Genomic DNA, 72089 nt, shown 5'->3' on the forward strand with positions numbered 1-72089 from the left:
TTGCACAGCTAGTTGCCTCCAGGAGGCCACAAGAGGGAGACAAGAGACTGCAAAATGGAAAATAGGCATCCACCAACTTTACAGACAACTTCTCCTTGCTCCTACAACCTCCATCCTTGCACAGTTTGTTATTCTTCCAGGTAACATAGTAACAAATCCAAATTGCTGCTCTCTTTGTAGGCAAGCAAGGGTTTGTTGCAACTGCAATTCTTACTTCTTTGAAATGTAGAAACGACAGTACATTCCATCACATCCATCTAGTGTACACAGGTAGGTCCATTGTGGCGGGCGGGCGGGCGGCTGGCTGCTTTAATGGCTGTTTGCTGTTCCCCTACTCCACTCCACTATTTGACTGTGGTGCTGCATCAATCAGTGGCTGGCTTGATGGCTGGCTCAGGTGCAGCTCTTTAACTTACCTAGGAGGGAGGGCGGAGAGAAGACAAGGAAGGTGAATGAGCTGTTCCAATTTGAAATGCCAGAAACACAGACACAAAACAAGAGGTGGAAATCTATTAATTAATTGCATTTAATAAACTAGCTCATTATCACACATGACTGTACAAATGCATTGTCCAACAGGTGTTGAAATAATGGGATTAAAGGAGATGTGCAATGTGCAAGACAAAAACAATGGCAAACACAAAAAGCACTTTTGGAATCTGATTTTAGTCAACACATAAGGAAAGGGTGCACCGGTCCTGGAAATACTGCAATACCAGGTCAATGCGTGGAGTGGACAGAGCAAGCTCTATTTCCATCTCCCTGTTCTAAAAATCCATTTAATATATGGTCCCCAGATAGGGGACGTATCAGATATTAAACTGATAAGAACAGATTTTTGATTGAAAAATGCTTTATTGACAATCAATCGTCATCATACAAACATTACTGCGACACAGCGCAAGCCATGAAGCAGCAAATAATAAATAATAACAGTCGTCAAACATAACATGACAGTATAATACACAGTACAGGCTAGCCTATGCTATACATTACACCACATGCTACACTAACATTCTTGCATTCACTAACGCCAAACAACAAAGCATTACAGACAAGTGATGGGATAGGGGAGTGGGTAGGAGGGGATAGGGAAGGGGGAAATCACAGGCCCGAAGCTTTATTGAAGGACAACACACAAGAAGGGAGAGTGGGGGGGAGGGGAGTATCAGTCCTCTTCCTCATCGACGTCCGGGCTGTCCCAGGTGGAATAGTCTCTGAGCAGGCTGTGGATCAGCCTGCGGCAGTCCTGGACGGACACACTCTCTCTCCGCAAAATCAGACGGTTCCTGGCAAACCATATAGCGTCCTTAAAGCAATTCATAAGGCGCCAGGCTTCCTGGATTGCTCCATCCGTGGTATTCCCAGGAAATAGTCCATAAAGTACAGAGCGGTACGACAGTCTGTTCCTGGGTACTGAGTCCTTGAGTTCATGTTCCAAGGCTTTCAACAGACCCTGTGCAAAGGGGCACTGCCAGAAAGTGTGCAAAGATGTTTCCTCCGTGAAGGGGCACCTGGGGCAGTAGCGGGTCTTGCACAGGTTGCGGTCATGCATGAATGACCTAAGAGGCAGTCCTCCCTGGATGGCCATCCATGAAATGTCCTTGTGCCCGTTGGTCAACCTGCCAGATGACACGTTAGTCCAAACAGTCTCCAACGTGTCGGCATGAAGCCCTGGAACAGACTCCAGTGAGTCCTTTGCTCTGATGTGCTTGTGGATCGTCTTAGGTTTCCACAAGTCGGGCTTAAGACCCTCCAGCTGATGCTCCCTCACAAACCGGACGACATCTCCGTAGAACCAGGGAGCGTGCCAGTTGTAAGGGAAGGAGCTGTCCCACTTGTCCCAGCCAAAACCTCGCCAGAGGGGAAGGAGGAAGTAGCGGGACATGGCCTTGCCCGCAGAGCAGTTTGCTGTCCTCAGAGTCCTACGAACACAGTCACATACAAAAGCGATCCGCAGCAGAGTGGGAATGTCGGGTATACCCTTCCCACCTTTGCGGGGCTCCTTGTACATAACAGTCCGCTTTATTCTGTCCATTTTCGAGCCCCAGATGAAGCGAAACACAGTCCTGGTAATGGCCCTCGAGACAGTGGCAAGAGGGGGCCATGCCTGTGCAGTGTATTGTAGCACAGGCAAGACTTCGTTACGCAGGACCATTGTTTTGCCCTCAATAGTGAGTTGTCTGAGGCTCCACAGTCCGATCCTTTGGTTGACTTTGGCCAAGCGTTCTTCCCACGACTTTAGGGCTGCACCTTCCTTACCGAACCAGACTCCCAGAATTTTGATGAAGTCCGGCTTGATAGTAAACGGGAAGGAGGCAGGAGAAGGCAGGTACCATTTTCCGAAGAGCATGGCTTCCGACTTCCCGCAGTTGACTTTTGCCCCTGAAGCGCGTCCGAACTCCTCGCAGGTCTGGACGAGTGCAGTCACCGAGCTCTGGTCAGCGCAGAAGACGGTCACGTCGTCCATGTACAGCGAGCATTTGACCTCGAAGTGTCCTGGACCTGGTGCGGTGATCCCTCTGATCTCTCCGTTCTGCCGGATAGCCTCTGCGAAGAGCTCTATAACACAAACAAAAAGGAGAGGTGAAAGAGGACAGCCTTGTCTAACCCCCGACGATACAGGAAAGGGGTCAGTCTTCCAGCCGTTCACCAGCACCGAGCTGTAAATGTCGCAATACATCAGGTTAACATACAAACAGAACAACCTGCCAAGCCGCAGCCTACGCAGAGCCTTACCCATGAATTCGTGAGAGACCCGGTCAAAAGCCTTCTCCTGATCCAGACTGACCAGGGCCGCGTGTGTACGGCGGCTTTGCATGTAATGCACCGTGTCCTGATAAGAACAGATAAGGTTTCAACAAAATTTTATTGACACATATATATATACAGAGAATACATTTTCATAGAAAAAAATTCTGCCATAAAATGCTTGTTGTACATTTCATAAAATAATTTTTGTGTAATACAATTCTGTAATAAATTATTTGTTTGTAAATTTTTCTTTAATAAAATTCAATAACAAAAAGTTTTTATAATTCATTTCATTAAAACCTTTTTGTAAAATTAAATTCAGTAATAAAATGTTTATTTTTAATGCATTTCATTAAAATGATAAAAGCAATAAATTTTTAACGAGAAGAAGGTTTCTTTAAAAATATGACAATGGCAGGATAAAACAAGCAGTAAAATCACAATTACAAATACATAAATTATTTACATGGTAATCGTGTTCCACAGAGACAGACACCACATGGATGCCGCCTCTTTTGCTCCTAGATTTTTTTTGTCTCTGAGGTAGTAGACATACAACTCACTTAGCGCAATCTTGACACAGTCTGTAATGTCAATAAAATCACGTTTAAAAAGAAGAATGTTCCTAACCTTCCAGATGGCATTTTTAAAACAATTAATAATCATCCAGCAGATCATCTGCTGTCTGAATGATGGGCAGGTAAAAAGGCCATAAAAAACGTATTCGTACTTAAAATCTTTAAGACCACAGATCCATTTTAGTAAAAGGCCTGCTTTCCTCCATACCTCCTGTGCATAGTGGCAGTTCCAGAACAAGTGCATTACTGTTTCGTCATTCCCGCACCTATCTCGTGGGCACTTGGCTCTCGCCACCAGTCCTCGCCTATGTTGGAATGCACGTGTAGGGAGGCACTGGTGGACGATTGCCCAGGCAAGGTCCTTATGCACATTTGCAAGATATTTTCCATACACATTTCGCCACACTTGCTTGGACCTTGCCTGCGAGAAATTGGACACTGCCACTGTCTGTTCTCCGTGTCTGCACGCCATCGACACCTTTCTCTGGTCCCCCAATATGTCAGGCTCCAATTCTTGGAGGCTCAGGAGCCTAACAGTCTTTTCTAGCACCACATAGTGTTTTGGGGGACACAGAAGCACAGGAGAATTTAGGGAGATACGAGCCCAACGTTTAAAAACCATGCCCGCTGCGTATTATAAAAAGCAGCTAAAAATGCCATCGGATTTAAACATTTTAAAACAGAAGCAGAAATATTTGATATAAAAAAATGTAAAAAGGTTAGGAACATCTCTCCCGCCATTGTCTTTACCTTTATACATAAAATCACGTTTTAATTTTTCCATCTTGGAGCCCCACAGAAACATAAAACAAATGCGTGTTAGCTTTTTAATATATAAAATGGATGGAGGGAAAACCATGGCCAAATAGAGCATTATTGGGATTAAAACCATTTTTATGATTAAAATTTTCCCCTCCATCGTGAGGCTCCTAAGATTCCACATTAAAACCTTCTTCTCTATTTTTGCTATCACTGAGTCCCAGTTAGAGGTCCCATTGTTCGCCTGATTAAAAACAATCCCTAAAATTTTAATCTGGTCCTTCTGCATTCTGACTCCTGGGGTCAGGGAGGAATCCCAGCCTCCTATATTAAAACACTCACATTTATCAATGTTAAGTTTAAAACCAGAAGCCTCGCAGAAAAAGGTGGTGTTCCTCAGCGCCCTCCTCATGGATGATGAATCAGGGCACAGAATTGTCACATCATCCATGTAGCTTAATACCTTTACTTGGTTGCCCCTCCCACCAGGTATTGGGGCGCCTCTAATAACTTTATCGTTCCTGAGCATAGCTAAAAGGGGCTCCATTGCGCAAATAAATAGTAGGGGAGACAATGGGCACCCTTTCTTGACTCCAGATAAAAGAGGAACACCACTAGTTAAAAATCCATTTATAGAAATTTCACTAAAACAGGACCGATATAAAAGCATAACACGACTTATCATAAAATCAGGCACGGCCATTTTTTTAAGCACCATAAAAAGGAACTCCTGGGACACTCTATCAAAGGCCTTTTCAAAGTCAAGGGATAAAATAGCAAGGTTTTGGCCTCGATCTTTAAAATAGCAACTAACATCTCTTAAAATATTAAGGGACTCAGTGATAGATCTACCAGGTACCCCACAGACCTGATTTGGGTGGATTAATTTACTGATAAAAGGTTTAAAACGGACCGCTATCAGTTTGGCTAAAATTTTATAATCTACATTTAAAAGCGTAATCGGGCGCCAATTTTTGAGCTGGTCCTTTCCACCCTTCTTTTTAAAAATTAGGGACACAATCCCCCTTCTCCAAGAAGGGGGCAGCTCTTCTACAATAAAAGCCTCTTTATATAGTAAAATCATATCCTCTTTTAAAACATCCCAAAAAGTTAGATAAAATTCAATAGGCAACCCATCCTCCCCAGGGGCCTTTCCCGCTGAAAAACTTTTAAAAACAAATAAAAGTTCCTCCAAATTAAGATCCCGGGATAAAACCTCCTGGTCCAAAGTATCTAACTTAAAATCAAGGGAGTTAAGAGCATGATTTAAAAAGGATTCATCAATAGCTTTTCTGCTAAAAAGGAGTTGGTAAAAATTAAAAGCTGCATTTAACATTCCTCCCACGGAAGTCTCCCCTTCTAGGTTTAAAATAGCGTCTCTTTTGTCATTTACCTTTTTAAAAAAAGAATCGGGAGCACTTCTCGTCTTCTTCTAGATGCTTCACGTGGGAGTTAAAAATTATTTGTTTACCTTTATCATCAAGACATTTTTTTATTTCAGCTTTTAAGTTTAAAATATCAGAATCCACATCAAACCCAACATCCTTCAATTTAAAAAGCACATGTAGACGCTTATTAAGAACATAAAACCACTGTTTCTTTTCTCTAGCTTTCTTCCTACCTGCTCGGATAAAAAATAATTTAATTTTTGGTTTAATGCCCTCCCACCAGTGCAGCATGGTCTCGTGGGGTTTTCTCTGTAATTGCCAGCACTGGTAGGTCCGCACAAACTCATTTTTAATTTCAGGGTCCTCCAGGAGTGTGGCGTTCAACCTCCAGAGGCCCTTACTTTTTGCTCTCCCTCGAGCTCCAGAGACACATTTAGGAGTTTGGGATCTGAAAAGATATTATTTAAAAGCATGCATTTTTGAGGGGTAAAATCATGAGAGGCAAAGATAAAATTGATTCTGGAGCTCACTCTTCCATTAGACCATGTGGCGCCTGGGTCTCCTGGCAAGAGATCCTTCCAGCAATCGCGTAATTTAAAATCATCAATAAAATTTTTGAGCAGGTAGGTAGTTAGGTCTTTTCTATTTGCATCACCCCCCTGCCGGCACTCTCCTTCTCTTATGCAGTTAAAATCACCCCCTACCAGCAGGGGGGTAGATCCAACACAAAACAGTGGTAAAATATTAAAAAGTTCTGCCCGCTCCTGTTTGTCAGGAGGGGCATACACATTTAAAATACGAATTAAAAGTCCATTAATATGTAGGTGGGTTAAAACAGCTCTGCCGGGCATAATCTCAATCACATTTTGTATGGAAATAAAACGGCCACGGCAGAGTAGTCCCACACCTGAAGAACGACAGTCATTGGCTCCAGACCACACCGAAGGGCCCAGCTTCCAGTCTTGTTTTAAATCCATATAGTCCATGCTGTTAGGGATTCCACACTCCTGCAGTAGGCAAAAATCAAAGTCCATAGTCTCAAGAAATGAAAATAAAGCAGCCCTGCGAACAGGGCTCTTTAGGGACCTCACATTCAGTGAGGAGAATTTTAGGGTACTAGAAGGCATAACTTATGGAGAGTCAGTGTCCACTTCTGAGGAGCCCGACCCCGATATACTCTGGGAGTCAGGCTGCCCCTTTTCCGGAGACGCGAACTCCAAGATGTTCACAGGGTCAGAGCCGGATAGATGTTTAGGCCCGACTCTTCCCCTGAATTCGCTTTCATCCGAGCTGCGGCATAGTGTTTTCCTCTTAATTGTGGACACGTCCTCTTCTCTCGACCTCTTCCCCGTACTGGATAAATCCATACACGCTCCGTCCTCGTCCTCCTCACTCGATGTCTCCTTGGTCTCCTGGCTGATGTCATCTCTGTCACGATCTCCGGCCTCTGCTACCTCAGGTGCGGCTACAGGTCTCTCCGGATCGCTGGTCATCTCGGGTTGCTCAGGAGCCTGTGAGGTCCCTTCCTTCTTTCTCATCATTCCGCCTACTGCATCTAAAGCCGTCTGCATCCGACCCTCTATTGGCGTAACAAGAGGGACGGACTCTAGCTCTCCAGCCGATCGGTGGCGGCTGGTGCTTGGGGTATCCCGCAAGGAGCCCCTACGTCTGGACTCCTTATTTGGCTCTTCACCAGCCGCCATCTCTGCCCAGTCCCCTTTTGTGGGTATCGAGGAGCGGCGAGACTTTTTTCCGACCGGTTCCGGGTTGGAGCTTGGGGCCTTCATTACAGAGCTAGAACAGCCCTGCTCGGCCCCCTTGGAATCCCTAGGACCACCCTCCACACGTGGACTGGAGGGTATTGGCCCTGACCCTTCGGTGGGTCCCGGGGCATTACCAGCAGTGCCCACACCTGTTGCAGGCTGCTGCCCTGGCCCCGGTCGGGGTGGCCCAGGTTTGGGTTCACCCCTCAATGACTGCGTTCTCTTTGGACAATCTTTGTACATGTGTCCTGTCTCCCCGCACAGGTTACACATGGTGCTGGAACTGCACTTGGAGGCCACGTGCCCAAGGCCTCCACATTTGTTACAGCGTATGACATGACCTTCACTGCATGCGTCTTTTGTATGTCCATACGACTGGCAGTTCCAGCAGAACCGGGGCATCTGGGGGTAAAAGAGATAACCCCGGTTCCTCCCAATGGCAAAGTTGGCTGGCGGATGTACAAAGCCTCGTATGCCACTTGGGTCTTGGAAGAACTTCACGAAGTACTTCCGTTTGCCATTCCAGAAGCCCTCTGCATTTTTTACTTCATGGCTGAAGTGTATTTCTTTGCAATATCGCCCTAGGAAGATCTCAATGTCCCTGGCAGGGACAAACGGGCTATGCATCACCACGACGAGTGGAATGGATTCCTCACCGTAGAGGAACAAGAAATTGAGCCCGTCCAGGCGCTCATCTGTCTGGTCCGCACCAGACAGGGCTGCACAGATGGTGTCGCAGCAGGCCGCGGTACAAAAGGAGATGGTATATCGTCCGCGGCCTTCCTGGTCATTAAGACACAGGATATTCTCCCGTCTGAGGCCGAAGAAGCCAAGCAAGATTTCCCCTACTATGAACTTCAGGTTCTTCCGCTGGCGATGTTTCTCCTCGACCTCAATCCGGATAGATTGTCGCAACTGGGTCTCCCCAGTCACAAATCCGTATGTGAACGGCATCACAGCTTGTCCCAACACAGCTTGTCCCAACAAGGAATCGCCCTTCTAGGCCGTCCGGCGCAAGCCGTCCGCCTAGTGATCCCTTCTCGTTGCCTGAGGACTAGTCCGACTACCCAATAGCTGCAGGGGGGTGAAGTCAAGGCGATAAACCTGTGACGATCCCCCCAGGCCAAGTAGCCGGGTACCCCAGGCACCTTCTGACAAAACCTCCTGTATAAATACACTTGGTCTTAGCCAAAAGGCCGAGAAGCGATAACCCGAATGTGCCACGCGTTGCCCGAGCCTGCCCAATACTGCTGCTCACCCCTTGCAGCGATTCAGCCTACTCCTAGGCAATTCCATGGGGCCCTGCAGGCTCACACACTCACACAAGCACAGCTAGGCACTCGGGAGGTGAATAAAGGCCAGAGAGGAAGCAAGACAGGATTTGCTTCTTTTGCTTGCACCACAATGCAGTGCTGAAAGAGGAGGAATCTACATAAAACCGCCTTCCTGGCAACGCCCAAATGCCCTCCTGCCGTGCAAACACTGGCAGCAGCAGCAGTAAGTGCATGCCAACAGTCACCCCTTCTTCCTTCACATCTTGTATCAGCTGTAATCCAGTCCAGTGCTGCCTGCTGAGCAGCACTGACCAACACTGCCTGGGCCCAGGCTTTTATCTCTGAGGCCCCATTATGATGTCAGAAAGCTGGCTCTGGCTCCTGAGGGCTCCACTATGACACGTGCAAAGTTCCGTCTGAACTTTATATAAGACGGTGCGGCTCAGTCAGTCACTCAGTGTTGCCTGAGAGGGCAACACTGCAACAGGCGGCCCCCAGGCTGTCTTTTTTTTGCACAGCTAGTTGCCTCCAGGAGGCCACAAGAGGGAGACAAGGGACTGCAAAATGGAAAATAGGCATCCACCAACTTTACAGACAACTTCTCCTTGCTCATACAACCTCCATCCTTGCACAGTTTGTTATTCTTCCAGGTAACATAGTAACAAATACAAATTGCTGCTCTCTTTGTAGGCAAGCAAGGGTTTGTTGCAACTGCAATTCTTACTTCTTTGAAATGTAGGGACGACAGTACATTCCATCACATCCATCTAGTGTACACAGGTAGGTCCATTGTGGCGGGCGGGCGGCTGGCTGCTTTAATGGCTGTTTGCTGTTCCCCTACTCCACTCCACTATTTGACTGTGGTGCTGCATCAATCAGTGGCTGGCTTGATGGCTGGTTCAGGTGCAGCTCTTTAACTTACCTAGAAGGGAGGGCGGAGAGAAGACAAGAAAGGTGAATGAGCTGTTCCAATTTGAAATGCCGGAAACACAGAAACACAGACTACACAAAACAAGAGGAGGCAATTTATAAATTAATTGCATTAAATAAACTAGCTCAATATCACACATGACTGTACAAATGCATTGTCCAACAGGTGTTGAAATAATGGGATTAAAGGAGATGTGCAATGTGCAAGACAAAAACAATGGCAAACACAAAAAGCACTTTTGGAATCTGATTTTAGTAAACACATAAGGAAAGGGTGCACCGGTCCTGGAAATACTGCAATACCAGGTCAATGCGTGGAGTGGACAGAGCAAGCTCTATTTCCATCTCCCTGTTCTAAAAATCCATTTAATATATGGTCCCCAGATAGGGGACGTATCAGATATTAAACTGATAAGAACAGATTTTTGAGTTGACTACCCCAACAAAGGAGGTAACCGTTTATTTAAAATTTTTAACAAAAAAGGATTTACAAGTTTTTACATTTTTACAGTAAATCAATAAATACACAGGGTTTACAACAATGGTATAATAATAAATACAAGTTATCAGATAAAATCACATAACTTATAAAAGGGCACTTGGTGGCATCAAGTTATGGAACTCCATTCACTAAAAAAACATTTTCTGCTTAAAACAGGAGAGAGTTTTTTATCTAAAAGAAAATATTTGTGCATCTCGCTTAAACAAATGGCTAAAACATCATCCACAGTTAAAACGTCATGTTTAAATAAAAGAATGTTTCTGGCCGCCCACAGAGCTACTTTGACGCAGTTAGTGATCTTCCATGCCATCATTTTTCGGGTCTGTGTTGGGCATTCCAGACATCCATAAAAAACGCCATCGCTAGTAAATCTCCGTAGTCCTGTAATCTTCTGTGCCAAGGGGAGGATTCTTGACCACACCAATTGTGCGTAGTAGCACTGCCAGAAAAGGTGGTAGACTGTCTCATCATCTCTGCATCCTCCCCTTGGACACGCAGCCGAGTTGGTCAGTCCCCTTCGATGCTGGAATGCCCGGCATGGAAGACACTCGTGGGCACAACTCCAGGCCAGATCTTTCTGAGGATTAAAAAGATAATTAATATTTACCATTCGCCATATTTGTTTACACTTTTGTTCACTAAAATTACTAATTGGGGCAACTAAAACATTTTCTTTTATCTTTTTTAAAATACTTTTACTATTTTGCACGTCTTCAATTCTCTTGCCTTTCAAATTAAAAAGGTTCACAATTTTCTCTAAAATCTTGTACTGGTCAGGGAGGTTAAAAGCATACGGGGAGCTTAAAACCGTGGAGAACCATCCGTTCCTCCTCATAAAATAACCGGTGTTAAAACGGATAAAATATGACCAGTAGTGATCCTTAAAAGCAGCGTTGAGACATGCAGTAAAAAATTTGATTAAAAGAAAGGTCTTTATGTCAGGGAAATGCTTACCACCCATTAGTTTTGGCATCATCACCTTCTCCTGAGTTTTTCCATTTTGGAGTTCCATAAAAAAGTAAAACAAGCTTTATTTTTTTTTTTCATAAAATATCAGGGGGAGGGAAAACCATACTCAAATATAATAAAATCGGTAAAATCACCATTTTGGTAATTAAAACTTTTCCCTCCATAGTCCGCTTTCTCAAATTCCACATACAAATCTTTTTATTAACTTTTTGTGCCACCAAGTCCCAACTGTTAAAACCATTGAAGGAGACCCCTAAAATCTGCACAGTCTCTGACACAGGGACTGGAATGTCCTGTAAAATCATATTGCCAATGTTTAAAATGTTACTTTTATTAAAATTGACTTTAAAACCGGAGGAGCAACAAAACTTATAGATCTGTCTTAAAGTTGTTTGCAGTGATAGGGTGTCCCTACACAGTACCGCAACATCATCCATGTACCCCACTACCTTTGCCTCTAGACCCCCCCCCCCCGCCCGGCAGGGGGACTCCACATATCTCTTTGTTTTTCCTCAAGGTGCACAGTAGAGGCTCAATTGCACAAATAAAAAGTAGTGGGGACAAGGGACACCCCTGCTTCACTCCGGAATTTAAAAGGAAATCCTGTGTTTTAAAACCTTTGACTAAAATCTTGCTAGTGCAGCTGTCATAAAAGGCCTTCAGAGACTGTATAAAACCTTCCGGTATACCCATTTTCTCTAAAACCTTAAAAAGATAAAAGTGTGACACTCTGTCAAAGGCTTTCTCGAAGTCGATTGTTAAAACTGCCATTTTGCCTTTCCTCTCCTTTGTGTCATTAATAACATCTTTTAAAAGGTTTAGGATATCCCATATGCTCCTCCCAGGTATCCCACAGACCTGGTTGGAGTGAATTATTTTGTTTATGACTGCTTTTAATCTATTTGCACATATTTTAGCCATTATCTTATAGTCGCAATTTAGCAGTGTAATTGGTCTCCAGTTTTTAATATCGGTTTTGTCCCCCTTTTTGTACAGCAGGGACACCTCACCTTTCTTCCAGGACCCCGGGAGGGCTTTTGTTCTAAAAACTTGTGTAAAAAGAGAGTGGAGATCCTCCTTTAAAACACCGTAAAATAGAACATGAAACTCTATGGGTATACCATCAGGACCAGGGACTTTACCTGTTTTAAAACTCTTGGTAGTTTCTAAAATTTCTTGTTCTGAAATCTCCTGTAATAAAAAGTTTTGGGAGACAGGATCTAAAACAGCATCAACCTCCTTCAATGAGTCATTCATAAAAGCATTGTCAATGTTTTTAACATTAAAAAGATCCGCATAAAACCCATGTACCTTTTTTAAAATATTTTGGGTATTTGTTTCACCTTCAATATTATCCAACAGGGTATGCTTATCATTGATTTTCTTAAAAAAATACCTGGAGCAGGTCTCGTTCTCCTCAAGATGTTTTACCTTACAGCGAAAGATTATTTCCTTTCCCCTCTGCTCCAGGCACTGGGAGATCTCTTTTTTAATCTCAATGATCTCCTTGTCCACCAGCATACCCTGTTCTCTGAATTTATATTGGGTCTGCAGACGGGTATTTAAATTTGCATAAAATTTGCATTTCTCTTTTGCTTTTCTCATCCCAATCTTAATAAAAAAATCTCTTACTTTAACTTTCATTTTTTCCCACCAGGTGACGATGGGCATATTGGGATGTCTTACCCGTCTGCAGCCTTTGTAAAAGGTAATAAAATCAGCTAAAATTTGCGGATCTTCTAAAAGGGATACGTTTAATTTCCAGGCTTTTTTCGGAGTTCTTCTTTGGTTATCACATTTCACTTTAAAATACAATAACTTATGGTCAGAAAAGACGTTTGGGTTAATATCACATTTAAAAGGCAGTATTTGGTAAGAGCAGAAGATAAAATCAATCCTGGAGCTGCAGGTCACGTTGCTCCAGGTAACGCCGGCCTCTTCAGATAAATCCCTGTTACATTTTTTAAAAACATCGGTGAGTTTAAAATCAGTAACAATATCTTTTAAAATTGACGAGGTCTAGTCGTAGTTCCTGCTTACTGAATTAGAGAACCGGCGTTCCCCCTTTAAAATACAATTAAAATCACCCGCTAAAACAAGTGGTTCTGAATCATTAATAAAAAGGGGTAAAATCTCTAGCATTCTGGCTCTTTCATTTTTCTTAGGGGAACCATAAAAGTTTAAAAACTGCCATTTAATACCGTCTATAAAAGCTTTGACCATTAAAATTCTGCCTGGTAAAATTTCGTAAAAACTGTCAATTAAAACGTTCCCTTTAAATAAAATGGCGACACCTGCGGCTTTAGATTCGTTAGACCCGGACCACACCGAAGGTCCGAGTCTCCAATCTCCTTCATATTTTTTATAGTCCATGCGATGTGGGATGCAGCATTCCTGTAGGAAAAAAACTGACGCGGTAAGAATAGAGTGGTAATCAAACAGGGCAGCTCTTCTTGTCTTAGAATGCACGCTTCTTACGTTTAAGGAAAGACCACATAACTCAGCCATGAGGAAAACGGAGAGAGACAGTCTTTATAATCTTACCCGAGGTGGCCTCAGCAGTCCTCCACATCGCCAGAGACCCGACTAGGACTCTCATAACCTTCGATTCTGGAGTCCACGGAAAAAATGGAGAGGAACTCCCATCACTTAGCTGACCCCCCGCCAAACCTGAGGCACTAATCATGAATGGATCCCATACGGACTCCACGGGCAACATTTGATCTACTGGAGCATTTTTGGCAGCGACCTCCCCTTCGATAGGGGCAGGAATTGCGCTCCCTGACGTCTCTGGGACCTCCGTAACCTCGGAGGCAGCTGTCCGTTTATCCCCCAACTGGCTAGAAGGGGGTGGACCTTTAGTTGTCACTTTCGGGGGCACGTCCAGTGGTTTCCCTGCCTTCGCCAATGCAGGTACTTCCATCGGCACCCCCGCTGCCACCTCCGAGAACGCCCTACGTCGTTTGTGTTTCGCTGCCGCTCCGCCCGGGTCCTCTGCCTCAGGTACAGGCTGACCCAGCATCTCTTGCGGACCAGTAGGATCAGCTTCATCCGAACTACCCGTCTCCCCAGTTTCCTGGGGGGGATTTTTCGTCCGCTGATCACTGGATCGACGCCTGTTCCGTCTCTGCTCTTTTGGGTCACCTGTTTGGGGGGGTCTGCTAGAGGTATCCATCTCATCCTGGCCTTCTCCTTGGGGTTCCTCTCCTTCTGGGGGTACGATCGGCCGGACCTCGGGTTGTTCCGATCTGTGGGGACAAAATGCAAAAAGGTGACCAACTCGGCTGCAATATCGACACCTTTTCCCCAGAGGGCAAGTTTTGGCCTCGTGCTCAGAGCTGCCACAGTTCCTACAGGTGCTCTCGCAGGACTCATTGGTGTGACCGTACTTTTGGCATTTCCTACAGAATGGAGGCATCCCTGAAAAATAAAAATCTCCTGCCATATCTCCTAATTTAAAACGTGCTGGCGGCAGCATTATCCCTCCTGTAAAATTGGCATCTCTGTAGCATGTCACTAGAAATCTCCACTAGAGGTCCAGACCCCAACCTCATTCATCACTTTGCCAATACACTTTACCGTTTTAAAATAGGGGGATAAAAAGGACATCACATCTTTTACGTCAGCAAATGGGCAGTACATTTTAACAACGTTGCCCGAGCCTGCCCAACACTGCTGTTCACCCCTTGCAGCGATTCAGCCTACTCCTAGGCAATTCCATGGGGCCCTGCAGGCTCACACACTCACACAAGCACAGCTACGCGGGAGGTGAATAAAGGCAGGAGAGGAAGCAAGACAGGATTTGCTTCTTTTGCTTGCACCACAATGCAGTGCTGAAAGAGGAGGAATCTACATAAAAACGCCTTCCTGGCAACGCCCAAATGCCCTCCTGCCGTGCAAACACTGGCAGCAGCAGTAAATGCATGCCCACAGCCACCCCTTCTTCCTTCACACCTTCCTCCCAACTTTCCCTCCCATCTAATTTATCATCAAATTTAACCCCCAAGATCTTAATAGGACCAGTCACTTTATTAACTCCCACATCATCTGACATCTCCCTGCTACCAAAACATTTACATTCACTCTTCAACCAATTGACCTTAAAGGCAGATGCTCCACAAAAAATAGACACTAACAACTTAACTCTCTTCACCGAACATTCAGAATCACACACCACACAAACATCATCCATATAACCACTCACCTTTACTTGTCTTCCATCACTACCGGGCAAAAAAACTCCCCTTACTACTTTGTCACGCCTAATAAGACAAAGCAACGGCTCTATTGCGCAAATAAAGACAACAGGTGACAGTGGACATCCCTGTCTAACACCAGAACAAACATTCACTCTCCTTCCTAATCTTCCATTTACAAGCACACTACTATATATTCCCTGATACAAACTTCTCACTCTTCCAACAAAATCACTCGGAAACCCCATACGTAACAATACTCTGAACAAAAAATTATGTGCCAACCTATCGTACGCCTTCTCAAAATCTAGAGACAGCACAAACACATCCTTCTTTCTACTCTTACAATCCCACAGACAATCTCTCAACAAACACAGACACTCTTGGATACGACGCCCAGGCACAGCACAGAACTGATCATCCCCCACTACACTCTCAACAACACTCTTCATCCTATTTGCAATCATTTTTGCATATATTTTATAGTCACAATTAAGTAGACTTATTGGACGCCAATTTTTCAAGTTTCTTATATCCCCTTTCTTTGGGATCAAGACCACCACACCACTCTTCATACCCTTTGCAATTTCCATATGCTCCCACATATATTCACACACTCTCACAACATCCTTCCCTATGACCTTCCACATCACACGATAAAATTCTATTGGCAAACCATCCTCTCCAGGCGTCTTATTTGCTGCCATTCTCTCCACCACTTCCCATACTTCCTCACTAGACACCTTACGCATAATCATCTCTTTCTCACTCTCCCCAAGCTTATTTTCTAACACACTCAAAACTTCACTCTCCAAATTCTCATCCCTCCCTTTCACCGCATACAAATCTTCATAAAACTACAATCTCCTCACTCACCTCATCACCGCACACTTCACTTCCATCTTCTTTCAAAACAACCTCAATTGCTGGTTTCTTTGAAAAAACTTTCTTAAAGAAGAAACGCGAACACTTCTCATCCTTTTCCATTTTATCCAACTTTGCTCTGAAAATAATGTTCCTCCCCTTTTCAGACAAAAATTTTTTAATTTCCCTTCTCACACCCACAATTTCATCCTCAACATCCATTCCTTCCTCTCTCAATCTATACAGAAACCTCAATCTTGAATTCAGTCTGACATAATTTCTCCTTCTAATTGTACCTGCTTTATATCCAACACTCCCACCACAAAAGTATATCTCCAAATTCACTTTGTTTTTCACTCCACACTGCATACAACCGTTCATACTGCTCCCTCACATCCACACTATCTAAATGACTTATGTTGAGCTTCCACAATCCTCTCCCATACGTACCACTCATCCCTACATCAACCCCACAGAACAATGCATCATGGTTCGAATACATTACAGGCTTCTGTCTTTAACTTACTGACTTCACATTTTCAGACAGTAAACAATAATCTAATTTGGAGTGGATACCCCCTCTATCAGAATGATATGTTTTTAATTCTGGGTCAATTTTACACAGATTCTGAATATCCCCCAACCTAAAATCACAAATTAAATCAGACAAAATTTTCCCAGACACATCAAAAGAACGTTTAGACAGATCACAATTCATATCCCCAATAATGATAACAGGCATTCTACCCTGGACATAAAATTTCATTTTTTCAAATAATGCTGCCCTTTCATTTTTATTTGCGGACGCGTAAACATTAATTTAAATTTCACATTATTATATTTTAATATTGCGGATACACACCTCCCCTCCTCTACTACAATGTAACTATCTAGAGTAATTTCTTTAGATTTTATCAAAATTCCCACCCCATCATTTTTATTACTCACACTTCCAGACCACACCGCACTCCCACATTGCCATTCGTCAGGACTTATCGCACATTCAATGCCACACTCCTGCAAACAAAAAATAGACGCATTTTCCTGCCTAAGAAAACTTAAAATTGCAGTTCTCCTAGCCTTGTTCTTAAAGACCCTCACATTCTGTGAACAAATAATAAAACCCATTGCACCAAAAAGTCAGCAGTTCCCAGTTATTGCCTTACCATACCCAGGCTCTGACTTCCTCACTTCCTGCAAGACTCTGAGGAAAAATAAACTTTACAGGCATATTAAACACCAAAATTTAAACATAACAAAAAGCTTATACAGTTGCATAACTTTTAGCCACTTTAATCAGAATCTGGGTCCTGTGCCTGTAACGCATCAAACGGGTTTGTGTCTGCTTCAGAGACCGCCTCCGAACTCGTCTCACCACCATTTTTTTTGGCGGATCTTCTTCTTCTTTTGGTCTCCACTTGTACAAACTCATCACTGTCTTCGTTCTCATTTTTTTGTTTCCCACCACCCTACCTGTGACACAAACTAGTCTCATTGCTTGATGAGAACATCTCAATGTTCGCCGGATCCGAGGGGTGAACTGGACTCACAACTCCGTCAATTACCTCCTCCAGTTGGCGGATAACGTCCTCCATTTGTGTTTCCTCCACAAGACTGGGCACTGCAGGTTCTACTGCTGCTGCAACATCCTCGGCTGCATTTTCCTCTCTGGCCACTTCTCTCTGGACTCTCTCCATTTCTCTTTCCACTTCAGCCTCACTCTGTCTGGAGGCCGCCTCCCTTCCAATTTGCATACTTCTGCTCCACGCCTCCTCCCTCCTTTGTATGACAGCTGGGCAATCTCTGTACAGGTGGGTGTCGGCTCCACACAAATCACACAAATCTGCCTTGGGTGCAACTTCCAGCATGGTGTCCAACTTTCTTGCAGTTTCTGCACACCTGGCCCTTCTCACAACTATCTTTTGTGTGGCCAAACTGAAAACAATTGCGGCAAAAGGTTGGCTGTCCAGCATAGGTGATATAGCCCCTGAACCCTGCAACATAGAAATTTGCAGGAGGGTGCTTGAAGCCTCCCACACAAGTAGAGTCCATTCTGAAGCGAACAAAAAATCTGTGCTTGCAATTATAAATGCCCAACACATTAGTGAGTTTGTCCCCACCACGCACATTTTCACAATACTGCTTTAGAAAGTTGTGTGCTCATATAGCGTGAAAGAGAGTGCGTGCAAGTGTGCCTTCACTCAGTGGGATCCCACCCCCAGTGAGTTAGGACACCCCAGGGTCACCAGCCCTGGGGCACATAGCAACTCGGGCTTTCAAACTACCCGACCAAATGACCTCGATCCGGCGGTCGCCTGGTCACCTACAAATGGTACCTTTAAACCAAATGCGTACACCAGAGCGATGACCGTTGTGGTTCCCTGCCCTCACCTCGGCGTTCTGTCATCCCCCTACGATGGCCCATCAACCACCGGCAGGGATGATTACTAACCTCAGCTTGAGCAGGTACTACACTTGATCTTAGCCAAAAGGCCGAGAAGCGATAACCCCAAAGTCGACCACCAGCTTCCTTCCAAAAAATTCAACGGTGTTCTTACCAGAATCACTTGGGTCTACCTTAATTCGAATGGTTCTCTCCACCGGTGTTGTCCTTGCTGCATCCATGCTGACTATACCTGCCGATCCACGATCACAGAACGATCACCACTCTGGTTCCTCCCAAGGGAAAACCCGCACCCCCTGACCAAGACCAGAGCAATAAACTCTGATCTTAGCCAAAAGGCCGAGAAGCGATAACCCCAACGTGCCGCGCGTTGACCGAGCCTGCCCAATACTGATGTTCACCCCTTGCAGCGATTCAGCCTACTCCTAGGCAATTCCATGGGGCCCTGCAGGCTCACACACTCACAGCTAGTTGCCTCCAGGAGGCCACAAGAGGGAGACAAGGGACTGCAAAATGGAAAATAGGCATCCACCAACTTTACAGACAACTTCTCCTTGCTCCTACAACCTCCATCCTTGCACAGTTTGTTATTCTTCCAGGTAACATAGTAACAAATCCAAATTGCTGCTCTCTTTGTAGGCAAGCAAGGGTTTGTTGCAACTGCAATTCTTACTTCTTCTTGGAAATGTAGGGACGACAGTACATTCCATCACATCTATCTAGTGTACACAGGTAGGTACATTGTGGCGGGCGGGCGAGCGGGCGGGCGGCTGCTTTAATGGCTGTTTGCTGTTCCCCTACTCCACTCCACTATTTGACTGTGGTGCTGCATCAATCAGTGGCTGGCTTGATGGCTGGCTCAGGTGCAGCTCTTTAACTTACCTAGGAGGGAGGGCGGAGAGAAGACAAGGAAGGTGAATGAGCTGTTCCAATTTGAAATGCCAGAAACACAGACGACACAAAACAAGAGGTGGCAATCTATAAATTAATTGCATTTAATAAATTAGCTGATTATCACACATGACTGTAAAAATGCATTGTCCAACAGGTGTTGAAATAATGGGATTAAAGGAGATGTGCAATGTGCAAGACAAAAACAATGGCAAACACAAAAAACACTTTTGGAATCTGATTTTAGTAAACACATAAGGAAAGGGTGCACCGGTCCTGGAAATACTGCAATACCAGGTCAATGCGTGGAGTGGACAGAGCAAGCTCTATTTCCATCTCCCTGTTCTAAAAATCCATTTAATATATGGTCCCCAGATAGGGGACGTATCAGATATTAAACTGATAAGAACAGATTTTTTTTAATTTTTTTTTAATTAAACCATTCAGGTTATTTTAATAAAACCGAGAATTGTAGTTTGAAACAAACTACCTCTGTATTTATCAAAAATCATCATTCTGGTTCATTGTTTATTTTCCAACAAAATACAGAGAATCAAAAGAATATTCCCTCAAACTAAGTGCCTCCATTTCATCATTCGCCATATACCTTCCGCATCCATACCTCTTTCTAGATCCCACTTATAATAAAAATACAAGTTAGCCAACACCATCCTAACCACATCATCCATCTCAAAAACCTCTCTTCTATATACATTCAAATTCCTCGTATCCCATAACACTTCTTTCACGCACGTCAAAAAGATCCACAACACTCTGTCCTTTTCGCTACCCAGACTACACAAACCAAATAAAACAATTTCATACGTCAATTTCTTCAATCCAGTCAATTCTTCACACAAGCCACTCAACTTTTTCCAAACATCTTTTGCATGCTTACATGACCAAAACACATGACCCACATCCTCGTCATCACCACAACCTTCTCTCGGACACCTCTTAGACGCAACCAAACCTCTCCTTTTTTGAACACACCTCACAGGCAAAACACTCCATGTACCGACATCCATAACAAATCCTTCTGCTTATTCGACACATCATACGTAACAATCTTCTTCCACACAGTTTTAGACTCATTCGAATTCAAACCATTTACAGAACACATCACATTATTCATACACATTTTCTTCACAACATTCTTATCACTCAAAAACCTCTCCATTCTCACATCTTCTAGCTGGAACTTATTTATAAATTTCTCAACTCCCAAATACCACCCCGTGCACTGGAAAGCAATAGGTTTACATAGATTCCTTTCCTTCCACCTTAACCGCCGAATCACCGTTCCAGCTAAATATTCCATCATTCCAGAGGTCTTGGATTCCTTTAATAAAAGTTCAACAAAAAAACGTACACAGTTTAAACCGATAAATATTTCCAAATTTGGAAAATCCAAGCCTCCGTTGCGCCTGCTTTTCATTAAGATATCCCTTCTTGCTTTTTCTATCCCGCTCCCCCATAAAAAAAGGAACAAAATTCTATTTACTCTTTTCAGAGTTAAGGCATTAGGAAGAAAAACCAAAGAAATATATAAGATCATTGGTAAAATAATACTCTTAACGACTAATACTTTCCCCGAAAAAGAAAGGTCCCTCATTCTCCACATTTCCAACTTACGCGCAATCCTACCACCCACTTCCTCCCAACTTTCTCTCCCTTTCAAATCATCGTCAAACACTATCCCTAAAATTTTCACCCCATTTACCTGTTCCATGTCAGAATCACTCACCCTTTTGTTACTAAAGAAAATTTTAAATTTACTCTTACCCCAATTAATTTTAAAAGCAGACGCAATACAGAACAGATTCACAATCAACTTCACTCTAGACATATCGTACACAGAATCACACAAAACACAAATATCATCCATATATCCCAAAGCCTTCACACCTTTCCCATCACTCCCAGGCACCAACAAACCTTTCACTACTTTATCATTCCTAATCATTTGTAACAACGGTTCAATCGCACAAATAAATAAAATGGGAGACAACGGACAACCCTGACGCACACCTGACATAATTTCAAATGGTTCTGAAAAAAACCCATTCACCTGCACACAACTCTTTGCATTCGCATATAAATTTTCCAGCAAACTCACAAAACGAAACGGAAAACCCATTCTTACTAACACTTTAAACAAAAACACATGCGCCACACGATCAAAAGCTTTTTTCAAAATCTAACGCACATACAATCACCTCCTTATTCCGATACTTACAATCTTCAAGCATATCCCGCACCAACGCCACGTTATCATGCAATTTTCTTTTCGGTACCGCACACACCTGATCTTCATCTATCACACATCCAATCACTACTTTCATACGGTTGGCAATCAATTTAGAAAAAAATTTATAATCCGTATTTAATAGAGTTATTGGTCGCCAATTTTCCAAACGCCTTTTATCTCCTTTTTTGTACAACAAAACAACCATACCTTTCTTCATCACATCACACATGTTTGTCCCAGAAAACAACACTCTCATAACGTCAATCACATCATTCCCAATCACATCCCAATACTTCTTATAAAATTCTACTGGTATCCCATCACACCCTGGAGACTTATTGTTGGCCATACTTCCAATTACATCCTTAACTTCATCATCCATAATCTCACCAAGCAAAAAGGAATACTCACTCTCAGGAACAAAATTACACACAACATCCAAAAACTCCTCATCCTCCCCCAAATCACACATTTTCACATTATACAGTTCATTATAGAAGTCAAACACTACATCCATCACATCCTTACCAGACACCTCTTTATCATCCTTATCCAATAACACATTCATTCCACTTTTCCCACCACACATTTTTTTAAAGAAAAACCTAGTGCACTTCTCGTGCTGCTCCCTAACCTCCACCTTAGATCTAAAAATTATTTCATTCACCCGAAACCAATCACTTATATCTTTTTTTGTTTTTTCCAAGTCATGTTGCACATCCATCCCCATAGCTTTACACTCACGCAGGAAGGACATCCTCCTATTGAGAAGAGAGTACTGCAACCTTTTCCTTTTTGCTCTCCTATATCCCAACTGCCTAAAGAACCCACCAATTTTCTTCTTCACCCACACCCACCATTCACACACATTACGGAAAGCACGTTTTTTCTTTACCCAAAACCCATATTTTTTTACAAACATACTTTTAACTCTCTCTTCAGCCAAAAAACTAACATTCATCCTCCATACCCCTTTACCATAAAATAAATTACTTATCTCAAACACCCCCATCAAACACTCGTGATCCGAAAAGCAAACCCTTTCTTGTGTGTATTCCACACATTTCATTGCAGTCGCAGAAAAGAAAAAGAAGTCCAGACGTGAATCAGTCCTCCCATCGTCTGCATGGTATGTAAATGGTCCAGGTTTCTGGGATACAGCGTCCTGCAAAGAAAAATCTAACAGTAATTGTTTCCAAAAATTCCCAGTTATGTCAACCTTGGATTCAGTGGATCCAGCACGAGCCTGCTTTTCAAAAATACAATTGATATCACCAACAAGGATGACCGGGACTTTGCCATGCAAAAAAAACTTTAACTTTTCAAAAAGCGCCAATCTCTCATTTTTGTCAGCATTTGCATATATGTTGATTAGTTTGAAAGTCCAACCCCTATAGGACAACAATAGACAAACACATCTTCCTTCTTGGATCATTTCTGTTTGCTTAATAACAAACTCTTTGCTGTGAAACAATATGCCCACTCCATCATTCCTGTTTTGGGTGGAAAAAGACCAGACCGCTTCACCATGACTCCATTCACTTTTTTTAGGCATTTTTGATAAGCCGCATTCCTGTACACAGATGATATCACTGCCTTTACAAGACAGGTAATCTAATACAGTAGCCCGCTTATGGCTAGATGTGAAAACCCTCACGTTCTGAGAAAGGATTTTAATTCTCAAAGGCATTTAGTAAGGTCATGTTTAGACAAATGGAAAAAAGGACATGACACACATCAAGTTCCAGCAAAATGCATTGCTTTCTCCAAATTTGCCACATTTTCTTCATTCAGAAACCCTTCCCCAGGGGAACTGGGTGCTTCTGAGCCTGCCCCAACAGACTTAGGGCTAGTGCTTGAGTCAGTGTCCAGTACGGAAAAAGGGTTAGAGTGCGCCACATCCTCTAAAGAGCCTCTCTTCAGCCTTTTCACAGCCTTACCAGATTTGCCCCTTTTGGAAACAACTTTATAAAATATTGCAGCATTAGTAGCGCTAGGCATCCTGGCTTCCCTCTCATCCTCCTCTGATACCGACCATTCCACCTTAGCTGACTCATCCATTTTGGATTCTGGACTTGAAAACTCCTGAATTTGCATACTTGCACCATGCTCTGGAGATGCACACCCAGTAGGTGGCGCTGCTGCTCCACTTTCCACTGATTCAACAACAGGTGTACAGGCATCAGCCTGTTCCACAGGAGGGACCACACCCAAAACCATACTGCCAGTATCAGCAACTACCTTTGCACAGGACTCTGCTTTCTCAGGCTTCTGAAGGGCAGATACTGCAACACTGCTGGTAGGCTCTTTATTTTTAGCCGATGTAGAGGCCACAGAACCAGTAGGACCTACTTGCCAACCAGGTCCTCTCTCCAGACCATGAAACAGGCTTACTTTTGGGCATTTCCTACATGTGTGTCCAGGCAATCCACAAATGTCACACATAGGTGGAGAAGGGCAAGCATTTGCTTCATGCCCAGACTTTTTGCAATTACGGCAAACTTTGCCTTTACACTCCTCTTTAGTGTGGCCATACATGAAACATGACCTACAGAAACACGGCATGTCCTGATAGTACAAATAGCCTTTGTTTCCACCAATTGAGAAATTGGCTGGGGTATTCATTACCCCTCCAATGCAGCTGGAGTCTGGCTTCAAACGCACCCAATATTTTATGTCACCATTAAACACCCCCCAATGATTTTTTTGCTCCACACCTCCTCTGATATGGGTACAATAGTGAGCCAAAAATGCCTTGACCAGCCTTCTGTCCAAAAAAGGGTTGTACATATGTATAGTTACACATTTTTCAACTGCAGAAAAGAGAGGTTGAACTTCAACATATCTCAAGGCCTCATGCAAATGTTTCTCTTTCAAAAACAAACGTATTCAGACAGTAAGCAGCTTCAAAAAAAGATACGTCATATGTACCAATGTTAGAAAAGGATTGTATACAGAATACCTGATCCAAATCAATGCAAGCCAAGTCCAAGAGAATTGTCTCGATAACGTGTGCAATTCCATAATCGTCCTTCTGTCCATTTACAACGAACCGGATAGTATTCCTTACAGCAGCCATGTTTCCTAAATGCCCAGCGGCACGATGATCGCCCTCAGAACGCCGGAGTCTCCTCCACGAAAACCAGCCCCCCGGCCCAGACCAAGGCAATAAACCCTGATCTGAGCCAAAAGGCCGAGAAGCGATAACCCGAACGGGCCTTGCCTTGCCCGAGCCTGTCCAATACTGCTGTTCACCCCTTGCAGCGATTCAGCCTACTCCTAGGCAATTCCACGGGGCCCTGCAGGCTCACACACACTCACAGCTACTAAGCGGGAGGTGAATAAAGGCCGGAGAGGAAGCAAGACAGGATTTGCTTCTTTTGCTTGCACCACAATGCAGTGCTGAAAGAGGAGGAATCTACATAAAAACGCCTTCCTGGCAACGCCCAAATGCCCTCCTGCCGTGCAAATACTGGCAGCAGCAGCAGCAGCAGCAGTAAGTGCATGCCCACAGCCACCCCTTGTTCCTTCACACCTTGTATCAGCTTTAATCCAGTCGGGTGCTGCCTGCTGAGCAGCACTGACCAACACTGCCTGGGCCCAGGCTTTTATCTCTGAGGCCCCATTATGATGTCATAAAGCTGGCTCTGGCTCCTGAGGGCTCCACTATGACACGTGCAAAGTTCCGTCTGAACTTTATATAAGACGGTGCGGCTCAGTCAGTCACTCAGTGTTGCCTGAGAGGGCAACACTGCAACAGCCGGCCCCAGGCTGTCTTTTTTTTGCACAGCTAGTTGCCTCCAGGAGGCCACAAGAGGGAGACAAGGGACTGCAAATTGGAAAATAGGCATCCACCAACTTTACAGACAACTTCTCCTTGCTCCTACAACCTCCATCCTTGCACAGTTTGTTATTCTTCTAGGTAACATAGTAACAAATCCAAATTGCTGCTCTCTTTGTAGGCAAGCAAGGGTTTGTTGCAACTGCAATTCTTACTTCTTCTTGAAATGTAGGGACGACAGTACTTTCCATCACATCCATCTAGTGTACACAGGTAGGTCCATTGTGGCGGGCGGGCGGGCGGGCGGCTTTAATGGCTGTTTGCTGTTCCTCTACTCCACTCCGCTATTTGACTGTGGTGCTGCATCAATCAGTGGCTGGCTCAGGTGCAGCTCTTTAACCTACCTAGGAGGGAGGGCGGAGAGAAGACAAGGAAGGTGAATGAGCTGTTCCAATGTGAAATGCCAGAAACACAGAAACACAGACGACACAAAACAAGAGGTGGCAATGTATTCATTAATTGCATTTAATAAATTAGCTCATTATCACACATGACTGTACAAATGCATTGTCCAACAGGTGTTGAAATAATGGGATTAAAAGGGGAGATCCCATCAGAAAGAGAAAAACAATAGCAAACACAAATAGCACTTTTGAAATCTGATTTTAGTAAACACATAAGGGAAGGGTGCACCGGTCCTGGAAATACTGCAATACCAGGTCAATGCGTGGAGTGGACAGAGCAAGCTCTATTTCCATCTCCCTGTTCTAAAAATCCATTTAATATATGGTCCCCAGATAGGGGACGTATCAGATATTAAACTGATAAGAACAGATAAGGTTTCAACAAAATTTTATTGACAAATATTCACATACATAGAATGCAATTTTTACAGAATAAAATTCAGTAATAAAATGCTGTTAAATAAAATTCCGTAATAATAAATTTGTTTATACATTCAATTGTCCAATAAGATTAGTAATAAAACGTTTTTAATACATTTCATTAAAAAACCTTTTTATAGCATAAAATTCGGTACTAAAAATGTTTATTTTTAATACATTTCATTAAAACGATAAAGGCAATATATTTTCAACGAGAAGAAGGTTTCTTTAAGAGTATGACAATGGCAGGATAAAACATCATAAAACAAGCAATAAAATCACAATTATAAATACATGGATAATTTACATAATAATTGTGTTCCATAGAGACAGACACCACATGGATGCCGCCTCTTTTGCTCCGAGATGTTTTTTGTCTCTTAGATAGTATACATATAATTCACTCAACGCGATTTTAACACAATCTTTAATATCAATAAAATCACGTTTAAAAAGAAGAATGTTCCTAACCTTCCAGATGGCATTTTTAAAACAATTAATAATCATCCAGCAGATCATCTGCTGTCTGAATGATGGGCAGGTAAAAAGGCCATAAAAAACGTACTCGTATTTAAAATCGTTAAGACCACAGATCCATTTTAGTAAAAGGCCAGCCTTCCTCCAAATCTCCTGTGCATAGTGGCAGTTCCAGAATAAGTGCATTACCGTCTCATCATTTCTGCACATATCTCTCGGGCACTTGGCTCTCGCCACCAGTCCTCGCCTGTGTTGGAACTCACGTGTAGGGAGGCACTGGTGCACGATCGCCCAGGCAAGGTCCTTATGCACATTTGCAAGGTATTTCCCAAAAACATTCCGCCACACTTGCTTGGACCTTGCCTGTGAGAGATTGGAAACTGCCACCATTTCTTCTCTGTGTCTACACGCCACTGACACCTTCCTCTGGTCCCCCAATATATCAGGCTCCAACTCATGGAGGCTCAGGAGCCTGACAGTCTTCTCCAGCACCACGTAGTGTTCTGGGGGACACAGGAGCACAGGAGAATTTAGGGAGATACGAGACCAACGCTTAAAAACCATGCCCGCTGCATATTTTAAAAAGCAGCTAAAAATGCCATCGGATTTATACATTTTAAAACAGAAGCAGAAATATTTGATATAAAAAAATGTAAAAAGGTTAGGAACATCTCTCCCGCCATTGTCCTTACATTTATACATAAAATCACGTTTTAATTTTTCCATCTTGGAGCCCCACAGAAACATAAAACAAATGCGTGTTAGCTTTTTAATATATAAAATGGACGGAGGGAAAACCATGGCAACATAAAGCATTATTGGGATTAAAACCATTTTTATAATTAAAATTTTCCCCTCCATCGTGAGGCTCCTAAGATTCCACATTAAAACCTTCTTCTCTATTTTTGCTATCACCGAGTCCCAGTTAGAGGTCCCATTGTTCGCCTGATTAAAACCAATGCCTAAAATTTTAATCTGGTCCTTCTGCATTCTGACTCCTGGGGTCAGGGAGGAATCCCAGCCTCCTATATTAAAACAATCACATTTATCAATGTTTAGTTTAAAACCAGAAGCCTCGCAGAAAAAGGTGGTGTTCCTCAGCGCCCTCCTCATGGATGTTGAATCAGGGCATAAAATTGTTACGTCATCCATGTAGCCCAATACCTTTATTTGGTTACCCCTCCCACCAGGTATCGGGGCGCCTCTGACTACTTTGTCACTTCTGAGCATAGCTAACAGGGGCTCCATTGCGCATATAAATAGTAGGGGAGACAATGGGCACCCTTGCTTGACTCCAGATAAAAGAGGAACACCTTTAGTTAAAAATCCATTTACAGAAATTTCACTAAAACAGGACCGATATAAAAGCATAACACGACTTATCATAAAATCAGGCACCGCCATCTTTTTAAGAACCATAAAAAGGAACTCATGGGACACTCTATCAAAGGCCTTTTCAAAGTCTAGTGATAAAATGGCAAGATTTTGGCCTCGATCTTTAAAATACCAAATAACATCTCTTAAAATATTAAGGGACTCAGTGATAGATCTACCAGGTACCCCACAGACCTGGTTTGGGTGGATTAGCTTACTGATAAAAGGTTTAAAACGGACCGCTATCAATTTGGCTAAAATCTTGTAGTCTACATTTAAAAGTGTAATGGGACGCCAATTTTTCAGTTGGTCCTTTTCACCTTTTTTAAAAATTAAAGACACGATCCCCCTTCTCCAGGAAGGGGGCAGCTCTTCAGTGATAAAAACCTCTTTGTACAGTAAAATCATATCCTCTTTTAAAACATCCCAAAAAGTTAGATAAAATTCAATAGGCAACCCATCCTCCCCAGGGGCCTTTCCCGCTGAAAAACTTTTAAAAACAGATAAAAGTTCCTCTAAATTAAGATCTCGGGATAAAACCTCCTGGTCTAAAATATCTAACTTAAAATCAAGGGAGTTAAGAGCATGATTTAAAAAGGATTTATCTATAGCTTTTTTACTAAAAAGGAGTTGGTAAAAGTTAAAAGCTGCATTCAACATTCCTCCCATAGAAGTCTCCCCTTCTAGGTTTAAAATAGCATCTCGCCTACCATTTACCTTTTTAAAAAAGAATCGGGAGCACTTCTCATCTTCTTCAAGGTGTTTTACATGGGAGTTAAAAATGATTTGTTTGCCTTTATCATCTAAACATTTTTTTATTTCAGCTTTTAAATTTAAAATATCCGAATCCACCTCAAACCCAACATCCTTTAGTTTAAAAAGCACATGCAAACGCTTATTAAGAACATAAAACCACTGTTTCTTTTCTCTAGCTTTCTTCCTACCTGCTCGGATAAAAAATAATTTAATTTTGGGTTTAATGCCCTCCCACCAGTGCAGCATGGTCTCGTGGGGCTTTTTCTGTGATTGCCAGCACTGGTAGGTCCGCACAAACTCACTTTTGTTTTCAGGGTCCTCTAGGAGCGTGGTGTTTAACCTCCAGAGGCCCTTACTCACTTTTTGCTCTCCCTCCAGCTCCAGGGACACACTAAGGAGCTTATGGTCTGAAAATATATTTGTTAAAATCATACATTTTTGAGGGATAAAATCATGGGAAGCAAAAATAAAATCGATTCTGGAGCTCACTCTTCCATTAGACCATGTGGCACCTGCGTCTCCTGGCAAGAGTTCCCTCCACCAATCGCGCAATTTAAAATCTTCAATAAAATTTTTGAGCAGGTAGGTAGTGCGGTCTTTTCTATTTGCATCCCCACCCTGCCGGCCTTCTCCTTCTCTTGTGCAGTTAAAATCACCTCCTACCAGCAGGGGGGTAGACCCAACACAAAACAGTGGTAAAATATTAAAAAGCTCTGCCCGCTCCTGTTTATCAGGAGGGGCATAGACATTTAAAATACGTATTAAAAGTCCATTAATGTGCAGGTGGGTTAAAATAGCTCTGCCAGGCATAATCTCAGTGACGGTTTGTATCGAAATAGAATGGCCACGGCAGAGCAATCCCACACCTGAAGAACGACAGTCATTAGCACCCGACCACACCGAAGGGCCCAGCTTCCAGTCTTTTTTCAAGTCCATATAGTCCATGCTGTTAGGGATTCCACACTCCTGCAGTAGGCAAAAATCAAAGTCCATAGTCTGTAGAAAAGAGAATAAAGCAGCCCTGCGAACAGGGCTCTTTAGGGACCTCACATTTAGCGAGGCAACTTTCAGGGGAATACAAGGCATAGTTATTGTTAGGCGTCAGTGTCCACCTCCGAGGAATCCGACTCCGATATAAATTGGGAGCCAGACTCCCCTGTATCAGGGGATGCAAACTCCAGGATTTTCCCAGGGTCAGAGCCAGATATATGAATCGACCCGACTCTTCCCCTGAACTCACTCTCATCCGAGCTGCGGCATATTGTCTTCCTCTTTATGGTGGGCACATCTTCTTCTCTTAGCCTTTTCCCCGTACTCGTCAGGTCCATCCTTGATTCCTCCTCCCCGTCACTGGATGTCACCTCCGACTCCTGGCTGTTGTCATCACCATCGCGAACTCCGGCCGCTGCTACCTCCGGTACGGCTGCAGGTATCTCCGGGTCACTCATCTGCTCAGGGCGCTCAGGAGCCTGTGAGGTCCCCTCCTTCTTTCTCGTCATCTTGCCTACTGCACCTGAAGCCGTCAATGCCCGACCCCCTGTTGGCGTAATAAGAGGGTGAGACTCGGGCTTCTCAGTCGGTCGGAGGCAGCTGGTGGCAGGGAGGTCCAGCGTGGAGCCCCTCCTTCTAGATCCCTTAATTGGATCATCACCAGCCACCACCTCTGCCCAGTCCTCCTTTGACGGCACCGAGGACCGGCGAGATTTCCTACCAACCGACTCAGGTATGGAGCTCGGGGCCTTCATCGCAGAACCAGAACAGCCCTGCTCCGGCCCTTTGGAATCCACAGGACCACCCTCCACTCGTGACTTGGAGGGTCTTGGTCCTGGCCCTTCGGCGGGTGCCGTTTCCGGGGCATTACCAGCAGAGTCCGCACCTGTTGTGGACTGCTGCCCTGGCCCTGGACGGGATGAACCAGGCCTAGGCCCACCCCTCAATGACTGCGTTCTTTTAGGACAGTCTTTATACATGTGACCTGCCTCCCCGCACAGGTTACATGTTGCTCTGGAACTGCACTTGGCGGCCACGTGCCCCAGGCCTCCACATTTGTTACAGCGAACAACACGGTTTTCACTGCATGACTCTTTTGTGTGCCCATATTTTTGGCAGTTCCAGCAAAACCGGGGCATCTGGGGGTAAAACAGGTATCCCCGGTTCTTCCCAATGGCAAAATTCGCTGGAGGGTGCACAAAGCCACGTATGCCATTGGGGTCTTGAAAGAACTTGACAAAGTACTTTCTCTTTCCGTTCCAAAATCCCTCAGCATTTTTTACTTCATGCGAGAAGTGAATTTCCTTGCAATAGCGCCCTAGGAACGTGTCAATGTCCTTGGCGGGGACAAAGGGGCTATGCATTACCACGACCAGTGGAATAGACTCTTCTCCGTAGAGGAGAGAAAAATGAAGCCCATCTAGGCGCTCATCTGTCTGGTCGGAACCAGACAGGGCTGCACAGATCGTATCGCAGCAGGCCGCGGTGCAGAAGGAGATGGTATACCGACCGCGGCCTTCCTGGTCATTCAGACACAGGATATTTTCCCGTCTGAGGCCGAAGGAGCCAAGCAGGATTTCCCCTACTATGAATTTCAGGTTCTTCCGCTGGCGATGTTCCTCTCCGACCTCGATCCGGATGGTTTGGCGTAACTGGGTCTCCCCAGTTACAAACCCATAGGTGAACGGCATTCCTGCTTGTCCCAACAAGTTTTTCCGCCCTTCTAGGCCGTCCAGCGCAAGCTGTCCGCCTAGCGATCCCTTCCCGTTGCCTGAGGACTAGTCCGACTACCCAATAGCTGCAGGGGGGTGAAGTCAAGGCGATAAACCAGTGACGATCCCCCCAGGCCAAGTAGCCGGGTACCCCAGGCACCTTCTGACTGAAACCTCCTGTACGAATACACTTGGTCGCAGCCAAAAGGCCGAGAAGCGATAACCCGAATGGGCCTGGCGTTGACCGAGCCTGCCTAATACTGCTGTTCACCCCTTGCAGCGATTCAGCCTACTCCTAGGCAATTCCACGGGGCCCTGCAGGCGCGCACACACTCACAGCTACTAAGCGGGAGGTGAATAAAGGCCGGAGAGGAAGCAAGACAGGATTTGCTTCTTTTGCTTGCACCACAATGCAGTGCTGAAAGAAGAGGAATCTACATAAAACCGCCTTCCTGGCAACGCCCAAATGCCCTCCTGCCGTGCAAACACTGGCAGCAGCAGCAGCAGTAAGTGCATGCCCACTGCCACCCCTTCTCCTTTCACACCTTGTATCAGCTTTAATCCATTCAGGTGCTGCCTGCTGAGCAGCACTGACCAACACTGCCTGGGCCCAGGCTTTTATCTCTGAGGCCCCATTATGATGTCAGAAAGCTGGCTCTGGCTCCTCAGGGCTCCACTATGACACGTGCAAAGTTCCGTCTGAACTTTATATAAGACGGTGCGGCTCAGTCAGTCACTCAGTGTTGCCTGAGAGGGCAACACTGCAACAGCCGGCCCCCAGGCTGTCTTTTTTTTGCACATTTATTTGCCTCCAGGAGGCCACAAGAGGGAGACAAGGGACTGCAAAATGGAAAATAAGCATCCACCAACTTTACAGACAACTTGTTCTCCTTGCTCCTACAACCTCCATCCTTGCACACTTTGTTATTCTTCCAGGTAACATAGTAACAAATCCAAATTGCTGCTCTCTTTGTAGGCAAGCAAGGGTTTGTTGCAACTGCAATTCTTACTTCTTCTTGAAATGTAGGGACGACAGTACTTTCCATCACATCCATCTAGTGTACACAGGTAGGTCCATTGTGGCGGGCGGGCGGGCGGGCGGCTTTAATGGCTGTTTGCTGTTCCTCTACTCCACTCCGCTATTTGACTGTGGTGCTGCATCAATCAGTGGCTGGCTCAGGTGCAGCTCTTTAACCTACCTAGGAGGGAGGGCGGAGAGAAGACAAGGAAGGTGAATGAGCTGTTCCAATGTGAAATGCCAGAAACACAGAAACACAGACGACACAAAACAAGAGGTGGCAATGTATTCATTAATTGCATTTCATAAATTAGCTCATTATCACACATGACTGTACAAATGCATTGTCCAACAGGTGTTGAAATAATGGGATTAAAAGGGGAGATCCCATCAGAAAGACAAAAACAATAGCAAACACAAATAGCACTTTTGAAATCTGATTTTAGTAAACACATAAGGGAAGGGTGCACCGGTCCTGGAAATACTGCAATACCAGGTCAATGCGTGGAGTGGACAGAGCAAGCTCTATTTCCATCTCCCTGTTCTAAAAATCCATTTAATATATGGTCCCCAGATAGGGGACGTATCAGATATTAAACTGATAAGAACAGATTTTTTTTTTTTTTTTTTTTTAATTCTTTTATTGGAAAATTGCAAGTAAAATTTACAACATAACATTTCATCAAAAGTACAGGTTCAAAAAAACAATGGTACATCAAATGGCACAAGGAAACATCATACACAAAAACAAAACAATGTACATGATATTGTTCAATAATGTTCACAACACATGACACATTTAACCAAGTAAAACAAAATTAAAGAAATTAATACAGAACATCAGGAACCTAGAAACCAGGCTCTCCATTTTTTTAATTTCCAGATGCCTTCAGAATCAATAGTACCGAGCCTTTTTACATCAGATAAATAATACAAAAACAACTTCCCTCGGATCATGCCTATACAGTCTCTCACTTGAACATCACTCTGTCTGAAAATTAAAATGTTTCTTACATCCCACAAGACTTCTTTCACACAATTTACCAAAAACCATAACACTCTTGCTCTCTGTCTCTCCAAACCAGTCAAACCAAACATCATCATCCTAAAAGATAAAATCTCAACCCCAGTCAAACCTTTAATCATTCTTCTCATCCTTCTCCATACTTCTTTAGCATACCCACACTCCCACATTACATGAATACCATTCTCACAATTTGCACAATTCGCTCTAGGACAAATTTCACTATCCACTAGTCTTCTCCTTCTCTGAAATTCCCTTGTGGGTAAACAGCCATGAGCTGCCATCCAAGCAATATCTTTTTGCTTATTAACTAATTCTTTGTCATTCACCTTTTTCCACACTTCCATGCTTTCTGTCATATTCAGACCATTCACACGTTCCATACTCTCTCTTGTATCCAAAAGTTTTATAACTTTCTTACTGTCACACCACATTTCAGCAGACACACCACTCAAGTCATTCCTCCTAATACATCTCTCAATTCTCACATAAAACCAAGGTGCATTAAGTCTTACAGGCCTCCTCAGATCAGACTCAATCAAATCATACTTTCTCAACACACTCCCAGACAAATATCTCAACATACAACCAGCCAAACAATCCTTTTTGCTCAATCTCACACAATTACTTACATACTTTACAGCCAAAAACCTCTCCACATTCGTCACACCTTTACCACCATTGTCTCTTCCTTTCATAACCTTCACGCGACTCAACTTCTCCATCCTAGAATTCCAAAAGAACATGAAAATTAATCTTATAATCCGTTTCAAACATCTATCAGGTTCTGGAAAAACATTACTAATATACAAAATAATAGGAATAAGAACTGCTTTAATAATAAGAATCCTGCCTTCTAAAGATAAGGTCCTAAGAGACCAAAATTCCACCTTCTTCTTAATTTTATCATGGGCAATATCCCAGCTTTGTTTCCCAAGTAGATCATTATTAAAAATGATACCTAAAACCTCAATCCCACCCTCTCTAACAGGCCACACACTCATCTCACGCTCTCTCCATTCACCAAAGAATTTGCATCCACTCTTATCCACATTCAATTTAAACGCACTCGCCATACAAAAACACTCAATCAACAACTTTATTCTCACCAGACTAGCATGATATTTATACACAATCGTGACGTCATCCATATAGCCAATCACTCTCAGATCCCTACCCCCACTACCAGGCACTTCCACCCCACGCATAACTTTATCTCTCCTAATCATTCCTAACAAAGGTTCAATAACACAAATAAACAATATAGGAGACAGGGGACATCCCTGTCTCACCCCTTAATCTTTACTTCCTGGCTTAAAAACCCGTTAACCTGTACCTTACTTACAATATTGGTATATAATACTTTAATCCAACCAATCATACAATCAGGCACACCCATTTTCCGTAACACACTAAACATAAAATCATGTTCCACTCTGTCATACGCTTTCTCAAAATCCACAGTCACCACAGCAATAGGTTGCTTCCTCTCTTTATTACAATCATACAACACATCACGCAAACACAACAAACTGTCACATATTTGGCGCCCGGGCACCGCACACACTTGTTCCTCACCCACCATCTTGTCCACAACATTCCTTAATCTGTCAGCAATCACTTTAGCAATAATCTTATAGTCGCAATTAAGGAGCGCAATAGGCCTCCAGTTTTTTAGGTCTTTTTTATTACCTTTTTTATATAGTAACACAACCACACTCTCACTCATACTTCTAGACAATCTCCCTCTCGCAAGCACTTCCTTACACACTTCAAAAACATGAATACCAATCATATCCCAAAACTTACAATAAAACTCAACAGGCAATCCATCACTACCAGCCACTTTCCCTTTTTTCATACTTTTAACCACATTCACAACTTCTTCCATTTTAATCTCTTCACTCAGCCATTCTTTCTCCATTCTATCTAACTTTTTCTCTATATTGTCCAAACACTCTTCTTCCAGATCTCTCACTCTTTCCTTCCTAGCAAACAGTTTTGAATAAAACTTCTGTACTTCATCAATCACACCATCATTTCCACTTATCTCTACACCATCTTCATTTAGCACACACTCCATTCCAACTCTCTTTCCATACACTTTTTTAAAGAAAAATTTTGTACACTTCTCATCCTTTTCTTTCACGATCATCTTAGCCTGAGCTATAATTTTTTTACCTTTTTCCTGTAAACAAGATCTGACCTTCTCTCTCGTATCCTGAATGTCTTTTTTCATATCCCATCCACCCTTTTGCAAAGTTTCCAAATACTCCAACCTCGTCTGCCATCTCTCATACTCCTCACGTTCTCTCCTCACTTTCTCACAGCCTTTTTTGATGAAGAAACGTTTTGTTTCTCCCTTCACCCATTCCCACCATTCTACCACACTCTCAAAATCACTCTTTTTATTCATCCATCTCCTAAACCACTCACAATAGCTTTCACACACACTTTCGTCTTCCAATAAGGAAACGTTTAACTTCCACACACCTCTCCCATACGGACATTCATTTTCTATACTCACGACACATTCAAGCATGGCATGATCCGTAAACGGCAACCTTCTCAAAAGGAAACGATTAACTTCAAAATATCTGGAAAAGAAACAAAAATCAATACGAGAACTAACATTTCCTCTATCAGAGAAATAGGTAAAACCATCAGTATCATTATTACACTGCAGAAAAGCATCCTGCAACCCAAATAAACTAATAACTTCTTTTAGCTGTTTCCCACTCCTATCAACCCTACCTCCCCCACTAGTTCTATCACCATCCCTCAAAATACAGTTGAAATCTCCCACTAATATGGTATGACCCATACCACCCAAGAAAAAATACAGCTGTTCAATTAATTCTTCCCTCTCCTTTCTGTCAGGAGGGGCATAAACGTTAAGGAGTTTAAACAAAACACCATTTTTTTCAAAATTAACTAAAAGGACCCTGCCAGGAATAACATGAATTATTTCTTTAATCACGAAATCAAAACCTCTAAATAAAACTCCCACCCCACCATTCTTTTTCTTACTAGTGGACCAGACGCTTGGCCCACAAGTCCACTCTGCCACTATAGGTTCATCTTCAAGGCAACATTCCTGTAAACACAAGATGTCGTTAGGGTAAGCAGCAACAGAAGAAAAAATAGCCGCTCTCCTTACAGCAGATTTAATGCTCCTAACATTAAGAGAACCTATAGAAAGCAACATTTAAACATTTAAGGAAAAAAGGGAAAAATAAACATTATATCACAATCATGATTTTTTCCCACTTTTTTTCGTTCTCCCTCTAGAACTACCCGGTTTGTCCTCAGGAGGTTGCACTCCCTGCATCTCTGTCCACTCTTTTCTATTTGGCCTGATCTCCTTTACACTTTTTACAAAGCTCAGGGTACGGGCAAGTTTTTTAACACTACTCCTCTCCAGGTAACCCTGGTCTAGAGAAGAGGCATCAGAGTCCACAGAAGTCTCCTCCTCCTCCTCTCCACCTTCTGCATCAGGAGGTTCTGCATCCTTATCTGTGGAAGAAACAGGGTCAGTTCTTTCTGACTTCCTTTTAAGGGAAGCCTTGTCCACGTCCATTTCCGGAGTCTCGGCCACCACTGTAATGACCTCGGCTCCTTCCTCCACCACCACAGGAGGCTCCTCCCCCTCTGCCATCAGGGGGTCCGGAACCGCAACAGAGCCGGATTCCTGCTCAACTACCTGAGACTCAATTCCTGTAGGAATCTCCATTGACGAAATAAAAGCCACAGGTGCTTCTCCACTCACCACCCCAGCGTACGATCTCCTAGCTTGGGGAGGGTTAACTCCAGGACATTGCCTAGCCAGGTGCTCTGAGGAATTGCAGAAATGGCACTTCCTGGCCTCCTCACAATCTGCTGTTCTATGACCAGCTTTAAAGCAGTTCCTGCACACAGGACCAGTTGGACAATCTTCTTTGGTGTGACCAAAACAGAAACAGTCTCTGCAAAATGAAGGCTGTCCAGGATAAAACAAGTATCCTCTATTGGACCCAATGGAGAAGGTCTGGGGAGGATGCATCACACCCCCATAACCACTCTCATCCAGCTTGAACTCCACCCAGAAACGGCGTAGTCCATTAAATGTTCCAAGAACATTGCGACGTTTCTCCCCAGGAGAGACATACACAGCATACCTGCTCAGGAGAGCCATGATCTCTTCATCCTTCACAAAGGGATTGTACATCTGCACAGTCACAGGTGTCCTCTGCTTCCTCTGCAGACCAGGCACAAACTTCACTCCTTCCAAATTAGGGTGATCAGCAAGCTCTTGGCTTCTCGCATAACAAGTAGCACAGGCATCCTGGGTAGTGAAAGAGATGTCGTAGAATCCTTGGGTAGGAAAAGCTTGCGTACAAAAGATCATGTACCGGGGCATCCTCAGCGTATCCTCCACGATTTTTCCTTGCACGTCCATCACGGTCCAAACGAATTTCTTCTCCTCGGGAATATACAGCCGCACTGTATTTGGCGCAGACGGACCCACCGTTGCCATATCTCCTGTGATCGCCTTCCTTGTCTCCTCGCTCACCCCCTAAAGCAGCAGGTGGCTTAAGCTGGCGAACCAGCGATGCCACAAGGCCAAGGGCGAGCACTCAGACGGACCTCCTGACTAACCCCTTGAGATTAGCCAAAAGGCCGAGAAGCGATAACCCGAATGGGCCTGGCGTTGACCGAGCCTGCCTAATACTGCTGTTCACCCCTTGCAGCGATTCAGCCTACTCCTAGGCAATTCCACGGGGCCCTGCAGGCGCGCACACACTCACAGCTACTAAGCGGGAGGTGAATAAAGGCCGGAGAGGAAGCAAGACAGGATTTGCTTCTTTTGCTTGCACCACAATGCAGTGCTGAAAGAAGAGGAATCTACATAAAACCGCCTTCCTGGCAACGCCCAAATGCCCTCCTGCCGTGCAAACACTGGCAGCAGCAGCAGCAGTAAAAGCATGCCCACTGCCACCCCTTCTCCTTTCACACCTTGTATCAGCTTTAATCCAGTCAGGTGCTGCCTGCTGAGCAGCACTGACCAACACTGCCTGGGCCCAGGCTTTTATCTCTGAGGCCCCATTATGATGTCAGAAAGCTGGCTCTGGCTCCTCAGGGCTCCACTATGACACGTGCAAAGTTCCGTCTGAACTTTATATAAGACGGTGCGGCTCAGTCAGTCACTCAGTGTTGCCTGAGAGGGCAACACTGCAACAGCCGGCCCCCAGGCTGTCTTTTTTTTGCACATTTATTTGCCTCCAGGAGGCCACAAGAGGGAGACAAGGGACTGCAAAATGGAAAATAAGCATCCACCAACTTTACAGACAACTTGTTCTCCTTGCTCCTACAACCTCCATCCTTGCACACTTTGTTATTCTTCCAGGTAACATAGTAACAAATCCAAATTGCTGCTCTCTTTGTAGGCAAGCAAGGGTTTGTTGCAACTGCAATTCTTACTTCTTCTTGAAATGTAGGGACGACAGTACTTTCCATCACATCCATCTAGTGTACACAGGTAGGTCCATTGTGGCGGGCGGGCGGGCGGGCGGGCGGGCGGCTTTAATGGCTGTTTGCTGTTCCTCTACTCCACTCCGCTATTTGACTGTGGTGCTGCATCAATCAGTGGCTGGCTCAGGTGCAGCTCTTTAACCTACCTAGGAGGGAGGGCGGAGAGAAGACAAGGAAGGTGAATGAGCTGTTCCAATGTGAAATGCCAGAAACACAGAAACACAGACGACACAAAACAAGAGGTGGCAATGTATTCATTAATTGCATTTAATAAATTAGCTCATTATCACACATGACTGTACAAATGCATTGTCCAACAGGTGTTGAAATAATGGGATTAAAAGGGGAGATCCCATCAGAAAGACAAAAACAATAGCAAACACAAATAGCACTTTTGAAATCTGATTTTAGTAAACACATAAGGGAAGGGTGCACCGGTCCTGGAAATACTGCAATACCAGGTCAATGCGTGGAGTGGACAGAGCAAGCTCTATTTCCATCTCCCTGTTCTAAAAATCCATTTAATATATGGTCCCCAGATAGGGGACGTATCAGATATTAAACTGATAAGAACAGATTTTTTATTTTTTTTTTTTTTTTTATTTTTTTTTTTATTAAACCATTCAGGTTATTTTATTAAAACCGAGAAATATAGCTATCCATTACAGATAACTACTTCTCTATTTTCCAACAACTCATCACCATGGTTCGTTATTTATTTTTCAAAATTTGCGTATCAATACATCCTACCAAACTGTCACACCAAGTACCTCCATTTCAACATTCTCCATATCCCTTCCGCATCCATACCTCTTTCTAAATCCCACTTATAATAAAAGAACAATTTAGCCAACACCATTCTAACCACCTCATCCACCTCAAATTCTTCTCTTCTGTACACATTCAAATTCCTCGTATCCCACAATACCTCTTTCACACAAGTCAAGAAAATCCACAACACTCTGTCTTTCTCACAACCCAAACTACACAAACCAAACAAAACAATTTCATACGTAAGCTTCTTTAAACCAGTTATCTCTTCACACAACCCACTCAATTTTTTCCAAACATCTTTTGCATACTTACATGACCAAAACACATGACTCACATCCTCATCATCACCACAACCTTCTCTCGGACACCTTTCAGATAACACCAACCCTCTTCTTTTTTGAACACTCCTTACAGGCAACACTCAATGCACCGACATCCATAACAAATCTTTCTGTTTATTCGACACATCATACTTAATAATTTTCTTCCACACTGTCTTAGATTCTGCAACATTCAAACCATTTATAGAGCACATCACATTATTCATACACATTCTTTTAACAACATTTTTTCCACTCAAATATGTCTCCATTCTTACCCCTTCTAACTGAAATTTGTTAATAAAATTCCCTATGTATAAGTAATACCCTGTGCAGTCAAACGCTATGGGTCTACCTAAGTTTTTATTTCCCCACTTTAATCGCCTAATAACTGTCCCAGCTAGATATCCCAACATTCCCGACGCTTTTGATTCTTTTAAAAAAAGACCCACAAAAAAACGCACGCAATTTATCCCAATGAACACCTCCAAATTGGGGAAATCCAACCCACCATTTATTCTACTCTTCATCAGAGTTTCTCTTTTTGCCCCCTCCATCCTACTACCCCACAAAAAAAGGAACAAAAGTCTGTTCAACTTTTTTAAGGTGGCAGCAGCTGGAGGAAAAATCAAGGCAATATACAAAATCATAGGCAAAATAATACTTTTAACAATTAGCACTTTGCCAGAAAAAGAAAGCTCTCTCATTCTCCACATTTCCAATTTCCTTACTACTCTTCCACCCAATTCTTCCCAACTTTCTCTCCCTTTCAGCTCCTCATCAAACACTATCCCAAGGACTTTCACACCATTCACATGTTCCATATCCGCATCACACACCCGTTCATGACTGAAAAAAACTTTAAACTTACTTTTACCCCAGTTAATCTTAAATGCAGATGCAATACAAAATAAGTTAACTATCAACTTCACTCTAGCCATATCATATCCTGACTCACACGTAAACACAAATATCATCCATATAGCCTAACACTTTAACCCGCTTTCCATCACATCCAGGCACCAAAAAACCTTTTACAACTTTATCTTTTCTAATCATTTGCAACAAAGGCTCAATCACACAAATAAACAGAATCGGGGACAAAGGGCAACCCTGTCTCACACCAGACTTAATTTTAAATGGTTCTGTAAGGAATCCATTCACCTGCACACAACTCTCTGCACTCACATATAAACTCATAAGACATCTCACAAACCGCTCTGGAAACCCCATTCTTTCTAGTACTTTAAACAAAAACTCATGCGCTACCCGATCAAACGCTTTCTCAAAGTCCAATGCACACACAATCACTCCCTTTTTCCGACACTTACAGTCCTCAAGCACATCACGCACCAACCCTACATTCTCATGCAACTTTCTCCCAGGGACCGCACATACCTGATCTTCGCCAATCACATACCCAACAACCTCTCTCATCCGATTAGCTAGCAACTTAGCAAAAATTTTGTAGTCCGTATTTAACAATGTAATCGGTCGCCAATTTTCAAGACGCCGCTTGTCTCCTTTTTTATACAATAAGACCACCTTCCCTTGCTTCATTATCACAGGCATTCTCATGCCAGCAAAAACAGCTCTCATCATCTCCACAACATCTTCACCAATCACATCCCAATATTTAACATAAAATTCACCCGGAATACCATCCATCCCAGGAGATTTGTTTTTTGCTATACTTTTTATAACTTTTTCCACTTCTGCACCCACAATCTCTCCAAGTAACACTGAGCATTCACTCTCAGGAACCAAGTTTTCTATTACCTCCAAAAACTCATCATCCTCACCCAAATCACATCTTTTCTTATCATACAAGTTTTTGTAAAAATCTAACACAACATCAAGCACATCCTTACCACATACCTCCCTATCTTCCTTGTTCCGCAACACATTCATCCCACTTTTCCCACCACACATTTTTTTAAAGAAAAAACTCGTACATTTTTCATGTTTGTCTCTCACCTCCACTCTTGATCTAAAGATAATTTCTTTCCCTTTATCATAGAACCAATCACTCACCTCTTTTTTTGTTTTTTCCAGGTCATGCTTCACATCCATCCCCAAGAATTTGCATTTATGCAAAAAAGACAATCTTGAATTAAAACGTGAGTATTGCATTCTTTTCATCCTTGCTCTCTTGTATCCTAATCTTCTGAAAAAGCCCCCAATTTTCTTTTTTACCCATACCCACCACTCACACACATTAGAAAATAGATGCTTCTTCCTCCTCCAAAAAACATACTTTTTAACAAACACACTCTTAACCCTCTCTTCAGACAAAAAACTCACATTCATCTTCCATCCCCCTCTACCATAGAAGAAATTATTGATTTCAAAATCCCCCAATAAGCACTCGTGATCAGAAAAACAGACTTTTTCCTGCTCATATAATGTGCACTTCAATGCCCGTGCAGAAAAGAAAAAATAGTCCAAACGCGAACTGGTCTTCCCATCATCTGCATGGTAGGTATAAGGACCTGGTTTAGACTCCACCGCATCCTTTAAAGAAAAATCATTCAAATGTTTCTTCCACAAATTTCCAGTTACATCCACGTTGGATTCAAAGGAACCAGCTCTCTCCCGTTTATCCAGAACGCAGTTCAGATCACCCACTATGATCACAGGTAATTTCCCATGTAAGAAAAATTTTAATTTCTCAAAGAGAGCAAGTCGCTCATTCTTGCAAGCATGCCCATATATGCAAAAAAATTTAAATTTCCATCCAAAAAAATTGAGATTTAAGCACATGCATCTTCCCTCTTCTATGACCAATACCTGATCCACTGTGATATTTTTATTTTGTAGCAAAATGCCAATCCCATCATTTCTATTGGCTGAAGAAAAGGACCAAAAGGCTTCTCCATACTTCCACTCACTCTTTTTTGGTTTCCTTGACAGCCCACACTCCTGCACACAAACGATATCACCGCCCTTTAAAGCGAGAAAGTCCAGCACAGCAGCCCTCTTGAAAGCAGAGGTAAACACCCTAACATTCAGTGAAACTATTTTTAATTTCAAAGACATGTAGGTGTGAAAATGTTAAAACAACACGGCTGTCTTCTCAAGTGTCATTAGGAAACTGCAAGACCTTTTCCAAATCAGCCACTTGTTCGTCACACAAGTAGCTCACTGAGGGAGAACCAGATGTCCCAGGAAAAATTTGAGCGAGCTCAGGACTTCCACTTTGATCCGAGTCTAGAATGGCATACGGATTTGCTGATACCACTGAATCCAGACAACCTCTTTTCAACCTCTTAACTGCTTTGTTGCTATTTTTAATCCTCTTTGAAACAACTTTATGGAAAATAGAAGCATTCTCTGCAGATGGCATCCTGGCCTGCTCCTTCTCATCTTCGGACAGCGACCACTCCAATATTTGAGATCCCTCTCCCTGAGCCATTTCAGGACTGCTCATCTCCTCAATTTGCATACTGAGATTTGGCTCCTCCTCCTCCTCCTCAATCTCAGGCACATTCAGAGCTTTATTCTCAGGGCAGGCTTCACTCCCAGCAAACTGACCAGGGACCACACCCTCCACATGGGAACCAGCATTTGATACGGGCGTTGCCTCAGTAGCAAGCCCAGCAGTAGGAACAACATTTTCCTCCATATTTTGCACAACTTGAAAACCAATACTGGCTGCAACATCAGCATAAGTAACCCCTCTTGCTTTCCCCTGAGTCACTGGTTCTTTTGCTACTCCCAGCACAGACCTCTGGTTGATACCAGGACATTTCCTGCAAGTATGGTCAGCAGACCCACAAATATCACACATGCGGGGGAGGGGGCATGAACCTGCCTCATGTCCAGCTTGCTTACAGTTCCTACAAGTTGTACCCTGAGTGCAAACATCCTTCGTATGCCCATAGTGATAACATTTCCTGCAAAAGGATGGCATATCAAAGTAGTGCAGGTAACCTTTATTCCCTCCAATTGAAAAATTGGCGGGAGGGTGCTTTACGCCTCCAATACCATCTGGGTCCATTCTGAAACGGACCCAGAACTTTATGTTCCCATTGAACACACCCCATAAATTCTTCTGGTCGATTCCTCCTCTAATATGGGAACAGTACTGTGCCAGGAATGCCTTGACCAAATATTTGTCCACAAATGGATTGTACATATGTACTGTAACACATTTCTCAACAGTGGAAAATAGAGGCAAGATAGTGATGTGCTTTAAATAATTGTGCGTACCTTTCTCCTTCAGGAACTGAAAAAAGTCCAGACAGTCTGCTTCAATAAAGAAAGAGATATCGTACGTACCTATATTGAAAAATTCCTGGATACAAAATACCTTATCCAGGCTTACTCCAGCCAATTCCAGAAGGATTTTCTCCATAATATGTCCCATGCCAATGCTTGATTTCTTTTCTGTAGCCACCACGAACCGTACTGTGTTCCGAATTGCTGCCATCCTTCTTCCAATGCCCGAAGCACGTGATCGCTGTCCCGAACCGCCGGAGTCTCCTCCACGTAACCAGCCCCCTGGCCCAGACCAAGGCAATAAACCCTGATCTGAGCCAAAAGGCCGAGAAGCGATAACCCGAATGGGCCTGGCGTTGACCGAGCCTGCCTAATACTGCTGTTCACCCCTTGCAGCGATTCAGCCTACTCCTAGGCAATTCCACGGGGCCCTGCAGGCGCGCACACACTCACAGCTACTAAGCGGGAGGTGAATAAAGGCCGGAGAGGAAGCAAGACAGGATTTGCTTCTTTTGCTTGCACCACAATGCAGTGCTGAAAGAAGAGGAATCTACATAAAACCGCCTTCCTGGCAACGCCCAAATGCCCTCCTGCCGTGCAAACACTGGCAGCAGCAGCAGCAGTAAGTGCATGCCCACTGCCACCCCTTCTCCTTTCACACCTTGTATCAGCTTTAATCCAGTCAGGTGCTGCCTGCTGAGCAGCACTGACCAACACTGCCTGGGCCCAGGCTTTTATCTCTGAGGCCCCATTATGATGTCAGAAAGCTGGCTCTGGCTCCTCAGGGCTCCACTATGACACGTGCAAAGTTCCGTCTGAACTTTATATAAGACGGTGCGGCTCAGTCAGTCACTCAGTGTTGCCTGAGAGGGCAACACTGCAACAGCCGGCCCCCAGGCTGTCTTTTTTTTGCACATTTATTTGCCTCCAGGAGGCCACAAGAGGGAGACAAGGGACTGCAAAATGGAAAATAAGCATCCACCAACTTTACAGACAACTTGTTCTCCTTGCTCCTACAACCTCCATCCTTGCACACTTTGTTATTCTTCCAGGTAACATAGTAACAAATCCAAATTGCTGCTCTCTTTGTAGGCAAGCAAGGGTTTGTTGCAACTGCAATTCTTACTTCTTCTTGAAATGTAGGGACGACAGTACTTTCCATCACATCCATCTAGTGTACACAGGTAGGTCCATTGTGGCGGGCGGGCGGGCGGGCGGCTTTAATGGCTGTTTGCTGTTCCTCTACTCCACTCCGCTATTTGACTGTGGTGCTGCATCAATCAGTGGCTGGCTCAGGTGCAGCTCTTTAACCTACCTAGGAGGGAGGGCGGAGAGAAGACAAGGAAGGTGAATGAGCTGTTCCAATGTGAAATGCCAGAAACACAGAAACACAGACGACACAAAACAAGAGGTGGCAATGTATTCATTAATTGCATTTAATAAATTAGCTCATTATCACACATGACTGTACAAATGCATTGTCCAACAGGTGTTGAAATAATGGGATTAAAAGGGGAGATCCCATCAGAAAGACAAAAACAATAGCAAACACAAATAGCACTTTTGAAATCTGATTTTAGTAAACACATAAGGGAAGGGTGCACCGGTCCTGGAAATACTGCAATACCAGGTCAATGCGTGGAGTGGACAGAGCAAGCTCTATTTCCATCTCCCTGTTCTAAAAATCCATTTAATATATGGTCCCCAGATAGGGGACGTATCAGATATTAAACTGATAAGAACAGATTTTTTTGATTGAAAATTGCTTTATTGACAATCAATCGTCATCATACAAACATTACTGCGACGCAGCGCAAGCCATGAAGCAGCAAATAATAAATAATAACAGTCGTCAAACATAACATGACAGTATAATACACAGTACAGGCTAGCCTATGCTATACATTACACCACATGCTACACTAACATTCTTGCATTCACTAAAGCCAAACAACAAAGCATTACAGACAAGTGATGGGATAGGGGAGTGGGTAGGAGGGGATAGGGAAGGGGGAGATCACAGGCCCGAAGCTTTATTGAAAGACAACACACAAGAAGGGAGAGTGGGGGGAAGGGGAGTATCAGTCCTCTTCCTCATCGACGTCCGGGCTGTCCCAGGTGGAATAGTCTCTGAGCAGGCTGTGGATCAGTCTGCGGCAGTCCTGGACGGACACACTCTCTCTCCGCAAAATCAGACGGTTCCTGGCAAACCATATAGCGTCCTTAAAGCAGTTCATAAGGCGCCAGGCTTCCTGGATTGCTCCATCCGTGGTATTCCCAGGAAATAGTCCATAAAGTACCGAGCGGTACGACAGTCTGTTCCTGGGTACTGAGTCCTTGAGTTCATGTTCCAAGGCTTTCAACAGACCCTGTGCAAAGGGGCACTGCCAGAAAATGTGCAAAGATGTTTCCTCCGTGAAGGGGCACCTGGGGCAGTACCGGGTCTTGCACAGGTTGCGGGCATGCATGAATGACCTAAGAGGCAGTCCTCCCTGGATGGCCATCCATGAAATGTCCTTGTGCCCATTGGTCAACCTGCCAGATGACACGTTAGTCCAAACAGTCTCCAACGTGTCGGCATGAAGCCCTGGAACAAACTCCAGTGAGTCCTTTGCTCTGATGTGCTTGTGGATCGTCTTAGGTTTCCACAAGTCGGGCTTAAGACCCTCCAGTTGATGCTCCCTCACAAACCGGACAACATCTCCGTAGAACCAGGGAGCGTGCCAGTTGTAAGGGAAGGAGCTGTCCCACTTGTCCCAGCCAAAACCTCGCCAGAGGGGAAGGAGGAAGTAGCGGGACATGGCCTTGCCCGCAGAGCCGTTTGCTGTCCTCAGAGTCCTACGAACACAGTCACATGCAAAAGCGATCCGCAGCAGAGTGGGAATGTCGGGTATACCCTTCCCACCTTTGCGGGGCTCCTTGTACATAACAGTCCGCTTTACTCTGTCCATTTTCGAGCCCCAGATGAAGCGAAACACAGTCCTGGTAATGGCCCTCGAGACGGTGGCAAGAGGGGGCCATGCCTGTGCAGTGTATTGTAGCACAGGCAAGACTTCGTTACGCAGGACCATTGCTTTGCCCTCAATAGTGAGTTGTCTGAGGCTCCACAGTCCGATCCTTTGGTTGACTTTGGCCAAGCGTTCTTCCCACGACTTTAGGGCTGCACCTTCCTTACCGAACCAGACTCCCAGAATTTTGATGAAGTCCGGCTTGATAGTAAACGGGAAGGAGGCAGGAGAAGGCAGGAACCACTTTCCGAAGAGCATGGCTTCCGACTTCCCGCAGTTGACTTTTGCCCCTGAAGCGCGTCCGAACTCCTCACAGGTCTGGACGAGTGCAGTCACCGAACTCTGGTCAGCGCAGAAGACGGTCACGTCGTCCATGTACAGCGAGCATTTGACCTCGAAGTGTCCTGGACCTGGTGCGGTGATCCCTCTGATCTCTCCATTCTGCCGGATAGCCTCTGCGAAGAGCTCTATAACACAAACAAAAAGGAGAGGTGAAAGAGGACAGCCTTGTCTAACCCCCGACGATACAGGAAAGGGGTCAGTCTTCCAGCCGTTCACCAGCACCGAGCTGTAAATGTCGCAATACATCAGGTTAACATACAAACAGAACAACCTGCCAAGCCGCAGCCTACGCAGAGCCTTACCCATGAATTCATGAGAGACCCGGTCAAAAGCCTTCTCCTGATCCAGACTGACCAGGGCCGCGTGTGTACGGCGGCTTTGCATGTAATGCACCGTGTCCCTCACCAGGGCAAGACTGTCGGCCACCCTACGGCCAGGAATGCCGCAGGTTTGGTCCGATCCGATGATCTGTCCGATGACAACCTTCAGTCTGTTGGTCAATACTTTGGCGAGGATCTTGTAGTCCACGTTCAGGAGAGAGATGGGACGCCAGTTTTTCAGGTCACATCTCTCCCCCTTCCGCTTATACAAGATCGTGATCATGCCTTCTCTCAAGGACGGTGGCATTCTACCCTCCACCACCATCTCCTCATAGAGCTCCAGCAGGTCCGGACAGATCAAGTCCCCCAGCGCTACATAGAGCTCTGCTGGGAGACCATCACTGCCCGGGGTCCTGCCGGGTCTGAAGGATTTAGCGGCAGAGAGCAGTTCCTCCACCGTCAGGGGTACATCCATAGCCTCCGTACCTGCAGGATCAAGATGATTAGTGATACCTGACAGGAATTTATCGGCGGCTTCGGGGTCAGTGGTTTTCCGGGAGTAGAGGCTTCGGTAGTAGTCTGTGACGACTCCCATCACCTCCTTCTTCCCAGAATGCATGTTTCCGGTCTCATCTCGGAGTTCCTTCAGGGGCGTGTGGCCGGCATGGAGTTTCCTGAAAAAGAACGAGTTACATTTCTCACCCTTCTCCAGGTTCTCCACCTTGGAACGAAAGACAATTCGCTTGGATTCCTCCTCAAAGTGCCTTTTCAGGCCCTTTTTGGCTTCCTCCAGCTCCTTCCTGACGTCCCAGCCGCATTGAAGGAGGTCTTGCAGGGATCGCAGCTGACGCTGCATCTCTCTGAAGTCTCTCTTCCTCTCACACGCCTGTTGACGACTTTTTGCCTGAAAGAAACAACGAAATTCAACTTTAACATATTCCCACCAGTCACAGGTTTTGTCAAAGAAAACTTTATCATTCCTCCAAACAATATAGGCGTCTCTAAGTTCCGCCAGTACCTCCTCTCTTTCCAGCAGGGCACAATTCAGCTTCCAGGAGCCAGGGCCGGGAGGAAAACCGTGGCCGATGGCACCCTGGAAGAGAATGGCCCTGTGGTCAGAGAAGAAGCAGGGGATCATGGAGTGCCCATGCTGCTTGACTGCCCGGGAGGTGAACACAAAGTCAATCCGAGAACGAAGTGAGCCATCGGGTCGGCTCCATGAATAGTTCACAGAGCCGATCCCCATGGAACCCACAACGTCCTGCAAGGATGCTTCGGTTACCATCTCGATAAGCAGTTTGGAACTGACATCCAGCTTGATTGAAGTGCCGGAACTTCGTCCATCCTCTTCGATGAGGCAGTTGAAGTCCCCGGCCATCACCACTGCCCTAGTGGTGGCGAGCTGGGTCCGCAGGGTCTGGAATAGTTCCAGGCGCTCAGCCTTCATAGGGGGGGCGTACACGTTGATGAGCCTAATCGGCTCTCCTGCCCAGGAACCGTCTACGACCAACAAGCGGCCGCAGACGAGCTCCTGGACAGAGTCAACAGTAAATACGCCTCCCCTAATCAGGATGGCAACCCCCGCAGACTTACAGTCGCCCCCACCAGACCAGTAGGACGGGCCATGGGTCCACTGCCTGGCCAGGTGATGATATGACCTGGAAGAGGGGAGAGTACATTCCTGCAGCATAAATATATCACTCGACTGCTTGGAAAGAAAAGTTAGCACCATCTGACATCTAGTCCTATCTCTAACACTCCTCACATTGAGGCTAAAGATGTTAAGTTTAGCAGCCATGGGGGAGAATAAAGAAGGTTAGTGCAAACGATACACCTTAGTTACCAGTCCGGTCGGGCGGATCCTCCTCGCCTGGCGGGTCCGAAAGATCCAGCAGGCCCTCTGACAAAAATTGTTCCAGGATTGTGGCCACCTGGATGTCTGTTGTGAAGTCGATGACCTCAGGTTCAGACACGAGTTCCTCCACCATCTGCTCCATTTCCTCCTGCTGCGCAAGGGAATCTTCGCAGATTTCTACGACTTGTCGCTTTGAGGACTCAGCCGCTGGGCTGTCCCTCACCTTTCTCTTCCTCTGGATGGCACCTGAGGAGACAAGAGGGGGAAAATCCTCCAGGGAGAGGACTCCAGCAGCTGGAGAGGAAGATGTTAGTGCTGCTGGAGCTGGGGAGAAGGGAGGCTGGGTTGGGAGAGGTGCAGGTGACAGGACCACTGAGATGGGTGGGTAGGAGAAGGTGAGAGCCTCAGTGGGGGTGACAGGGGTTGGGGACGGGGGGGTGGGGAGGGCCGGGCGAGGGAGGGTGGGAAGGGTAGGGCGAGGGAGGGCCGGGAGAGGGGGGGGAGGGACTGTCGTCGTCTTACCATCCTTCTTTTTCCCGGTCTTCTGCGCCGCTGGAGCTCTGGCTGGGGCGGGGTTCCCTCTGGCCGGAGCTTTCGCCGCTACAGTTGCCCAGGATCGATCCCTCTTCGGGCAGTCCTTGTAAGAGTGGGCTGCTTGTCCGCAGAGGTTGCACATTGTCCGTTTCGGGCAGTCTTTGGTCTCGTGTCCTGTTACCCGGCAGTTCTTGCAGGCGTCCTCCTTGCAGTCCTTCACCGAATGACCCTTCTTGCTGCATCTCCTGCAGATCTGCGGCATGTCCGGGTAGTAGATGAGGCCGTAGGAGTTGCCCAGCGAGAATGACTGGGGCAGGTGCTGGAGGCCGTCTTCCGCGCTTGAATCCTTGTTGAGTCGGACGATTACCGACCACTTGCCAGTCCAGAAGCCGAGTCCGTTCAGGATGTGGGTGGGTTCCCTCACCACTGTGCAAAACCGCTTCAGGAGCGTGGTGATGTCTTTGCCGGGGGTGTGTGGGTTCCGCATTGAGACCGTCACCCGCCTTTCCTCTCTTTGGACAGGGCAGTTGCCCACAAAGCGAGAGAAAGGGGATTCAGGCCTCGCCGCTTTCACCATCTCCCAGTACCTTCTGCAGATGTTGATCGAAGCGAAGGTCACGAAGAACATCCCGGTCATGAAGGCCTGGATGCTGATGGTCTCCGGCTTAGCGAAGCCCTGGTCCAGGAGCATCTTCTGGCAGAACACTTCTTCCGTCATGTCCGGCACTCTCCCGTCCACCTCCTTCAGCTTCAGGGCCACCGTCTGCTTCATCCAGGGCTCCAGGGTTGGAGCAGCCTGGTTCGGCTTCCTGGTGGCCTGTTGGCTTGAGGAGGCTTCAGGAGGAGATGTCCTGGCCTGGGCCGGCTCACCTGGTCCATTAGTCTTCTCCTTCTGGGTGGCAGGGTTGCTGGTTGAGGCCATGGCTTCTTCCAGCTGTTCCTGTCGCTTGGGGAGGATCTTCAATAGCTCTTTCCCGAAGGGGGCGGAGCTATGCAAATCTTCTCCTTGCTGGCCGAGGTTCTTCCACGAAATTTCTTCCGCAGCGGTTCCTCGTCGAGCTTCTTCTGCGGCCGAGCTTCTTCAAAGATCCCCTTCAGCAGCGGCTCTTCTCCGAAGGTCTCTGTCGCAGTTCTCCTTCTTCTTCCCGGCAGCGATCTCCCGGAGCTTCTTCCCCGATGGCGGCTTCTCCCTTCTGGATCGTCGTCTTCGCTGGTTCTTCTCCACAGTTCGTCGCCGGCTTCGTCTGGAACGCTCTTGGATCGCTAAGCTAGTGTTTATAGCCCCCAGTGGTTCTCCGAGCTATCTATCCTTACAAGGACTGATAAGAACAGATTTTTTTTTGATTTGGCTGTACCACAACGATACAAAACCGTTTATTCAAATTTCAAAGATTTACATACAGGTGCAAATACATTAATTCATCAATTCCAATCATTCAAATGCCATTTTACATATGCAGAGGCGTCTTTTTGTTTATCAAGTAACAGGTATAAATACATCTCACTTAAAATCATCCCATATACATCATCCACCGACAAGATATCCTTTTTAAAAAGTAAAATGTTCCGTGCCTTCCAGAGAGCTGCCTTCACACAGTTGATGATCCTCCATGCCGTCCATCTATTTTGCGTACAATCACAATCTATCTGTCCATATAGAATCACATAATAGTTTAACGTTTTAATTGCTGTAATTGTTCTTAAAAGTGGCAAAATCTTGCTCCATATAGTCTTTGAGAAAGCGCAAGTCCATAAAAGATGAAAGACTGTTTCTTCTTGGTGGCATCCCTCTCTTGGGCATACGGCAGTGTTTGATAGTCTTCTTCTGTGCTGAAAGGAACGGCATGGCAGGCAACTGTGGACGCAGCTCCAGGCTAGATCTTTCTGGGAATTAAAAAGATAATAACAATTCATCATTCTCCATATGTTTTTACATTGTATTTCGTTAAAATTACCAATAATACATACTTCAGTGGATTTTAAAATAAACTTAGTTAACACTTTGCCATTCATTAAGACCTCTGTTTTTACCTTAGTGAGATTAAAAAGGACAACAATTTTCTCAAAAATGTCATAAATATATGGTGTGTCAAAACTATACGGATGCTTGAGGTCAGTTTTAAACCAACCGAGACGCCTCATACAATTCCCCAAATTATATTTTAAAAAGAAGGACCAGTAGTTTTCTTTAAAAAAATTCCTAAAGCATAATGAAAAAAATTTAGTATATAAGAAAACTCTGAAATCAGTAAAATCCTTTCCTCCTTTTTCTTTGGGTTTAAAAACAGTTTCTCTTTTTAATTTTTCCATTTTTGAGTTCCAAAAAAAGGTGAAGCATGCTTTTTGTAATTTACATAGAACTCGAGTGGGAGGGGGGAAGACCAAGCTCAGGTATAAAATCAAGGGCAGGATCACCATTTTAATAATAAGCACTTTGCCCTCCATAGTCAGCTCTCGTAATCTCCATATGCACAACTTCTGGTTCACTTTTTGCATAATCCCCTCCCAGTTTTCTGTTACATCATTGTATTTATTAAAATATACACCTAAAATCTTCACTTTTTCTACAGTTGGAACTTCAATGTCACTCATGTCTATTGCACCTATCTTTAAAATTTCACATTTATTAAAATTAACTTTAAAACCTGATGCACAGCAGAAATTGTTGATTAGTTTTAAAGACTTCTTTAGTGATATGTTGTCTTTACAGGTTATGGCGACATCATCCATATAACTTGCTACCTTGGCTTCTATACCTTTGCTCCCAGGGAGAGATACTCCACGAATATCATTATCTCTCCTGATCATGCATAAAAGGGGTTCAAGAGCACAGATAAAAAGTAGGGGTGATAGGGGGCAGCCTTGTTTCACACCTGACCTGAGGGGAACAGCCTGGGACTTAAAACCATTAATTAAAATTTTACTTTGACAGTTATCGTAAAATGCCTTTAAAGAATTTAAAAAATTCCCTGGTATGCCCATCTTTCCTAAAACATTAAATAAAAACTGGTGTGAGACCCTATCAAATGCTTTTTCAAAGTCTACCATTAAAATTGCCAAGTTGCTTTTCCTGCTGTTTGCGTCATCTATCAGGTCTTTTATGAGGTTTAGGTTTTCCCATATACTCCTACCTGGGATTCCACATACTTGGTTTGGATGAATAAGCGTCTCAATCACGTTTTTTAATCTGTTTGCACAGATCTTGGCCATTACCTTATAATCACAATTTAGGAGTGTAATCGGCCTCCAATTCTTGATCTCCTCCTTATTACCTTTTTTATACAATAAAGAAACGTCACCCATTTTCCAAGATTCTGGTAAAATTTTTGAGTTAAAAGCTTCTAAAAGGAGAGATAAAAGATCATCCTTTAAAACCTCATAAAACGTTCTATAAAATTCAATTGGTACCCCATCAGCTCCTGGAACTTTACCCAACTTAAAACTATTTATGGTATCCAGTATTTCTTTTTCTGTAATGGGCTGTAATAAAACAGATTGGGCATTAGAATCTAAAACACATGAAATTTCCTTTAAAACATCATCCATAACATTTTTATCCACATTTTTTTCGTTAAAAAGGTCTTTATAATAAGTATGTGTTTTTTCCAAAATATTATCAATTACTGTTTCTCCTTCCATTTTTTCTATATGAATTCTCCTCTGTACACTTTTTTAAAAAAAATATCTGGAGCACTTTTCATTTTCTTCAATGTGTTGTATTTTAGCCTTAAAGATTATTTCTTTTCCTTTATCTTCCAAAAATGTTTTTACCTCTTTTTTAACGTGTATTATTTCTTCAGTCACATCTATCCCCACAGACCTCATTTTGTAGAGTGTTTGTAATTGTGTATTATATTTTTCGTAAACCGCTCTCTTTTCTCTTGCTTTTTGAACTCCATACCTGATAAAGAATTCTTTTATATTTTTCTTCATTTTATCCCACCATATTCTCATAGATTCTGTAGGGTCCTTTTTCTGCTTGCACCTGTTGTAAAACTTAGTAAAATCTGCCATTATTTTTTCATCTTTTAAAAGCGACACGTTCATCTTCCATGAACTAGCACCTCTTCTAAAACCAGGATCAAGATTTAAGACAAATAAAAGGCCTTTATGGTCAGAGAACATGTTAGTTAAAAGTTCACAGTGGACAGGTAAGATTTGCTGAGAAGAAAAAATAAAATCAATTCTTGAGCTGCATCGTATATTACTCCATGTAGTACTTTCCAGTTCAGACATTTTTTTGTTGCAATTTTTAAAAACATCTGTAAGTTTAAAGTCAGTTACGATATTACTTAATAGACCAGAAGTTTTGTCATAGTTTCTACTGGAAGATTGTGTAGATCTTTTTTCACCTCTTAAAACACAATTAAAATCCCCGGCTAAAACTAAAGGACAGGAATTATTAATAAACAGAGGTAAAATTTCCAACATCTCTTCTCTTTCTTTTTTGTTCGGTGATCCATAAAAATTTAAAAACTGCCACATAACACCATTAAGAAAGGCCTTAACCAATAAAATCCTACCTGGTAAAATTTCTTGTTTAAAGGAAATATTAACATTACCTTTAAAAAGTATTGCCACTCCTGCAGATTTTGTTATATTGGAACCAGACCACACCGAAGTCCCATATGTCCAATCTTTTTCATACCTCTTATATTCCGCCTGATGAGGGATGCCACACTCCTGCAAGAAGAACACCGAGGCGGAAAGCAGGGATAGATAATTAAAAAGTACTGTTCTGCGTGTGCTTGACTTGATACCCCTTACATTTAGGGAGAGTCCTTTCAAAACTGCCATCAATGAAGTTAAAAGGTGGGATAAAACACAAATTTCAACCTCTTAAAGTCTTAATTTCTTCTTCCAGCCTAGCCAACCCCTGAGAACTGTCAGAGATATCCTGGTCACCCCTAGAGGTCACGCAGCGCAATAAGTCTGTTGAGCTGGAATCACTGTCTGTTGCCTCCTCCGAAAAATCCTCACAGAGAGGACTAGGGAGAGTATTTGGATCACTCGTCACTGTCTTCTTACCCCTTTCTGGCGGTTCTGACCCATAGTCCATCTCTTCCGTGCGGCTTCTTGTATGGGAAGCCCCAGGCTGTCTGACAGACGTCTGAGCCATTTCTTCCGGGGTTTCCGAGATGATGCTGGGTGTTTCAAGTTCTCCCTCAGGTTGTATTGCCGAATAACGGTTTCCCATCTTCAGTACTTCCCGATTTAGAGGATCACCTGTTTTCCTTTTTTTTGCACCCGATTCTTCTTTTAGTTGAGCCTGAGATGCAGCTTCCTCCGGGTTACTACCTTCCCTGCAAGAGGAAAGCATCCCCGTCCCCTGCTTCTCCATCCTTTTCCTCTCCTTTTGACGGTCTTTCATTTTAATCTGCGACTGGAATCCTTCACTGTCAAGAGAGACAACAGACTTACCGGTAGAAATTTCTGTAGCGTGACCTGCTTCCTGGGCTTCCATATTTGCCTCCTCTTCTGGGGCTGGCTGGTTTCCAAGCTGTCTCCCACGTTGAGGTTGGTGTATATTTTTTTGCGGTTTCTGTCTGTGGGGACAGGATGCATAGAAGTGACTGGGATCTTGACATAAACTACAATTTTTTGGTTCACTACAACTTCGAACCGTATGATTTTTACTTCCACAATTTGTACAGGTACTTTCACAATCATTTTTTGAATGCCCATATTTTTTGCAGATTCTGCAGAATTCCTCCATACCATTAAAAAAAATATCACCATTAATATTGCCCAATTTAAAACGAGCTGGGGGTACCAATTTTTCCTCAGGTGTTTTGGGATTGTCTTTTAATTCTACAAAAAATTTCCATTTTGAAGTCCACACATCAAACTCATTCATAACCTTCCCCTTAGGAATAACTAGAGTACAGTAATTTTTCAGAAAGAACACAATCTCCTCTTCAGTTATATAAGGGGAATACATTTTAATCACCATGAGTTTTCGATCTGAGGGGAAGTGCTCCACAATCTGGACCCCTTTCAGCCTGGGATCTCTGCCTACCTTTTTCAAGCGATTCACAAAATCCAAGTAAATACCGTCATATCGCAAGGTCACGTCATAGATCCCACGCCTAGGATAGTCCTGGATTGCCAAAATCTCCAAGGGTCGGATTGCGAACACTCCCAGGAGCACTTCCTCGATCAGGTGTTTCAGACCGCCGTTTGCTGGAGCCTCCTCCGTATACGTAAAACGTATAGAGTTTTTGAGCCGAGTGAAATTCGGCTCAAATGTTGGGTTGTCATTTCCTGCCATGACAAACCATCAACTTGTATGCGCACCACAGAGACACACGGGTCACTGTAACCAACTAACGCAACTCCCCTTTTCGGCCGAAACCTACACGGGGGTATATGGATCGCAACCCGTTGCTCAGGACTAAGCCTCTCTCCCAAATAGCAGCACGGGGGTGAAGTCCAGGCGAACCTGGACGATCCCCCGAGGCCGAGAGAGAGGGTACCTGAGCACCTCCCAACCAAGACCAAGGCAGAGCTGATACGAATAAACAGCACTACACTTGATCTCAGCCAGAAGGCCGAGAAGCGATAACCCGAATGGGCCTGGCGTTGACCGAGCCTGCCTAATACTGCTGTTCACCCCTTGCAGCGATTCAGCCTACTCCTAGGCAATTCCACGGGGCCCTGCAGGCGCGCACACACTCACAGCTACTAAGCGGGAGGTGAATAAAGGCCGGAGAGGAAGCAAGACAGGATTTGCTTCTTTTGCTTGCACCACAATGCAGTGCTGAAAGAAGAGGAATCTACATAAAACCGCCTTCCTGGCAACGCCCAAATGCCCTCCTGCCGTGCAAACACTGGCAGCAGCAGCAGCAGCAGCAGCAGTAAGTGCATGCCCACTGCCACCCCTTCTCCTTTCACACCTTGTATCAGCTTTAATCCAGTCAGGTGCTGCCTGCTGAGCAGCACTGACCAACACTGCCTGGGCCCAGGCTTTTATCTCTGAGGCCCCATTATGATGTCAGAAAGCTGGCTCTGGCTCCTGAGGGCTCCACTATGACACGTGCAAAGTTCCGTCTGAACTTTATATAAGACGGTGAGGCTCAGTCAGTCACTCAGTGTTGCCTGAGAGGGCAACACTGCAACAGCCGGCCGCCAGGCTGTCTTTTTTTGCACAGCTAGTTGCCTCCAGGAGGCCACAAGAGGGAGACAAGGGACTGCAAAGTGGAAAATAGGCATCCACCAACTTTACAGACAACTTCTCCTTGCTCCTACAACCTCCATCCTTGCACAGTTTGTTATTCTTCTAGGTAACATAGTAACAAATCCAAATTGCTGCTCTCTTTGTAGGCAAGCAAGGCTTTGTTGCAACTGCAATTCTTACTTCTTCTTGAAATGTAGGGACGACAGTACATTCCATCACATCCATCTAGTGTACACAGGTAGGTCCATTGTGGCGGGCAGGCGAGCGGGCGGGCTGCTTTATTGGCTGTTTGCTGTTCCCCTACTCCACTCCACTATTTGACTGTTGTGCTGCATCAATCAATCAATCAATCAATCAATCAATCAATCAATCAATCAATCAATCAGTGGCTGGCTCAGGTGCAGCTCTTTAACTTACCTAAAAGGGAGGGCGGAGAGAAGACAAGGAAGGTGAATGAGCTGTTCCAATGTGAAATGCCGGAAACACAGAAACACAGACGACACAAAACAAGAGGTGGCAATCTATTCATTAATTGCATTTAATCAATGAGCTCATTATCACACATGACTGTACAAATGCATTGTCCAACAGGTGTTGAAATAATGGGATTAAAAGGGGAGATCCCTTCAGAAAGACAAAAACAATAGCAAACACAAATAGCACTTTTGGAATCTGATTTTAGTAAACACATAAGGGAAGGGTGCACCGGTCCTGGAAATACTGCAATACCAGGTCAATGCGTGGAGTGGACAGAGCAAGCTCTATTTCCATCTCCCTGTTCTAAAAATCCATTTAATATATGGTCCCCAGATAGGGGACGTATCAGATATTAAACTGATAAGAACAGATTTTTTGATTGAAAATTGCTTTATTGACAATCAATCGTCATCATACAAACATTACTGCGACGCAGCGCAAGCCATGAAGCAGCAAATAATAAATAATAACAGTCGTCAAACATAACATGACAGTATAATACACAGTACAGGCTAGCCTATGCTATACATTACACCACATGCTACACTAACATTCTTGCATTCACTAACGCCAAACAACAAAGCATTACAGACAAGTGATGGGATAGGGGAGTGGGTAGGAGGGGATAGGGAAGGGGGAAATCACAGGCCCGAAGCTTTATTGAAAGACAACACACAAGAAGGGAGAGTGGGGGGAAGGGGAGTATCAGTCCTCTTCCTCATCGACGTCCGGGCTGTCCCAGGTGGAATAGTCTCTGAGCAGGCTGTGGATCAGCCTGCGGCAGTCCTGGACGGACACACTCTCTCTCCGCAAAATCAGACGGTTCCTGGCAAACCATATAGCGTCCTTAAAGCAGTTCATAAGGCGCCAGGCTTCCTGGATTGCTCCATCCGTGGTATTCCCAGGAAATAGTCCATAAAGTACCGAGCGGTACGACAGTCTGTTCCTGGGTACTGAGTCCTTGAGTTCATGTTCCAAGGCTTTCAACAGACCCTGTGCAAAGGGGCACTGCCAGAAAATGTGCAAAGATGTTTCCTCCGTGAAGGGGCACCTGGGGCAGTACCGGGTCTTGCACAGGTTGCGGGCATGCATGAATGACCTAAGAGGCAGTCCTCCCTGGATGGCCATCCATGAAATGTCCTTGTGCCCATTGGTCAACCTGCCAGATGACACGTTAGTCCAAACAGTCTCCAACGTGTCGGCATGAAGCCCTGGAACAAACTCCAGTGAGTCCTTTGCTCTGATGTGCTTGTGGATCGTCTTAGGTTTCCACAAGTCGGGCTTAAGACCCTCCAGTTGATGCTCCCTCACAAACCGGACGACATCTCCGTAGAACCAGGGAGCGTGCCAGTTGTAAGGGAAGGAGCTGTCCCACTTGTCCCAGCCAAAACCTCGCCAGAGGGGAAGGAGGAAGTAGCGGGACATGGCCTTGCCCGCAGAGTCGTTTGCTGTCCTCAGAGTCCTACGAACACAGTCACATACAAAAGCGATCCGCAGCAGAGTGGGAATGTCGGGTATACCCTTCCCACCTTTGCGGGGCTCCTTGTACATAACAGTCCGCTTTACTCTGTCCATTTTCGAGCCCCAGATGAAGCGAAACACAGTCCTGGTGATGGCCCTCGAGACGGTGGCAAGAGGGGGCCATGCCTGTGCAGTGTATTGTAGCACAGGCAAGACTTCGTTACGCAGGACCATTGCTTTGCCCTCAATAGTGAGTTGTCTGAGGCTCCACAGTCCGATCCTTTGGTTGACTTTGGCCAAGCGTTCTTCCCACGACTTTAGGGCTGCACCTTCCTTACCGAACCAGACTCCCAGAATTTTGATGAAGTCCGGCTTGATAGTAAACGGGAAGGAGGCAGGAGAAGGCAGATACCACTTTCCGAAGAGCATGGCTTCCGACTTCCCGCAGTTGACTTTTGCCCCTGAAGCGCGTCCGAACTCCTCACAGGTCTGGACGAGTGCAGTCACCGAACTCTGGTCAGCGCAGAAGACGGTCACGTCGTCCATGTACAGCGAGCATTTGACCTCGAAGTGTCCTGGACCTGGTGCGGTGATCCCTCTGATCTCTCCATTCTGCCGGATAGCCTCTGCGAAGAGCTCTATAACACAAACAAAAAGGAGAGGTGAAAGAGGACAGCCTTGTCTAACCCCCGACGATACAGGAAAGGGGTCAGTCTTCCAGCCGTTCACCAGCACCGAGCTGTAAATGTCGCAATACATCAGGTTAACATACAAACAGAACAACCTGCCAAGCCGCAGCCTACGCAGAGCCTTACCCATGAATTCGTGAGAGACCCGGTCAAAAGCCTTCTCCTGATCCAGACTGACCAGGGCCGCGTGTGTACGGCGGCTTTGCATGTAATGCACCGTGTCCCTCACCAGGGCAAGACTGTCGGCCACCCTACGGCCAGGAATGCCGCAGGTTTGGTCCGATCCGATGATCTGTCCGATGACAACCTTCAGTCTGTTGGTCAATACTTTGGCGAGGATCTTGTAGTCCACGTTCAGGAGAGAGATGGGACGCCAGTTTTTCAGGTCACATCTCTCCCCCTTCCGCTTATACAAGATCGTGATCATGCCTTCTCTCAAGGACGGTGGCATTCTACCCTCCACCACCATCTCCTCATAGAGCTCCAGCAGGTCCGGACAGATCAAGTCCCCCAGCGCTACATAGAGCTCTGCTGGGAGACCATCACTGCCCGGGGTCCTGCCGGGTCTGAAGGATTTAGCGGCAGAGAGCAGTTCCTCCACCATCAGGGGTACGTCCATAGCCTCCGTACCTGCAGGATCAAGATGATTAGTGATACCTGACAGGAATTTATCGGCGGCTTCGGGGTCAGTGGTTTTCCGGGAGTAGAGGCTTCGGTAGTAGTCTGTGACGACTCCCATCACCTCCTTCTTCCCAGAATGCATGTTTCCGGTCTCATCTCGGAGTTCCTTCAGGGGCGTGTGGCCGGCATGGAGTTTCCTGAAAAAGAACGAGTTACATTTCTCACCCATCTCCAGGTTCTCCACCTTGGAACGAAAGATAATTCGCTTGGATTCCTCCTCAAAGTGCCTTTTCAGGCCCTTTTTGGCTTCCTCCAGCTCCTTCCTGACGTCCCAGCCGCATTGAAGGAGGTCTTGCAGGGATCGCAGCTGACGCTGCATCTCTCTGAAGTCTCTCTTCCTCTCACACGCCTGTTGACGACTTTTTGCCTGAAAGAAACAACGAAATTCAACTTTAACATATTCCCACCAGTCACAGGTTTTGTCAAAGAAAACTTTATCATTCCTCCAAACAATATAGGCGTCTCTAAGTTCCGCCAGTACCTCCTCTCTTTCCAGCAGGGCACAATTCAGCTTCCAGGAGCCAGGGCCGGGAGGAAAACCGTGGCCGATGGCACCCTGGAAGAGAATGGCCCTGTGGTCAGAGAAGAAGCAGGGGACCATGGAGTGCCCATGCTGCTTGACTGCCCGGGAGGTGAACACAAAGTCAATCCGAGAACGAAGTGAGCCATCGGGTCGGCTCCATGAATAGTTCACAGAGCCGATCCCCATGGAGCCCACAACGTCCTGCAAGGATGCTTCGGTTACCATCTCGATAAGCAGTTTGGAACTGACATCCAGCTTGATTGAAGTGCCGGAACTTCGTCCATCCTCTTCGATGGGGCAGTTGAAGTCCCCGGCCATCACCACTGCCCTAGTGGTGGCGAGCTGGGTCCGCAGGGTCTGGAATAGTTCCAGGCGCTCAGCCTTCATAGGGGGAGCGTACACGTTGATGAGCCTAATCGGCTCTCCCGCCCAGGAACCGTCTACGACCAACAAGCGGCCGCAGACGAGCTCCTGGAGAGAGTCAACAGTAAATACGCTTCCCCTAATCAGGATGGCAACCCCTGCAGACTTACAGTCGCCCCCACCAGACCAGTAGGACGGGCCATGGGTCCACTGCCTGGCCAGGTGATGATATGACCTGGAAGAGGGGAGAGTACATTCCTGCAGCATAAATATATCACTCGACTGCTTGGAAAGAAAAGTTAGCACCATCTGACATCTAGTCCTATCTCTAACACTCCTCACATTGAGGCTAAAGATGTTAAGTTTAGCAGCCATGGGGGAGAATAAAGAAGGTTAGTGCAAACGATACACCTTAGTTACCAGTCCGGTCGGGCGGATCCTCCTCGCCTGGCGGGTCCGAAAGATCCAGCAGGCCCTCTGACAAAAATTGTTCCAGGATTGTAGCCACCTGGATGTCTGTTGTGAAGTCGATGACCTCAGGTTCAGACACGAGTTCCTCCACCATCTGCTCCATTTCCTCCTGCTGCGCAAGGGAATCTTCGCAGATTTCCACGACTTGTCGCTTTGAGGACTCAGCCGCTGGGCTGTCCCTCACCTTTCTCTTCCTCTGGATGGCACCTGAGGAGACAAGAGGGGGAAAATCCTCCAGGGAGAGGACTCCAGCAGCTGGAGAGGAAGATGTTAGTGCTGCTGGAGCTGGGGAGAAGGGAGGCTGGGTTGGGAGAGGTGCAGGTGACAGGACCACTGAGATGGGTGGGTAGGAGAAGGTGAGAGCCTCAGTGGGGGTGACAGGGGTTGGGGACGGGGGGGTGGGGAGGGCCGGGCGAGGGAGGGTGGGAAGGGTAGGGCGAGGGAGGGCCGGGAGAGGGGGGGGAGGGACTGTCATCTTCTTACCATCCTTCTTTTTCCCGGTCTTCTGTGCCGCTGGAGCTCTGGCTGGGGCGGGGTTCCCTCTGGCTGGAGCTTTCGCTGCTACAGTTGCCCAGGATCGATCCCTCTTCGGGCAGTCCTTGTAAGAGTGGGCTGCTTGTCCGCAGAGGTTGCACATTGTCCGTTTCGGGCAGTCTTTGGTCTCGTGTCCTGTTACCCGGCAGTTCTTGCAGGCGTCCTCCTTGCAGTCCTTCATCGAATGACCCTTCTTGCTGCATCTCCTGCAGATCTGCGGCATGTCCGGGTAATAGATGAGGCCGTAGGAGTTGCCCAGCGAGAATGACTGGGGCAGGTGCTGGAGGCCGTCTTCCGCGCTTGAATCCTTGTTGAGTCGGACGATTACCGACCACTTGCCAGTCCAGAAGCCGAGTCCGTTCAGGATGTGGGTGGGTTCCCTCACCACTGTGCAGAACCACTTCAGGAGCGTGGTGATGTCTTTGCCGGGGGTGTGTGGGTTCCGCATTGAGACCGTCACCCGCCTTTCCTCTCTTTGGACAGGGCAGTTGCCCACAAAGCGAGAGAAAGGGGATTCAGGCCTCGCCGCTTTCACCATCTCCCAGTACCTTCTGCAGATGTTGATCGAAGCGAAGGTCACGAAGAACATCCCGGTCATGAAGGCCTGGATGCTGATGGTCTCCGGCTTAGCGAAGCCCTGGTCCAGGAGCATCTTCTGGCAGAACACTTCTTCCGTCATGTCCGGCACTCTCCCGTCCACCTCCTTCAGCTTCAGGGCCACCGTCTGCTTCATCCAGGGCTCCAGGGTTGGAGCAGCCTGGTTCGGCTTCCTGGTGGCCTGTCCGCTTGAGGAGGCTTCAGGAGGAGATGTCCTGGCCTGGGCCGGCTCACCTGGTCCATCAGCCTTCTCCTTCTGGGTGGCAGGGTTGCTGGTTGAGGCCATGGCTTCTTCCAGCTGTTCCTGTCGCTTGGGGAGGATCTTCGATAGCTCTTTCCCGAAGGGGGCGGAGCTATGCAAATCTTCTCCTTGCTGGCCGAGGTTCTTCCACGAAATTTCTTCCGCAGCGGTTCCTCGTCGAGCTTCTTCTGCGGCCGAGCTTCTTCAAAGATCCCCTTCAGCAGCGGCTCTTCTCCGAAGGTCTCTGTCGCAGTTCTCCTTCTTCTTCCCGGCAGCGATCTCCCGGAGCTTCTTCCCCGATGGCGGCTTCTCCCTTCTGGATCGTCGTCTTCGCTGGTTCTTCTCCGCAGTTCGTCGCCGGCTTCGTCTGGAACGCTCTTGGATCGCTAAGCTAGTGTTTATAGCCCCCAGTGGTTCTCCGAGCTATCTATCCTTACAAGGACTGATAAGAACAGATTTTTTGATTGAAAATTGCTTTATTGACAATCAATCGTCATCATACAAACATTACTGCGACGCAGCGCAAGCCATGAAGCAGCAAATAATAAATAATAACAGTCGTCAAACATAACATGACAGTATAATACACAGTACAGGCTAGCCTATGCTATACATTACACCACATGCTACACTAACATTCTTGCATTCACTAACGCCAAACAACAAAGCATTACAGACAAGTGATGGGATAGGGGAGTGGGTAGGAGGGGATAGGGAAGGGGGAAATCACAGGCCCGAAGCTTTATTGAAAGACAACACACAAGAAGGGAGAGTGGGGGGAAGGGGAGTATCAGTCCTCTTCCTCATCGACGTCCGGGCTGTCCCAGGTGGAATAGTCTCTGAGCAGGCTGTGGATCAGCCTGCGGCAGTCCTGGACAGACACACTCTCTCTCCGCAAAATCAGACGGTTCCTGGCAAACCATATAGCGTCCTTAAAGCAGTTCATAAGGCGCCAGGCTTCCTGGATTGCTCCATCCGTGGTATTCCCAGGAAATAGTCCATAAAGTACCGAGCGGTACGACAGTCTGTTCCTGGGTACTGAGTCCTTGAGTTCATGTTCCAAGGCTTTCAACAGACCCTGTGCAAAGGGGCACTGCCAGAAAATGTGCAAAGATGTTTCCTCCGTGAAGGGGCACCTGGGGCAGTACCGGGTCTTGCACAGGTTGCGGGCATGCATGAATGACCTAAGAGGCAGTCCTCCCTGGATGGCCATCCATGAAATGTCCTTGTGCCCGTTGGTCAACCTGCCAGATGACACGTTAGTCCAAACAGTCTCCAACGTGTCGGCATGAAGCCCTGGAACAAACTCCAGTGAGTCCTTTGCTCTGATGTGCTTGTGGATCGTCTTAGGTTTCCACAAGTCGGGCTTAAGACCCTCCAGTTGATGCTCCCTCACAAACCGGACAACATCTCCGTAGAACCAGGGAGCGTGCCAGTTGTAAGGGAAGGAGCTGTCCCACTTGTCCCAGCCAAAACCTCGCCAGAGGGGAAGGAGGAAGTAGCGGGACATGGCCTTGCCCGCAGAGCCGTTTGCTGTCCTCAGAGTCCTACGAACACAGTCACATACAAAAGCGATCCGCAGCAGAGTGGGAATGTCGGGTATACCCTTCCCACCTTTGCGGGGCTCCTTGTACATAACAGTCCGCTTTACTCTGTCCATTTTCGAGCCCCAGATGAAGCGAAACACAGTCCTGGTAATGGCCCTCGAGACGGTGGCAAGAGGGGGCCATGCCTGTGCAGTGTATTGTAGCACAGGCAAGACTTCGTTACGCAGGACCATTGCTTTGCCCTCAATAGTGAGTTGTCTGAGGCTCCACAGTCCGATCCTTTGGTTGACTTTGGCCAAGCGTTCTTCCCACGACTTTAGGGCTGCACCTTCCTTACCGAACCAGACTCCCAGAATTTTGATGAAGTCCGGCTTGATAGTAAACGGGAAGGAGGCAGGAGAAGGCAGGTACCACTTTCCGAAGAGCATGGCTTCCGACTTCCCGCAGTTGACTTTTGCCCCTGAAGCGCGTCCGAACTCCTCACAGGTCTGGACGAGTGCAGTCACCGAACTCTGGTCAGCGCAGAAGACGGTCACGTCGTCCATGTACAGCGAGCATTTGACCTCGAAGTGTCCTGGACCTGGTGCGGTGATCCCTCTGATCTCTCCATTCTGCCGGATAGCCTCTGCGAAGAGCTCTATAACACAAACAAAAAGGAGAGGTGAAAGAGGACAGCCTTGTCTAACCCCCGACGATACAGGAAAGGGGTCAGTCTTCCAGCCGTTCACCAGCACCGAGCTGTAAATGTCGCAATACATCAGGTTAACATACAAACAGAACAACCTGCCAAGCCGCAGCCTACGCAGAGCCTTACCCATGAATTCGTGAGAGACCCGGTCAAAAGCCTTCTCCTGATCCAGACTGACCAGGGCCGCGTGTGTACGGCGGCTTTGCATGTAATGCACCGTGTCCCTCACCAGGGCAAGACTGTCGGCCACCCTACGGCCAGGAATGCCGCAGGTTTGGTCCGATCCGATGATCTGTCCGATGACAACCTTCAGTCTGTTGGTCAATACTTTGGCGAGGATCTTGTAGTCCACGTTCAGGAGAGAGATGGGACGCCAGTTTTTCAGGTCACATCTCTCCCCCTTCCGCTTATACAAGATCGTGATCATGCCTTCTCTCAAGGACGGTGGCATTCTACCCTCCACCACCATCTCCTCATAGAGCTCCAGCAGGTCCGGACAGATCAAGTCCCCCAGCGCTACATAGAGCTCTGCTGGGAGACCATCACTGCCCGGGGTCCTACCGGGTCTGAAGGATTTAGCGGCAGAGAGCAGTTCCTCCACCATCAGGGGTACATCCATAGCCTCCGTACCTGCAGGATCAAGATGATTAGTGATACCTGACAGGAATTTATCGGCGGCTTCGGGGTCAGTGGTTTTCCGGGAGTAGAGGCTTCGGTAGTAGTCTGTGACGACTCCCATCACCTCCTTCTTCCCAGAATGCATGTTTCCGGTCTCATCTCGGAGTTCCTTCAGGGGCGTGTGGCCGGCATGGAGTTTCCTGAAAAAGAACGAGTTACATTTCTCACCCTTCTCCAGGTTCTCCACCTTGGAACGAAAGACAATTCGCTTGGATTCCTCCTCAAAGTGCCTTTTCAGGCCCTTTTTGGCTTCCTCCAGCTCCTTCCTGACGTCCCAGCCGCATTGAAGGAGGTCTTGCAGGGATCGCAGCTGACGCTGCATCTCTCTGAAGTCTCTCTTCCTCTCACACGCCTGTTGACGACTTTTTGCCTGAAAGAAACAACGAAATTCAACTTTAACATATTCCCACCAGTCACAGGTTTTGTCAAAGAAAACTTTATCATTCCTCCAAACAATATAGGCGTCTCTAAGTTCCGCCAGTACCTCCTCTCCTTCCAGCAGGGCACAATTCAGCTTCCAGGAGCCAGGGCCGGGAGGAAAACCGTGGCCGATGGCACCCTGGAAGAGAATGGCCCTGTGGTCAGAGAAGAAGCAGGGGACCATGGAGTGCCCATGCTGCTTGACTGCCCGGGAGGTGAACACAAAGTCAATCCGAGAACGAAGTGAGCCATCGGGTCGGCTCCATGAATAGTTCACAGAGCCGATCCCCATGGAGCCCACAACGTCCTGCAAGGATGCTTCGGTTACCATCTCGATAAGCAGTTTGGAACTGACATCCAGTTTGATTGAAGTGCCGGAACTTCGTCCATCCTCTTCGATGGGGCAGTTGAAGTCCCCGGCCATCACCACTGCCCTAGTGGTGGCGAGCTGGGTCCGCAGGGTCTGGAATAGTTCCAGGCGCTCAGCCTTCATAGGGGGAGCGTATACGTTGATGAGCCTAATCAGCTCTCCTGCCCAGGAACCGTCTACGACCAACAAGCGGCCGCAGGTGAGCTCCTGGACAGAGTCAACAGTAAATACGCTTCCCCTAATCAGGATGGCAACCCCTGCAGACTTACAGTCGCCCCCACCAGACCAGTAGGACGGGCCATGGGTCCACTGCCTGGCCAGATGATGGTATGACCTGGAAGAGGGGAGAGTACATTCCTGCAGCATAAATACATCACTCGACTGCTTGGAAAGAAAAGTTAGCACCATCTGACATCTAGTCCTATCTCTAACACTCCTCACATTGAGGCTAAAGATGTTAAGTTTAGCAGCCATGGGGGAGAATAAAGAAGGTTAGTGCAAACGATACACCTTAGTTACCAGTCCGGTCGGGCGGATCCTCCTCGCCTGGCGGGTCCGAAAGATCCAGCAGGCCCTCTGACAGAAATTGTTCCAGGATTGTAGCCACCTGGATGTCTGTTGTGAAGTCGATGACCTCAGGTTCAGACACGAGTTCCTCCACCATCTGCTCCATTTCCTCCTGCTGCGCAAGGGAATCTTCGCAGATTTCCACGACTTGTCGCTTTGAGGACTCGGCCGCTGGGCTGTCCCTCACCTTTCTCTTCCTCTGGATGGCACCTGAGGAGACAAGAGGGGGAAAATCCTCCAGGGAGAGGACTCCAGCAGCTGGAGGGGAAGATGTTAGTGCTGCTGGAGCTGGGGAGAAGGGAGGCTGGGTTGGGAGAGGTGCAGGTGACAGGACCACTGAGATGGGTGGGTAGGAGAAGGTGAGAGCCTCAGTGGGGGTGACAGGGGTTGGGGACGGGGGGGGTGGGGAGGGCTGGGCGAGGGAGGGTGGGAGGGGTAGGGCGAGGGAGGGCCGGGAGAGTGGGGGGAGGGACTGTCGTCTTCTTACCATCCTTCTTATTCCCGGTCTTCTGCGCCGCTGGAGCTCTGGCTGGGGCGGGGTTCCCTCTGGCCGGAGCTTTCGCCGCTACAGTTGCCCAGGTTCGATCCCTCTTCGGGCAGTCCTTGTAGGAGTGGGCTGCTTGTCCGCAGAGGTTGCACATTGTCCGTTTCGGGCAGTCTTTGGTCTCGTGTCCTGTTACCCGGCAGTTCTTGCAGGCGTCCTCCTTGCAGTCCTTCACCGAATGACCCTTCTTGCTGCATCTCCTGCAGATCTGCGGCATGTCCGGGTAGTAGATGAGGCTGTAGGAGTTGCCCAGCGAGAATGACTGGGGCAGGTGCTGGAGGCCGTCTTCCGCGCTCGAATCCTTGTTCAGTCGGACGATTACCGACCACTTGCCAGTCCAGAAGCCGAGTCCGTTCAGGATGTGGGTGGGTTCCCTCACCACTGTGCAGAACCGCTTCAGGAGCGTGGTGATGTCTTTGCCGGGGGTGTGTGGGTTCCGCATTGAGACCGTCACCCGCCTTTCCTCTCTTTGGACAGGGCAGTTGCCCACAAAGCGAGAGAAAGGGGATTCAGGCCTCGCCGCTTTCACCATCTCCCAGTACCTTCTGCAGATGTTGATCGAAGCGAAGGTCACGAAGAACATCCCGGTCATGAAGGCCTGGATGCTGATGGTCTCCGGCTTAGCGAAGCCCTGGTCCAGGAGCATCTTCTGGCAGAACACTTCTTCCGTCATGTCCGGCACTCTCCCGTCCACCTCCTTCAGCTTCAGGGCAACCGTCTGCTTCATCCAGGGCTCCAGGGTTGGAGCAGCCTGGTTCGGCTTCCTGGTGGCCTGTTGGCTTGAGGAGGCTTCAGGAGGAGATGTCCTGGCCTGGGTCGGCTCACCTGGTCCATCAGCCTTCTTCTTCTGGGTGGCAGGGTTGCTGGTTGAGGCCATGGCTTCTTCCAGCTGTTCCTGTCGCTTGGGGAGGATCTTCGATAGCTCTTTCCCGAAGGGGGCGGAGCTATGCAAATCTTCTCCTTGCTGGCCGAGGTTCTTCCACGAAATTTCTTCCGCAGCGGTTCCTCGTCGAGCTTCTTCTTCTGCGGCCGAGCTTCTTCGAAGATCCCCTTCAGCAGCGGCTCTTCTCCGAAGTTCTCCTTCTTCTTCCCGGCAGCGATCTCCCGGAGCTTCTTCCCCGATGGCGGCTTCTCCCTTCTGGATCGTCGTCTTCGGTGGTTCTTCTCCGCAGTTCGTCGCCGGCTTCGTCTGGAACGCTCTTGGATCGCTAAGCTAGTGTTTATAGCCCCCAGTGGTTCTCCGAGCTATCTATCCTTACAAGGACTGATAAGAACAGATTTTTTGATTGAAAAATGCTTTATTGACAATCAATCGTCATCATACAAACATTACTGCGACGCAGCGCAAGCCATGAAGCAGCAAATAATAAATAATAACAGTCGTCAAACATAACATGACAGTATAATACACAGTACAGGCTAGCCTATGCTATACATTACACCACATGCTACACTAACATTCTTGCATTCACTAAAGCCAAACAACAAAGCATTACAGACAAGTGATGGGATAGGGGAGTGGGTAGGAGGGGATAGGGAAGGGGGAAATCACAGGCCCGAAGCTTTATTGAAAGACAACACACAAGAAGGGAGAGTGGGGGGAAGGGGAGTATCAGTCCTCTTCCTCATCGACGTCCGGGCTGTCCCAGGTGGAATAGTCTCTGAGCAGGCTGTGGATCAGCCTGCGGCAGTCCTGGACGGACACACTCTCTCTCCGCAAAATCAGACGGTTCCTGGCAAACCATATAGCGTCCTTAAAGCAGTTCATAAGGCGCCAGGCTTCCTGGATTGCTCCATCCGTGGTATTCCCAGGAAATAGTCCATAAAGTACCGAGCGGTACGACAGTCTGTTCCTGGGTACTGAGTCCTTGAGTTCATGTTCCAAGGCTTTCAACAGACCCTGTGCAAAGGGGCACTGCCAGAAAATGTGCAAAGATGTTTCCTCCGTGAAGGGGCACCTGGGGCAGTACCGGGTCTTGCACAGGTTGCGGGCATGCATGAATGACCTAAGAGGCAGTCCTCCCTGGATGGCCATCCATGAAATGTCCTTGTGCCCGTTGGTCAACCTGCCAGATGACACGTTAGTCCAAACAGTCTCCAACGTGTCGGCATGAAGCCCTGGAACAAACTCCAGTGAGTCCTTTGCTCTGATGTGCTTGTGGATCGTCTTAGGTTTCCACAAGTCGGGCTTAAGACCCTCCAGTTGATGCTCCCTCACAAACCGGACAACATCTCCGTAGAACCAGGGAGCGTGCCAGTTGTAAGGGAAGGAGCTGTCCCACTTGTCCCAGCCAAAACCTCGCCAGAGGGGAAGGAGGAAGTAGCGGGACATGGCCTTGCCCGCAGAGCCGTTTGCTGTCCTCAGAGTCCTACGAACACAGTCACATACAAAAGCGATCCGCAGCAGAGTGGGAATGTCGGGTATACCCTTCCCACCTTTGCGGGGCTCCTTGTACATAACAGTCCGCTTTACTCTGTCCATTTTCGAGCCCCAGATGAAGCGAAACACAGTCCTGGTAATGGCCCTCGAGACGGTGGCAAGAGGGGGCCATGCCTGTGCAGTGTATTGTAGCACAGGCAAGACTTCGTTACGCAGGACCATTGCTTTGCCCTCAATAGTGAGTTGTCTGAGGCTCCACAGTCCGATCCTTTGGTTGACTTTGGCCAAGCGTTCTTCCCACGACTTTAGGGCTGCACCTTCCTTACCGAACCAGACTCCCAGAATTTTGATGAAGTCCGGCTTGATAGTAAACGGGAAGGAGGCAGGAGAAGGCAGGTACCACTTTCCGAAGAGCATGGCTTCCGACTTCCCGCAGTTGACTTTTGCCCCTGAAGCGCGTCCGAACTCCTCACAGGTCTGGACGAGTGCAGTCACCGAACTCTGGTCAGCGCAGAAGACGGTCACGTCGTCCATGTACAGCGAGCATTTGACCTCGAAGTGTCCTGGACCTGGTGCGGTGATCCCTCTGATCTCTCCATTCTGCCGGATAGCCTCTGCGAAGAGCTCTATAACACAAACAAAAAGGAGAGGTGAAAGAGGACAGCCTTGTCTAACCCCCGACGATACAGGAAAGGGGTCAGTCTTCCAGCCGTTCACCAGCACCGAGCTGTAAATGTCGCAATACATCAGGTTAACATACAAACAGAACAACCTGCCAAGCCGCAGCCTACGCAGAGCCTTACCCATGAATTCGTGAGAGACCCGGTCAAAAGCCTTCTCCTGATCCAGACTGACCAGGGCCGCGTGTGTACGGCGGCTTTGCATGTAATGCACCGTGTCCCTCACCAGGGCAAGACTGTCGGCCACCCTACGGCCAGGAATGCCGCAGGTTTGGTCCGATCCGATGATCTGTCCGATGACAACCTTCAGTCTGTTGGTCAATACTTTGGCGAGGATCTTGTAGTCCACGTTCAGGAGAGAGATGGGACGCCAGTTTTTCAGGTCACATCTCTCCCCCTTCCGCTTATACAAGATCGTGATCATGCCTTCTCTCAAGGACGGTGGCATTCTACCCTCCACCACCATCTCCTCATAGAGCTCCAGCAGGTCCGGACAGATCAAGTCCCCCAGCGCTACATAGAGCTCTGCTGGGAGACCATCACTGCCCGGGGTCCTGCCGGGTCTGAAGGATTTAGC

The 72089-nt window shown here is 46.2% G+C and overlaps 7 non-coding genes and 2 pseudogenes across 7 annotated transcripts; all 9 read right to left on the reverse strand.

Moving 5' to 3' along the window:
* Positions 1 to 682: 682 nt before the first annotated feature.
* On the reverse strand, positions 683 to 856 carry LOC142653736 (U2 spliceosomal RNA; annotated as a pseudogene).
* An 8859-nt stretch (positions 857 to 9715) lies between these two features.
* LOC142653722 (U2 spliceosomal RNA) lies at positions 9716 to 9901 on the reverse strand. The gene has a single exon (XR_012848639.1). It is a non-coding gene; the product is annotated as a U2 spliceosomal RNA (small nuclear RNA).
* An 8511-nt stretch (positions 9902 to 18412) lies between these two features.
* Positions 18413 to 18482, reverse strand: LOC142654663 (U2 spliceosomal RNA; annotated as a pseudogene).
* A 1050-nt stretch (positions 18483 to 19532) lies between these two features.
* Positions 19533 to 19715, reverse strand: LOC142653992 (U2 spliceosomal RNA). The gene has a single exon (XR_012848820.1). It is a non-coding gene; the product is annotated as a U2 spliceosomal RNA (small nuclear RNA).
* A 6271-nt stretch (positions 19716 to 25986) lies between these two features.
* LOC142653849 (U2 spliceosomal RNA) lies at positions 25987 to 26171 on the reverse strand. Its single transcript, XR_012848703.1, has one exon. It is a non-coding gene; the product is annotated as a U2 spliceosomal RNA (small nuclear RNA).
* A 6803-nt stretch (positions 26172 to 32974) lies between these two features.
* LOC142654113 (U2 spliceosomal RNA) lies at positions 32975 to 33173 on the reverse strand. The gene has a single exon (XR_012848882.1). It is a non-coding gene; the product is annotated as a U2 spliceosomal RNA (small nuclear RNA).
* Positions 33174 to 39474: 6301 nt separating this feature from the next.
* Positions 39475 to 39673, reverse strand: LOC142654105 (U2 spliceosomal RNA). The gene has a single exon (XR_012848877.1). It is a non-coding gene; the product is annotated as a U2 spliceosomal RNA (small nuclear RNA).
* Positions 39674 to 45958: 6285 nt separating this feature from the next.
* On the reverse strand, positions 45959 to 46147 carry LOC142653859 (U2 spliceosomal RNA). The gene has a single exon (XR_012848713.1). It is a non-coding gene; the product is annotated as a U2 spliceosomal RNA (small nuclear RNA).
* A 12149-nt stretch (positions 46148 to 58296) lies between these two features.
* LOC142653824 (U2 spliceosomal RNA) lies at positions 58297 to 58484 on the reverse strand. The gene has a single exon (XR_012848681.1). It is a non-coding gene; the product is annotated as a U2 spliceosomal RNA (small nuclear RNA).
* Positions 58485 to 72089: the final 13605 nt, after the last annotated feature.

This window comes from Rhinoderma darwinii, chromosome 5, assembly GCF_050947455.1.
Source record: "Rhinoderma darwinii isolate aRhiDar2 chromosome 5, aRhiDar2.hap1, whole genome shotgun sequence".
Taxonomy (NCBI): domain Eukaryota; kingdom Metazoa; phylum Chordata; class Amphibia; order Anura; family Rhinodermatidae; genus Rhinoderma; species Rhinoderma darwinii.